This window comes from Pinus tabuliformis, chromosome 7, assembly GCF_031772625.1.
Source record: "Pinus tabuliformis cultivar Carrire ecotype Pingquan chromosome 7, CPIR1, whole genome shotgun sequence".
Taxonomy (NCBI): Eukaryota; Viridiplantae; Streptophyta; class Pinopsida; order Pinales; family Pinaceae; genus Pinus; species Pinus tabuliformis.
Window position 1 is genome coordinate 421,691,031 of NC_142293.1, and position 72,089 is coordinate 421,763,119.

Consider the following 72,089-nt stretch of genomic DNA (forward strand, 5'->3'; position numbering starts at 1 on the left):
ATCCCATAAAACAAAGCTAAATCCTAAAGAGAGAGCCCTCTCTGAGTACAATTTGGCTAGATTCTGTATTTAAAAGTTGGTTTGTGGTTATCTCGAACCCCTTTCCTTCTTCTAACAGCTTCAAGGAAAATCTGAGTGATAACATGTTCATTGTTGCTATGTTTCTACAGGTACTCTCCAAGAAGGTTAAGTACGGGGAGGAGTTACAAGCTCTGTCAAGGGGGAGAAAGATCAAGCAAGGGATTAAGAGGAAGTTCCAGGTTGGTTCTATTATCTTTCTCTTATCCATTACACATAGAACAAATCGTTGAATTGCTTTAGACTGTTGTTTCTAGGGTAGCTGCCAAACCTAGAAGGCTAGTCGTTCGACAAGACACTAGTTTTCTCATAAACAAATTGGCGACTCCACTAGGGAGCGAATAGATGTTTGTTTGTTGTTATTGTTTATTTTATAAACTATAGACAGAGCCTGAAGTCAGCCAGGGAGCCTTTGAACTGCTCTTTCTCTGCAATTGCATAGTAGATGAATGTTGCTTCAGTCAATCTCTGGTGTAGTTTATGAATTAAACATTCGACTTACAAGCATTCTAGATGCCATTTTGGTAGCTTAGTAACCTCTCAAGACATCCCTTAATACTTTTCTCTTTACTGTCCATCAAAGCTCAGGCTAACTCACTTAAAACAGTTGCACATCTGAGCCAAAACCCACTTCAGTTGCGCTCCCTAGCCCATTGCACTATATGTCACTATAACCCAGTATGCATCGCACCTCCCGAGTGTAGTAAGTGTGATGCATCCCTGTTTCTGTGAAGCCCAGGTGCGATGACTGACTGAACCTATTTCCATTCTAGAAATTGGGGGTTTTTGACCTTGTTTTCAGTTTTTTTAGTTGTTTTGCTGCTTATGAACAATGCCTCCTTACTGAAGCCTACTTGCATCACATAGATCAGCCTCCATTAGATTAGGATTAGTAAATGTTTTTGTGTATTTTTTCATCATTTACAATCCTTTGTCGAAAAGTTGCTTAAATCGATCTGTTGCTTTGGTACAAAAAGTGTCGTAATTGTCGTTTTGTGTCAAAAAGAGAAGTGTCATGGATTCTTCCTTCCCTGGATAGTCGATTGAACTTTTCATCATGTATTTGGTTTGATTTGTTTATATTCGAAGTGTCAAAAGAATTTTTTATTCAAAATTGAAAAGTGTCGTTTAGTCTTCCTTCTATTTTGAAGAAAAAATTGTTGAAAATGTCGCTTTGAGTTAAACATTTTAGATCTTTGCTGCATTTAGTTTTCCTTTTTGGCATTTTTCACATTAACGAGAACGAAAACAAATACATGCATTTGCATTTAGAATTTTTTAGTTTGCATGCGAAAAAATGATTTATGAAAATGCACTAGTGTGTGGTTTTTGCTCATTGTTTGAAAGAATTGTAATCTTCCTTCCCTAGTAGCTAGGATTTTCATTGCTCAAAATAAACAAAGATTGTTTATCATTGTAGATTGCATTTTAGGAATTTCAAATCAACATCACGCGATGAGCCAATGAAAGGTAAACTCTAAACAAGATCAACTCTAAATAAATTTCAATGAACCTAACAACGCTTTGGAACTTAACGCAACACATCTAGAGGTCTAGGCTAGAGATGTGTTCCGACGTCATTAAAACTAGTAACTATCATTTTCATTGAAGGTTGGGTGATTCCTCCTCCTTGATACGACAAGTGCTAGCATGGACTTGTGCTCCCCGTACCGTCACATATATATTAGGAGACCACAATAGGCTTATATCCTTTATCCATAAGAAGCTGAGTCTGTCACCTTATTGATCGCAATGCACTGAACATAGCATTCGGGAAGATTTACTGCCGTACATAAGTCCTTGGTAATTTATCTTTAATTTAACACCAAGGTGTATATTGCAGTTTTGCGATTGGTTTGGTAATCCATTTGTTTATATTTTCCAGAGTAGTCACTTTTGTTCCTTTTCAACTCTTTAAAAGAAAAGGTCCATCTGAGCACTTGTCCTTTCAGGCTCAATAAAAATTGAAGGAGACTAGAGTCATCTTTAGCTTTTTCTCGAATATTAAGAACTAAAAATGCAAAGTTGTGTCAAAGCATCATTAAAATTAATTGAATTCAGAATAACATCATTTTCCTCTTAATTTTGAGTTGATCAAGTAATCCGCAATCATGGAAGAAAGTCAATCAAAACCCCATCGTTTGCAGAGACTAGCGAGTCAACCGTCTTTGACTCCGGAAGCGAAGCCAATCTGGGCAAAACGGTCTCGTTTAACTGAGTCTAATTCATCTGGTTTATTTGAAACTTTTGTTTCAACATCGTCAGAGACTACAGTTACTCCGATCATTTCTGGTACATCTACCTTCAGAGAAGAAGTTCCGCAGTTACAAGAGGACATTAGAACTGATCCTAGTGTAACAGTAGACACTTCTATACCTGAAACAACTCCATCTAGAGTTGATCCAGAACCCATCTCAATTCAAACCGAGGCTACATTCGAACCAGTAGTTGTTCAAGAACCTCCCTTTGAGACTGAAGTTCACTTACCTGAACATCTGGAAGTTTAGTTTCAGAATTTAGAAGGTGTCACCCCTCCAGTATCTCTCACTGCAGAAGCTATACCTTCTTCGGCTCTAGAAATCTTTTATGGACCTAATGGTCTACATCTTCAACCTAATCTGATTTCTATAGAGAAGATAATAGAGGATCCTCCATCTAGTACCCCATTACATTTTGGAACTGGGTTTCATTTGTAACCTTCTACTCCTGAGTTTGGTTCTTTTAATCCTCCTTTATCGCAAGTTCCTGTCGAATCGCTAGGAAATCTTTTGGATAGACTAAACATGTCTAAGCAACCATCAACATCTAGGAATGTGTCATCTGATGTAGCTACGGCAGAACTTTCTGCTGCCATTCCTACAATGTTTGCTAGTATACCATCTGTTTCGGCTAGTTATCAATCACTAGCTGGAGTCCACTCAGGGGCTGCTTCGGCAACATGGTCTACTCCTATTTATTCATCTGGAGTCCCATCTGGTATTTCTTATGTTGAAACTCAACAATTTGATCCTGCATGCTAGTATCAATTTGGGCAGACCAGTCTTCAAAGACCGATATATCCTTTAAACACTGGACTGTCGCCATATGGAGGGCAGTATGCCTTTTCATTGTTCCCTCCTGGGGAACAACCATATGAGAGTTTCCAACAAAATTTAGGTCAAATTGGAATTACATCTAGTGGTTGGGTACCAATACTGCCACAACAACCAAGGGTTGTATATTCAATGAAACCAATCCAACCCATGTCGAATATTCCCACTACACCTACTATTATGACCGTGTCGCAAGCACAAGCACAACTTGTTGTGTCTCAACATCAAGTCTCTCAGGTTGCGATACAACAGCCACTTGTCTCTACGACTCAATTGCAACCTCAGGTTAGTGCTTCCTTATCTGGAATGACTCAGGCACAAACAAGTATTATCAATCTGCATCTTGGTCAATCTTCCAGTATTGGGCAACAGCAAATGGTCCAACAACCATGGATGGTACAATACCAACAACTGCAATTCTAGCAAACCCAACCTCAATTTGGGCTTGGTTTACAAGCTCAAACTGGATTTGGTCAATATCAAGCCTACCGAAGACCCAAGAAACAAGGCTTTGTAGGTACTGGACAGCCGCATTTTCAAAACGGTTATCAACAACCACATTATACTAGTTATGTCCAACAACCTTATCAAAGTTAACAGCATCAGATGCATTATGCTGGTATGCAAAGACCTACTGCTCAGGCGATTCCATCTTATCCTAGGTATGCTTCACCTAACCTGAATCAGCAGTTGCCTTTTGTAGCAACTCTAAAATTACCAGAGTTGAATCAGCTGACAAATGATCCAATTGCATACGCCCCTTGGTGGCCAGCGATTCCTCATAAACTTCCCTCCGATATTCCTAAATTCAATGGAAATCCAAGCGAAGATCCATCGAATCACATAATGACTTTTCATTTGTGGTGCTCATCTAACACCCTAAATGATGATTCGATTAGGCTTCACCATTTTCAAAGAACGCTCACTGGTTTAACAGTGAAATGGTGTATTGAATTTCCTAGAGCTTCGTTTGATAACTTCAGCATCCTTGCCACTGCTTTTCTAACCCACTTTCAGTTGCCCATCAGGTACGGAACAAGAAAAGAACTCCTTACCAATTTTAAACAGACCACGTCCACTCACATATCTGATCACATTCATGAGTGGTGGCATCGTCGTCGAATGGTAAAGACGTATGTTCCTGATCAGCTTTTAGCAGAGTGGTTTATTAATTCCTTAATTCCATCTATCACTGAGGATGTGGTGAAAGGAGGAGTTGTCACTGAAGATCAAGTCATTGCTCGTGCCCAATATTTAGACTTGATCTATACTCAGTCTGGCACACTCTACGACAAAATTCCTAATGCTCCTAGACCAGCTTCTTCCATTCCACCTCCTCCTAAATCGAATAGGGACTCTCATGCTGGTGACGGTGTGATCGGTGCCTCAAGCACACAAACCACAAGAGGTCCATCTGGTCAAGCTCTTGCTGTTTCTAGTCACAATTCAAATGACAAACTTCTTGCCTCGTAGATTAATGTCATGTCATCTGACAAAGGCAAAAATCTGAAGCAACCAGGGGGCAAGAAGAAAGGGAAAAATAACAAGAAGAAACAATAGAATTCCACTCCTAAAAAATCATCTGAGAACCCTACTGGGGCAAAGAAAGCTCCTCGTTTTCCATGTTTGATATGTAACGAGGAACATTATACGAGAGAATGTCCAGATCAGGCTGAAGTTGCAAAACTTTTGAAGGCTTCGAATACCTCAGCGGTGTTGACTGATTCATTTCCAAACCCAGAAACTAATCTGGCTACTATCGATAATGCTTCCACATTCCAGGTGCTTATGCTATTCATCACAAACAAGAAAAATGATGTTTTGATATTGACAAGGAACAAAGATTATGGGAATCCATCGTCATCAAACAACCAGGCTACAGATCAACCTAATGGTTCGACAATGACTTCGCTAGAAGTTGTTCCAACCATTATTCCTGAATTAACTATAAAGCCACCAAAGGGAGTCATACATAAATCAACATTTAATCCTCGTGCTTGAGCCGCTTAGAATTATAATATAGTGGAGGATCTGGCTCAATCACCATCCGCTATGTTGAAACTTGAGGTATTGCAAAATTTTCCCTCCCAAAAGTAAGCTTTGCTATCAACAATAGGTGGGATTGATCCAACGGATTCCAATATTGTGGCCTTTAATCATAAAGGATATACACCTCAGTTACCAGCCCAACTCGCTTTCCTTATACAAGTAAAAGCCCTCAATACAACTGTTCATTGAACCATTATTGATGAGGGGGCATCTACCTGTATTATGTCGATGAGTTGCTAGAAAACTCTTGGTTCACCACCCTTGTCACGATCATCAACAACATTAAAAGCATTCGATGGAAGAACATACACTCCATATGGGATTTTAAGTGGCTTTCAAGTTGAACTGGGGGGCAAGACAGTAGAAATTGAAGTCGAGGTCATTGATGGAAACCTTGATTACAATATTTTACTAGGAAGGCCCTGGATTTATGCTATGGCTGTCGTTGTGTCTACATATTTTAGAAAGATTACATTTCCCTTCCAAGGTGGAATAACAATTGTTGACCAACTAGCCTTTTTTCCTAACAGTTCACAAGCTATTGGAAGCATTCCATTGATCCATGGAAGTTCACAATCGCTTCAAAATGTCGGAGTAGGTCTCCTAAAAGACCCTTCCTTAATGGGTACTTTTGCCCTCCCACCTCCATCTGGTCTTGCGGAAGTGGCCACAGTGGAAACCTGTCATATGATCTCTTCTACATCATCTAAGTTTAAGAAGAGCTCCGACCATTTTGATAGTGAGGATCATCGCGAGGTGTTGCCGCCAAGCCCCATCAAATCTATGTAGCAAGCAATTTTCTAAGCTTGGGCGGCAAACCCGAATCAGCACTCGACAAGTGTTTGGGTAGATAGGTCTTTAGAATATGGCACCTTTTCTGATCCTTGGTCTCATATACATTCTACAGAAGAAGGAATCATCCAATCAATGATGATAGGAGAGATGCCATGGGAAGATTACCACCATCGTTCCCACCTTCGAGATGACAATGAAGATTATTCAAATGACCTCAATCATCCTTCAATTTTTTATTTTTTATTAAATTCTGTAAATACAGTAGATTTCCGAGCGAAATTTGTCCAACATTGAAGAAACTATTGCCATTAATATTTCGAACAAACCTAATATTGTAGAGAATATTCATGTTGGCAAATCTTATTCTCCATCAGAACTAGAAATTTACTGCACTCTTTTCCACGAATTCAGAGATGTCTTTGCATGGTCATATGAAGAAATGCTAGGCATTGACTCGAGAATTATTGAACATGAAATCAAGATGTATCAAGATGTCAAACTAGTACGACAACAACTTCGACCTGTTCATCCAAAGAAAGCTGCTGCCATTAAAGCAGAGTTTGAAAATTTTTTGCATGCTGGCTTCATTTACCCTGTTCCTCTCACTAATTGGGTATCTAATATTGTTCCCGTAATGAAAAAACAAGGAACGATTAGAGTGTGCGTTGATTATAGGGATGTAAATCAAGCATGTCCGAAGGAAAACTATCCTACACCCTTTATCAACCAGATAATTGATGAATGTGCCAAATGCGAAATCTTTTCATTCATGGATGGATTTTCCAGATACAATCAAATCAATATCCACCCACAGGACCAGTCAAAAACTGCATTTATATGTCTGTGGGGCACATTCGCATATTGTAAATTACCTTTCGGTTTGAAGAACACAGGGGAAACTTTTCAAAGGGAAATGAATTATGCCTTCCATGACATCAAACACATCATTCAACCATATCTCGATGATCTGCCAGCTCATTCGCGAAAATAGATTTATCATCCGCCGCATTTGAGAGCCATATTTCTACGTTGCCGACACTACAAGATACAACTCAATCTGCACAAGTGTGTGTTTTGTGTTGGTTCTGGTCGATTGCTTGGTTTTGTAGTTTCTAAGGATAGAAATTGACTCGATCCATTTAAGGTTCAGGTAATCCTTGACCTGCCTTCAAATTTGCTTTAGATTTAGAGACTCCAAGGGAAAGCTAACTTTCTGAGGAGGTTCATTCCACATTATGCTGAACTCGTTAAACGTTATACACGTCTTTTGAAAAAAGGGGTACCCTTCCACTAGGGTCAGGTTGCGTAAGCTTCCTTTGATGTTTTAAAATATTCCCTGATAAAAGCATCATTAATGTACACTCCTGACTATCAAAAAGACTTCAGCCTGTATCTCGCCACTGTAGATACAACCATCGCTATGGTTTTAGTGCAAGAAGATAACAAAATTGAACATCCTATATATTATTTAAGTCATAATCTTAATGATACAAAAAGCAAGTACTCTTATGTTGAAAAGTTGGCTTTAGCAGCCGTTCAAGTAGTACAGAGATTTTGACACTATGTTCTCTTTCGCAAAACTACCATTGTGTCAGATTGCAACCCTATGACCTACATTCTGTCGCGTCAATTATTGGGGGGCAAATATTCCAAATGGATAGCCATTTTGTAGGAGTTTGATTTGGGATTCACCAAATCCAAATCAAAGAAACCTCTTGTCTTTGCAGAGTTACTTTGTGACCTTCCCTCATCATCCAATGATTTAACATCCCAAGCATCAATCGTGGATGAGACTCTGTTTCTGATATCGTCAAGTGATCCGTGGTATGGAGATATACTGGTCTATCTCCAAACCCAAACTTTTAGGCCTAACACCTCTCACTCTGAACAGCGACATACTCAATACCAAGCCAAAGACTATCTAATCATTGGTGATACACCTTACTGTCATGGTGTTGATACGGTTCTATGAAGGTGCGTCACACATGAGGAGGCCGAAAAAGTTTCGAGGGGCATCTATCTGGTTATGCTACTACACAAAATATCTTGTGAGCTGGCTACTTCTGGCCCACCATATTCAAAGATTGCATAATTGCAGTCAGAAGTTGCCATGTTTGTCAGATTTTTTATTGCAAAACCAGATTACAACCTGCACCACTGCATCCAATCATTGCTGTTGGCCCATTCGCTAAATGGGGCATTGATTTCATGACATGTAACCCCACCTCAGCCAGGGGGCATGGGTATATTATAGTCGCTGTCGACTATTTTACAAAATGGGCCGAGGCAATGCCTACATTGAACAACAATGGCGAAATGGCTGCTCTTTTCTTTTTTAATCATGTAGTTTCTAGATTTGGTGTACCACAGGCTATAGTCACAGATCATGGGTTGCATTTTCGCAATCACATGATGATCGAATTAACTGCCAAATTAGGACTATCCCATGATAGTTCTACTCCATATTATCCACAGGCTAACAGACAAGTTGAGGCAATCAACAAAGTCCTTAAGCGCATGCTGCAGAGAATGATTGGAGTCCATAAACGGAATTGGCATTTAATCATGTACTCAACTCTGTGGGCATATAGGACTTCGGTGAGAAATGCGACTGGATTTATGCCCTTTCAGTTGGTGTATGGTCTGGAAGCAGTCTTACCCATTCAGTGTGAAATCTCATCCCTCAAGCTTGCAATCGATCTACTCCCTGAAACTTCTGAAGAAGAAGCTCATTTCTTGGAATTAATCCATCTGGATGAAACCCGTCGTGATGCTGCGTTGGCTAACAAAGCACATAAGAAATGCATCAAGGCGCAATATGACAAAAATGTCAAGCCTCGCGTCTTCTCAGAAGGCGACCTGGTTTTGCTGTATGATCAGGACTCTGACAAATTAGGAGGAGGTAAATTTGAACCATTATGGATGGGCCCTTACATTGTTAAACAAGTATTGACAAAAGGAGCCTACGAGCTAGTCGATTATGATGGGATTCCACTATTGCAGCCCTGAAATGGGTTGTGTCTTAAATGTTACAATGCTTGATTAAGTGTAGTAAACTCATTGTACATATGCTTTTATTGCATTTTTGAGTATTTTCTTTTAGAGTTGTCATTTTGTTTAGGTAATCCACTTCGCATTTGTTGCAGATGTCGGACTTTTTGGAACCATTTGTTGAGTATGCCGACAGAGCTAGTCATAGTACGCAGAACCTATCTTTTGTGGCCTAGGCCATCTTCACTCCAAGCGGCGAGTTAGTGAGTTTCAGGGGGATATGTATTGGTCAATCGACAAACAACATCGCTGAGTACAGCGCGTTGATTGAACTTCTCTCTAATGCCATTTCACATGGCATACATCAACTCATTATCAGGCTAGATTCGTAACTCATCATTCTACAGCTTACTGGCATTTATTTCGTTCAGAACCTAGCTATTTATTGCATGTTCCTAAGAGTTAGGATTTTGGAAAGACATTTTGATTCCATTCAATATCAACACATTTTCAGAAACTTAAACACATTGACTGATTCATTAGCAAACTATGTGTTAAATAGACATTTGTAGCATTTGTAAAGAAAGCATTTCACATCAACATTTGCATTAGGATTTCATCACTTAGCCAAAATAAAGCTCTAAAAATAAAAAATAGATAGCTTTTTATATTTTTTACAAAATGTTTTGTGTCCAAGACAAAATTGGTCATCTGACTAAGAAACTCAAAATGAATGTAGAAAAACATCATAGATTAGTGATGCTAGTGATAACATGTCACCGCCTGTGCTATCATGCACAAGATAGTCCGACGACTCGGTACCCCAGTAGTATGGCGCTATAACCTCAAAGGTAACTCATCGGTCCTGACATCCTGAATGCCGAGAGTGAGGCCCTCCATCTAATCCTACAACGCTGCCAGGGTCTCCGATATGTCCAGATCCCGAAGGATGGCCCTCCATACAACCTCTCCTGCTGGAGTGTCATCTGCCGCCCGTGAGCGTGCCACTGGTCACACTCGTCCAATATCTACACACACATATAAGTTTGATTAGTCTTGGTAACATCAAAAACACAAAAATAAAACTGATTCCAAGCATCGTTCCCCCGTGGTTCAAGCTTGTCAAAAAATGAACCCATCATGAATAGTTCCCCCATGGTTCAAGCTTGTCAAAAAATGAACCCACCAAGCATAGTTTGTTTGTTTCAAGATTGTAAAAACATGAAACCGAATCCAAGCATAGCTCCCCCATGGTTTAAGCTTGTAAAAAAATGAACCCACCTTCAACTAAATAACCTTTGTGATTTCCATTCTATCAGCCTTATGAACCTTGGTTGTGTACCTCTCATCACCTCCATCCCTTTGGTTGATCATATGCTCTCACTTGGTTGTTTTACCCTTTTTGAGGAACAGTTTCAATGAGTGGTCTTATTAGCCAGCCTCTTCACAAAATTCACCATGTTTTGAGAAGTTCCAAATTCATCGGAACCAGTTGCTACCCCAGACACCACTCGTTCCTCAAAATCGAGTCTCCTTTACACCTTTTTCAGACTCGTTAAATATGAGAAGATTGTCAAGCAATTGGCCTTTCCAGCTCGTTAAAGTGATTGGAAATGTCATCCCTCTTGTATGATTTTATCCTTTTTCGGACTTGAGGGATTATCTCACGAAAAAGTTCGAGCGCTTGTCTTTTTTGGCTCGTTAAAGTGATTGGAAAAGTCATCCATTTTGTATTATTTTATCCTTTTTCAGACCTAAGGGATTATTTTACGAAAAAGAACTTCTAGAGTTTTCTTTTCGTCCCTTTTTCAAACTCTCTAAACATGAAAAGGACCGAGTTATCGTTATCGTTAAACTCATTAAAACAATAGTGACAAACTTGTCCATTCTAGACAAGACTGAGTTTCACTGTCACTAGAGTCGTTAAAACATAGCGATAGGTTTGCCCGAAGGGCAAATTATAGAACAAGAATATGTTATCCTCCTCAAGCTTGACAAAAATAAAGAGGTACTAGTCAACAATGACTAGGGAAAAAGGGAAAAAAATTGAAGAAACTTATGGTAGCAGGTCACTCTTAAACATGACACTTTCACTCCATCACCATTATTGAGACAGGTTGAGTTATTCCATTCACCGGTCATCTCACCATTGGTCTTTCACACCATCCATCTTTTGGGGTTAACACTACCAATCCATCTCAGTGTCACCGACATGTTCAAGAGAATTCATTCAGTTGAGAAACCACAGCCCAGTTAATGCCTCATCCACTGCAATACCTCTAACCTTCATTTTTCATGACTGCCATTCCTGAACCTTATGTCATCAAATCGTTTTCACCTCCAGAAATCACTTGCTTCATTTCGTGTCGTAGATGTGGGATACATTAAAGCCCTCCTACTACAAGTTTCTTCTTGTCAACATCAGCTCATTATCCAAGAAGTTGACTTAGAAACACCCCTCTTAGTGCTTTGAAGCTTGCATTCATCAATGGCAAGTTTCTCACTTCCGACGACAAGTTGACATCAATGGCCTTTGATTGAAAGATTTTGCGTGGTGTTCGACATCAGATCGTATATTCACATCACATGAATTGTACTGTAGTACCTTGAGGGTCATTATCATTATCGGTGATTCCTCTCGCGTCTGTTAACAGCTCACATTATTGGCTAGTAATCAGGCGATGTCTTTCCATGTTTGACTTCAGAACATCTCTTCACATGGATTGACTTGTACATCGAGCGAATATTGAACGAGTTTGAAGACCCCAGATCTAGTTTCATCCATCTGGGCTGCGATATATTCAGGGATATAAAAACATCAAATGTACAAAGGCACTGCACAGATGGTCATCTGAACCATGGATGATGACTCTACATCTAAAGAATCATCAGTCTGCATCTACAGACAACTATCTGATCTATGTACATGAAATGAATTTATAAAGCTAAGCATGGGAATGCCTACCTCAGCTAGATCATGAAATTATATTATGAAGATGTATTGTATTGTAACTTATGCAGGTCACCTTCCAGTTTGAAACCTCGGATCCTCATGGTAAAGCATTTCACCCAACATCAATATTTATGACTTCATGCTTTAGGGGGCAACTGTTATAGACATATTTGGGCACATCAACCCCAAAATTATATGCTGATAAACTAGGGCTCATCAACCCCTAAAAGAGTTGTTTCATACCCTAAAATAACATAATCATCTGACTACATCATTCCCCAAAAGTTCCACCTGAGAAAGAAATGGCCTAAACTGAACCATACTGACTGCTCCACTGGCTAAGTGCGATGCATACTGAGTGTTACACTGCCAAGGTGCGATGCATACTATTCTGGCCTTCTATAGGGTGCGATGGGCAAGGATGGAAAAATGTCCGAGATAGTTTGCTAGGTGGTTGCTCATGGAATCTTCTAAAAACTTCTCCTGTGCCACTTGTCTCTCTAAATTCGCCCAGGGATGAGTAAGAGATCCAAGAATCTCCAAGTGGAACCAATTGTAACAAGTGGAATGACACTAATCAAACCCCAAAGATGACTCACATCCTTGCACACATCTATAAATGGATCCCTCACCTAAGACATCTAGAGGTTGGAATATTGTGAATTGCAAGGAAGTGCTGATAGTTTGTAATTAAGGAAGGAGCATTGTATTGTTGGTGTGATCTTGCTATTTCATGAGGTGAAGAGGGATTGATGCTAGGAGGATGATGCTGGATTAGACAACTGGGTTGTAATTCTCCCTTCTATTTAATAAAGTTCTTCAAGTTTTCTTCCATATGATTGTGCAATTGTGAATGTTATCATTTGTGAATGCCATCATTTGTTCATTATATATCTGATTCTGTAATGTTTATGTTGTAATAGATCAGGATGCTTTGACGGTTCGTTGTTGCTGTGTTTCTGTAGGTACTCTCTAAGCGGGTTAAGTATGGGGAGGAGCTGCAAGCTCTATCAAGGGGGAGAAAGATCAAGCAAGGGATTAAGCGGAAGTTCTAGGTTGGTTCTATTATCTTTCTCTTATCCATTACACATAGAAAAAATTGTTGAATTGCTTTAAACTGTTGTTTCTAGGGTACCTGCCAAACCTAGAGGGCTAGTAGTTTGACAAGACACTAGTTTTCCCAGAAACACCATCATCATCATTATGGACATTGTTTGCAATTGTTCATAATTATAGATGTTGTAAGAAATATCATCAACCCAAAAAATGTGATCAGTGCTAGAAAAAGGTTTTTTAGGACACATTGATATACGTAAGAGAAATAACAACTCTATTTTTGAGAGATGATCGATGATCATCATCATCACCACCGTTATCATCGTCATTGTCATTTTTATCATCCCCATCATCATCATTAATGTAATTTCTATCATCATTGTTGTAATCATCATCATGGACATCATCATCATTCATGCCATTATTGTTTTTGATGATGACCTAGATGAAAATGATGATCATGATGATGATGATGACAAGGATGATGACACCAAAGATAATGCTTATGATTATGACAATGACAATATTTAAAAATTGGGAAGATTCGCCAAGGTCATTAGCATCGTCATCATCATAATCATTGCCATCACCATCATTGTCATTGTAACCACTATCGTCTTTATCATCATAATCACAATTCATGTCATCACCATCATCTTCATTTTCATCATTGTCAAGATTTCTTTCTTTGTTAGAGTCTCTAACTTAAGACCAAAGGATCTCTTCTTTTTAAGCTCTTAACTAAAGCATATAGACTATAAACAAGGAGAAAGATATAGACCTAAATACTAGTTCCTTCTATCTATCTATCTTATTCATATCTATCTGAAAAGGGTTGACTTGACATTGTCATCAATTGTTCATATTTTTCAATGCCATAAGGAATATCATCAATGTAGAAAATATCATGAGTGTTAGAAAAGGGATGAAAAAGCGAACACAGAAATGGGGGCAACAATAGAAGTAAAATTGGATGAAAAGTAGATGCACAATAACATGAAAAACCTGACACAAAAGTGGATGCAAAAGTAGATGCAGTTGTCAATGAAAACTTGGATGCAAACATGAATGCAAAAGTGGAAGCAAACATGGGTCCAATGGTAGGCGTAAAACTTGGCACAAATTGTGGTGAAACAGATGTGGATGCAACAACGAACGCAGAAAAGGACACAAACTTAGATGCAAAAAAGAGACAAACATGGATACAAAATAGGATGAAAAAAGGGATGTAAACATGGACACAAACATGGGTGCAACAGTGGACACAAAATTAGATGCAAAAATGGATGAAACAAAAATGGATGCAATAGGGGATGCAAAAACATACACAATATTCGATGCAAACTTGAACACAAAAGAGGGTGCAAATGTGGATGCAAAAGTGGAAGAAAATGTGGTTGCAATGGTAGGCGCAAGATATGGTGCAACAAAAGTGGATGTAAGAATAGAAAAAAAAATATTCAAAAAAAGATGCAAAAAGGGATGTAAAAGTGGAAGCAAACATTCATGCAACAAGCAAAACAAAATTGGATGCAAAAAAATGGATACAATGGAAGTAGATGCAAAAGTAGATACAAAACGATATGCAAAACTCAATGCATAAACTTGACACAAAAGTGGATGCAAAAATAGATGCAATATTTGATGCAAATATTTGATGGAAAAGAGGATGTGAACATGGATGCAAAATTGGAAGCAAACGTGGGTACAACAGTAAGTGCAACACATGGTGCAAATTGTGGCACAACAAAATTGGATGTAAAAGTGGATGTAATGATAGATGCAAAAAAAGAATCAAACTACGATGCAAACGAAGATGTAAAAAGGGATACACAAAGTAGACTTTAAAATGGGTGCAACAGTGGATAAAAAATTGTATGCAAAAGTGGATGCAATAGAAGTCGATGCAAAAGTAGATGCAAAATGAGACACAAAACCCAATGCAAATCCTGATCCAAAAGTGGATACAAAAAGGGATGCAAAAATAGATGTAAAAGTTGATGAAAACCTGGACGCAAATGAGGATGCAAACATGGATGAGAAATTATAATCAAAAGTGGATGCAAAAGGAGGTGCCAAAATAGGCGCCAATTGTGGCACAAAAATATTAGATGCAATAGTGGGCACAATAATAGATGCAAAAGAGGATGTAAATATGGATGCAAAAGAATATGGAAAAGTGGATGCAACAAAAGTAGATGCAAAATTATATGCAAAACTAGACAGAAAACTTGATGTAAAACTTGGCGCAAAAGGGATGCAAAAATGGATGCAAAAAATGATTTAAAAAAGGATGCAAAAAAGGGTACAAAAGTTAATGCAAAAGTTGATGCAAGTGTAAGTGCAAAAAGTGGATGCAAATGAGGATGCAAAATTATGTCAAACAAAATTAGGTGCCAAACTTGATGCAAAACCTGGTGCAAAGGATGACACAAAACTTGGCATAAAATTTGGTGCAAAACCTGGTGCAAAACCTATTGCAATACCTTGTGCTAAACTTGGTGTAAGATTTGGTGCAAAACTCGATGCAAATTTTGTGTCAAGTTTTGCACCATATTTGATAAATGGATGCAAATAGCACCAAAAATGCTCTCTAGATGCAAAAAAATAAGTAAAAAGGAATGCTAATAATAGGGATTTGTTGTAGTGAAAGACTATGCAACAACTTCATGCAACTTGTGACACACAAGACATGATAGAGGTGGGTGATGTTCACTGTGATCCAAATTACTCGATGGATATGAAATCATGTAGTGAATTGATTCAACATATGGCATAGGAAGTAGTAAGAATGTTAACAACAACAACAACTAATGTGAATTTGAAGAAGTAAAAGGAAAAATAAAGGTTTTGAAGATGTTTGTCACACCATGGAAAGTGACATCATTCAAAAGAAATCAACATGGCTTGGGATATGAAAAAGGAAACAACTTGCATATTTTGTATCACTCCAAACTAGTTCAACTTGTGATTGTAATATTTCTTAAAGATGTCCATAATTTTGAAAATAAATGACAACATTCTCTATGATTTGGTCACATGGAGAGTCAATGTTTTTATTTTGATACTTTTTTTCATTATGGGAACACAAATCACCTATCATAAAAATTTTGAATGCAAAAGTAGATTAAGAAGATAGTTGATTATGGATAGATAAATTCTCGGAGATGGAATCTACATGGAAAAAATTTGCATAAGATTTACCATCGAGCCAAGACAGAGGTGAAGATATAAAAAGTTAAGAAAAGGAAAAAACAAGAAGCCAAAAAGCAATGCTATAGATGATTCTAGACATAACATGTTTTAGATGAGTCTAGACATAACCTAGATATAATTATATATGTACTCTAAAGTCAAAAAATTGTACTCTCCACACCTCAAGTGGGAGAGAAAAATGATATAAAAAGACTCCATTACACCTTTAAAGGGGTGGGGTGGCCGGGGGTCATGGGAGGGAAGTAAAGTATTGAGGTGAAGATTGGGGGGAGGACAGGAAGGAGAGGAAGTAAATTATTGAGGTATAGATGGTTTCTTTTAATCCAAAAACCAACATATTGCTCAAATCAAATTGCTTCGTTGCCATAAAAAATCACCACCTTATTTAAGTGAAGATGGTTAGTGATAAATGAGAAACCACCACATATATTATAGTTGAATTGGTTAGTGGTCATCAAAAGCACCACAATGTTCAAGTCAAAATGCTTAATGGTAAACTAGAAACAACCAGGATCAATGGAAGATGGTTAGTGTTCAATAAACAAAAACCACCAAATGAAGTGACAATGTTTATTAGTAAATCGGAAAAACCACCAACTAAAGAGAAGATGGCTAGTGGTCTACTAACAAAACCAATAAACATAGAGAATCAAAATCTCCAGCTTGGATCCTTACAAGAATGAAAGTTATTGCCTTGCACCTAATAGGGGGGGAATATTAGATATCAATGTCAAGATTTGAATTATAATCAGTTGATTAAAATTAAATCATCATTTGAGAATTCTAGCATAGCAACTGGTATCCTGAACAAACAGTCAATAATCATTTTAGTTATTAATTGAGAATCTTTAGACATAACAGTTGCTCACTTTAAGATATTCAGATACTGGAAATTTTTTTGTGATATCTTTATTAAAGCTTAGTTCAACAATTTTAGATTGAAGATGAAAAAAGTTATTGGTAAAATTATTCGGACTTGTGATTGAGGGGGGAATGTTATACCATGAGTCCCTAGATAATCACAAAGATGAAGACAATATATAGATATGAGTTGTAAACCTTATCTTTGATGAGTTGTTGTAATGATACACTATTCAATTTTTAATGAGATATCAAATGATCGAATTAATGTACTATAATCCTCAAATCAATACAATGAGTTGGATATGGCATGAAGCATTTTCTACTAGTTTTTGTTTTGTCTCGCTTGTGCTCAACTATTAACACTTAAATCCATGTATTATGTTGATTTTCAACTTGTATCGATATGATCATTGGCATCACATTAAATTTCCATACTAATGTATTCAAATCCTATACCTGCCATAATCTCATTTCCTTTATTGTCTTTTCTTGGACACTCTTAGTTTTGTAAAATGATAAAAGAATTAGTCATGGATTATGCATGTAAATAGTAACATGACATTGGAAACTTAATACGAAGATTAATAGTCATGAATGTGCGACTCAATGAAACTTTAAAATGCAAATAATAGACCCAAGGAAATGACATCACCTCTGTTTTTTCTTGCTCACATATTTCATCTTTCTAATAGTATCAAACATGTTGATTCATATTTACTTTATTGCGTCGATAATGGTATAGGTATTTTTATTATAAGTCATGAAATAATTATAATGTCGTATATGAAATTTTATTACAATTTTGAAACATTTGTTGGACTTTCAAACACTAAGTGTGTAGTTCATGGTATCAAATTTATTATAATAAATATTTTAAAAAAACCAAAAAATAAAATAATAAATATTTAAATGTAACTCTTTTGGAACATGCACTTGATTTTGTATTAGGTTGGTCAAGTTCATAATAAAGATAATGCATAGTAATCCTCTATACCATAAAAAAATACATTAATGATTTTGTTCAAGATAACAATTATGTTTTGGATATGAACTTGTACAAAATAGAGCGATATAATGCATAGTAATCCTCTATACCATAGAAAAATACATTAATGATTTTGTTCGAGATAACAATTATGTTTTGGATATGAACTTGTACAAAATAGAGCATATCGACCACACCAAACTTAAATTTTAACTTGAGTAGAGAATTGTGATTTTCTTCGTTTAGTTTTTCTATATCATCAATTTCTTACTGTTTTGACTTATTATAACTGCCACTCGCAAGATATAATTTTTTCATTTTTTCATTCACTTGCTATTAGTTATTCTTTGACTAATAAAATTTAAAATCTATCTAAAGTTTAACATTATGAAATTAAATTTATTATTTTAAAATAAAATTTATTTATATTTATCTCAAATATGATTGGTTGAAATGTCGATGGAATAGAAGAGGAAAGATGAAAGTCGTTTTGTGCGGGATTAGGATAATTCCCTAGGGTTTACTGCAATTACTGAAGACTGTAACCTATACCGTCGTTGCTGGCATCCTCTCGCCATTGCCGTTACCGTCTTCACACCCGTCGCCATCAGCTACCGACCACTGGCTGGAAATGGGGGAAAATATGGAGGCAGAACAAGTGGATTACTCCGAGGATCCCTTCCCGGATCGGGTAATTTTCGGCAACCCCTGTTTTTCTATGTCGGTTACTGACCCTAACCCGTTAACTGACCATACTCCGCCATCGGTTTCGCCTGTCGTAACTTTACCTGGGTATAGCGCTGCGCCATCTCTCTCTGAGCCACTCCCTGTTAACACTCCTGGTCTCAAAGCTCCTCCTCTATCTCCAAGTACCCTGCATATTCTCTCCACTTACACACCTCACTCACTCTCATTTGACCCACACCCGCCCCTCTCAATAGTCCTCACTGCGCCCCCGGTGGATACCCCTGTAACTGCCTCTACAAACCCTCCTGTTTCAGGTCCGCGGCCTTCAAGCTACTTCGAGACCCCTGCGGTGATTATAAAACCTGCTAAAAATATCTCTCCTAAAGGCGTCCCAAACCCTTTTGTAGACCACCCATCGGCTCCTCGCACCAAAAAAAGGAAGACTAAGTGCATAAAGGCGACCGCAAAAGACATTACTATCAGATTTGGCGAGACCTCGGCCATAGGGGAAGCTGCGGTCATGGCGCGCACTGTGCTGGTTGGACATGTGCGAGGCCGAGCATACTCGGCCAATAGACTGACACAATGGGTCAAGGAGATTTGGGGTGCACTATTGAAATAATTTCCGGAAGTTCACGTCCTGCCCCGAGGGTGGTTTTCATTACATTTTGCAAAGGAAGTTTACACGGATCTGGTACTTGCCAAGTACTGGCACATTGAGATGGCTCCGGTCCTTCTCAAATGGTGGAGCCCTTTATTCGACCCGGAGCGTGAGCAAATTAGCACTGGACCTCTATGGGTGAGATTGCCAGGGCTCCCATTACAGTACTGAAGCGAGGATGTTCTTATCAGAATTGGGAATGCACTAGGAACTTATTTGGACCATGATCGCACATTTGTGGAATCGAAGAACCGAACTCTTGCTCGTGTACTGGTCCACCTGGATACCCGTGAAGGACTGGAGGAAAAGATAACTCTACAGTGGGGGAAATATAGTAGGATCCAGATCTTGGATTATGAAGGGGTTCTGTTTCGCTGCAGATGGTGTCATAAGGTGGGACATCTCTACAAAGAGTGCCCACTTAATAGAAAACCAGAGGACTCCCCCAAGGTTACTCCTATCCCATCCAGAGGCAACTCACCGGTGGTCTCTCGTCCTCCCTCGAGTCCTACATCAGCGGCACTATCTACTCCACAAAAGACAGGGATGATGGGGCATGGAACATCTTCGCCGTCGATGACCAGAGCACGTGCTGCCGCAGAAGCTGCACATGTCTCAGGTATTTATCTAAACCCTACATCCACATCTTTTGATAATAGCTCATTTGTGGTTGTGTCATCGGCTCAGATTTCCATGGCTCACTATAACATGTCGACCTCCCCCCTAATCGCCTCCTCTGCCCCATCACTGCATTCTCCCTCTACATCCACCATCTCGCCGACATCCTCTGGGGTTTCCATTACCCATCAATACTTCCTCCGTTCTCGATCCCATCCCAAGGATATTCCAAATCAACTGGCCGGACTAGGGTTATCTTTACCAGGCTCTGGTCCACTGACTTCCAGAGGGAGGAAGTCTGATCTATCCAAAGCCATTTTGCGAGCTGGGGCGGAGGTAGCCTCCGGTCGTCAATCCACTCTCGACGGGGTCCTTAGAGCAAATTATACCCCGAGAAGCGTTCCCCCATGAAATGCCTATCTTTCAATTGCAGAGGCATGGCTAGTGCCTCCAAGAAACTAGCCTTGCAGAGACTCTTTGAAGTTGAGCCGACTGACATTATTTTGCTTCAAGAAACCCTTGGTCCGGCCGAGTACATTACCCGTTCTCTGCAATCTCTGGTCCCGCGCTGGAATTTTGTGGCTCTAGATGCTGTTGGGAGATCGGGGGGGTTGGCTATTGGATACAACCCTAGGTCCATTAGGGTTGATGCATCTTGGGGGGGTTCGGGATTCATGGGCATTGATGTTTTCTCTGCTGAACTCAGTAAAACCCTTCGGATCGTGAATGTTTATGGACCCTGCCAACAGAGAGAACACTTCTGGCACCATCTCCTAAATCTCTCGTTACTGGCCCCGAATCACATCATCATCGGAGGGGACCTAAATTTCTCCTTGGGTTTCAGTGAATCCTGGGGGTCTTCGGCTCAGGTAGATGCTATAATAGGGCACATGACAAATCTTCTGGATCAGACCAATTTTATTGACGTCCCCATGCACAAACCACTCCCCACTTGGAGAAATAGGAGAGTGGGCAATGCTGCTTTGGCCCGAAGACTTAACAAAATTTTGATGAAGGGTCCGCTCATTCAACAACTCCATCATTATAAGCAATGGGTAGGTACAAGAGTTATTTCGGATCACTCCCCTGTATATCTGGAAATCCTAGGTTCCCACCATAAGCCGAAAGCTCCCTTTAAATTCAACCACACATGGTTGCAGGACCCGGATTTCATTAAATTGGTATCTAACTTCTGGAATGCAAACCCCATCAACAGAGAGGAATCATTGGCAAAAGGGTTCTGCAAAAACCTAACCATGCTGAAACACATTGCTATCAATTGGGCTAAGGATAAGCAAAGCAGGGAAAATGCACAGCTCACCCACATTGAAGCTGAACTGAGCTCCTTATTGGACGATCGAAGTTTGGGTTTCATCTCAGGGGATGAAAAGGTGCGCTTGATTGAGTTGGAAAATCAAAAGGCCCATATACTCAAAGAGAGGGAGGAATCACATAGGCTAAGAAGCAGAGCCATTTGGCTAAAAGCTGGTGATGACAATACTAGAGATTTTCGAAATTATGCAAAGGGATGAAAGGTTGCAAATACCATCTGGAATCTCCCTCTTCCTGAGGGAGGCCTAGCTGACTCATTCAACAAGCTTTCCCTACTAGGTACTTTGCACTTCAGGAACCTATAAAAGAGTTCTCCCGGCTCAAATCTGGATGAGATCATAAATGTGGCAAATCATTTCGCTAGATTTGTCAATGAGGAAGATACAGAAGAGCTCTTTGCACCAGTTACCACTGGGGAATTGGAGAGCACTTTAAAATGGTTCAAGAAGGATAAGAGCCCAGGCCTGGATGGTTAGACCATTGAGTTCTATCTTACTTTCTATGAGTATTGGGGCCAGACCTACTGAAGGTAGTGGAGGAAAGCAGAACTACTGGAACCCTATATCATGCCATCAACTCTACTTTTATTGCCCTCATCCCAAAGTCAGATTCCCCATCCTCTTTTGACGATTACAGACCCATATCTCTGTGTAACTGTCTCTATAAGATTATCTCCAAGATTATTTCCAATCACCTCAGACCCATTCTATCTAGAAATAGTGGTCCTCAACAATTTGCTTTTCTTGAAGATAGACAGATTCATGAAGCCATAGGATCGGCGCAAGAAGCTCTTCACTCTATCTGGTCCAAACATCTCAAAAGTATCATCCTCAAGATCGACCTGTCTAAAGCTTTCGACCGAGTCAACTGGCTCTACATCAATATGCTTCTCATCCATCTGGGTCTCCCTCATAATTTCATCACCTCGATCATGGCCTGCATTACTACCCCCACTTTCAGTGTCCGCATAAATGGATCGGCTTCCCATTTCTTCCACTCAGAAAGGGGGCTCAGGCAGGGTTGTCCCTTATCCCCCCTTCTCATCCTTATTGTCATGGAAGGTCTAAGTCGATTAATTACTTCAGCCAAGCGGGAAGGATCCCTTAGTGGCCTTAAGATCTCAAATGACTGCTACCTTACACATCTATTATTTGTGGATGACGTGCTTATTCAGCTGGATGGTAGCATCAGAGACTCCCTGTCTTTCTCTAGGATCCTTCACCTTTTCTCGACTGCCACTGGGATGCTTGTCAACCAACACAAATCCACTATCACTTTTGCTCGTACATCTATCCATGAATCTCAATATGCACACCAAGTATTCCCATACAGTATACACCCACTGGACAGAGGACTTAAATATCTGGGTTATTGGTTAAAACCCACCTGTCAGAAGATAGCAGACTGGGTCTGGCTAGTCACAAAATTGGAGAAAAGGCTTACCTGTTGGAGCCACAGATACTTATCCAGGGCGGGAAGGTTGGTGCTTATCAAATCGATCCTGGAAGCCACCCCAGTTTTTTGGATGGCACTTGCTTGGATACCCAGGAATATCCTATCTCACTTACAACAACTGTGCAACAGATATCTTTGGGCTGGGAATCAAGACAAAAGAATTTTTGCCTGGATTAGCTGGCAAAAGATTGCATTGCCAAAGAGATGGGGGGGATGGGGATTAAAAGACCTCCCTCTTTTTGCTCAAGCCCTTGCAGCTAAAATGGGCCGGACCCTGCTGACTAGTTAGAATCTATGGACTCATATATCATACCATAAATACATCTGGCCCAAAGACATGATGGATTGGGTCAGACTACCTAGTTGGCCAAAGACAGGTATCTCATCGGTGTGGAAGGCTTTGCTTCATTCTCTACCTCTCATAAGAGACAATCTGGTGTGTAGGATAAATTACGAATCCCTGGCTCGGATAGGACTGGATCTGTGGATCAGATATGGAGGTAGACATCTACTCTCTCAAGACCTCGTCAGGTATCTGCACTCCCGGGAGATCAAGGTGCTCTCACATATTGCTTATTAGCAGAACACAGGGATATTTGCACAGGCATGGAAATCGGCTCTCCAAATAAATCTACCACCTAGATGGCACCAGGAATGGCATGAGTTCATAACAGCGATATCTGAATCCCACATTAGAATCAAAGAGGGATTGGATGAATTAGTATGGTGCCAGGCCGAGAATGGAAAATATTCTCCAAAAGCAGGATACATTTCTTTAAATCTACATAAGAAACCATATTCAATTTCAAATTGGTGGAGAAGCATTTGGAAACTCACGGCTCCGCCGAGAACCAAATTATTTTTTTGGTGTATACTGAGAAACAAGGTGCCTACCGAGGAACAACTCACACATAGAGCCTTTCAAGGGCCCACCTGGTGCATACTGTGTAAATGCGCATCTGAATCTACAGACCATCTCTTTCTGCGCTGTAGTGTTATACTATCTCTGTGGAATTCCTTATCCACTTCGATCCGATATAATGGGCAATGGGAGGGAGATGACCTGAGCAGCGCATGGGATGTTTGGTCAAATAGACACAGGGGAACCAAGCTTCTGAACCTACCTGTACTTGTCAATTGGCACATTTGGAAAGCCCGCAACCGTCACATATTCGACAACAGACCTGCGCATTGGCCACAGATTGAGGCTGGGATAATATCTGCATACAGGGAGCTGCCAGATCCCCTGCCTCCTAGAGAGCGTCGACCACATCCACCTCCGTGCATTGATAAAAACTCACCCTGGGCTTTCTTTGACGGGGCCGCAAACCAACATGGATGCGGCGGAGGATTCATTTTGCATATCAATGAACAGCATCTCTATAAAGTCAAGATGGGTTTGGGTGTTGGAACAAATAATTATGCTGAGCTCATTACCTTGCGCCACCTACTGCATTTCACTTTGGGACACCAGTGCACCAACATAAACATTTTCGGGGACTCAAAGATTATTGTCAATTGGTTCAATGGCATTTTTGATTGTCACATTCACACACTCAGCAACATTTTAAATGAGGTAAATATTTTCAAGGCAGAATTTAACAATATCTCTTGCTCTCATATCTACAGGGAGCATAACAGCAATGCTGACAAATTATCCAAGGAGGCCGCGTTAATGCCCAGAGGCGAATGGGTGATTACCGAGCAGCGAGGGACAAATGAATACCAGTATTACCACCGGCCATATATAGATCCAATCTATCAGAGGGACCCTGGTCATTGACCAAGCTATTTTTGGTTTTTGTAAATTCTGAACAATATACAATATTTTTGATAATTACTGAACAAAGTGTAAGGGCCCTGCGTGGCTCATGTACATGCATAAATCAAGCATAATACAGTTGATAGTTTCCACAGCTGAATATAGCAGATTGCCCTGCGAGGTGTATCTGGTAACAGTTTCATAGCATTTTCTTATGATCATAGTCCACAGTGACATACAACATATGCAATAGCATCTATAATATGTAATTTTTCCTACTTAAAGAAATGTTATGGATTTTTCCAGGGGAAAAAAAAGATTGGTTGAAATGTCTCCCCTCTTATTGTGTAATGATGGCAAGAATTGACTTTTGTGTACTCTATCATTAATTACTATATACTATATAACTAATTACTATGCAGAATATATATTAATAATTTGAAAAATAACATTATATATTAATTACTATGTACCATAAACAAAAATAGTTTGTAATCATTTTACACTCAAAAATACATTGACTTTTTGTTTTACAAAAATATTTTAAAGTTTTATAAAGTTTCTAAAAAAATTATCATATTAAATTGATTTTTCGCAAAATTAAAATTATTTTTTAATTCAAAAATTCCATTTTCTCATTGGTGTAAAGTATTGAATAGATAATTTTTATGGGATTTATTTTTTTATTGTCACACGACAAAATAATTTAAGAAATATAATTTTTTTTTTAAAATGTAAAAATGACATGTGTACAATTTGTACAACTCTCATTATATCAATTTGAACTCTAATGACATGGCATGTGTGTTATAATTATTATAGTGTATCCTCCATTATTTAAAAAATATTTTTATTTATGTACTTGTTTTGTATTTAATACTATTTTATTTTAATATTAATAAAAAAATTTGATAAGACCCCTACACGTAGGTTCCATCATAAATACCTTAGATCAATTCACACAAGACTTAGTGTCAACCGATAAGAACCATAGCTCACATTATCAAACACAAAAACTTGGATACAACTTTTAAATAAAACCATAAAATTAAACAAAAATAATGCACAGTTGTATATATACATGGCCCTTATTAGGTTTTTTTTTAATTGTTTTTAGTAAAAACAAAACACTAGGACATAAATTTTTATCTTTTACTTTATATAATATTTTCATTATTCTTACATAAAAAATTGTCAACTTAATATAACCAATTTCTAATAATGTTTTAAATTTTTTATAATTTCTTCAAGTTAATTTCTTTGGTGTACATGTTGCTTGTCAATTTAATATAACCATTTCTCAGTAGTGTCTTAAATTTTTCATAATTTTTTTAAGTTAATTTCTTTAGTGTGTCTGGTAATATGTATGTTGATGAAATGAATATTCATAACTTAGCAATATAAATTTAAATAATGCAATTTCATATAAAATAAATTTTATTTTAATGATAAGTATAAGTTAAATAATAATAGAAATATTCAATTTTATATGTGAATTAGGGATGGATTTATATTTGTATATCTTCTTACAATTTTAATATATACAATTCTATATGTAAATTAGGGATAGATTTATATTTTTATATCTCCTTATAGTTTATCTTAGTTAGGCAAAGTAAGCCTAGTATAATTTTTTTTTAATATTTAATATTTTAACGTAATTTTGATATAAAAGTTTATTATAGTTATAAATAATTAATTTTGAATTAAAGAGGTATAAAAGTATTTTCCAATTTAAAAACTTCCCAACTATGGTAATAAAAATGGCATCTTTTGCTAAAGGTAGGAGTTATTATCCCTCCAGCTGCAAGGAGTGGATATACGCATTCAGAAATGAGTTTGCATCCAATTATTTCTAGCGTTGACCATAAATTAAACCCCATGTTATAATGTTAACATTATAGAAAAAATTAATTAATTTTTTTTTTATTATTATTTTTTTTTTAATTTTTGATTGGTTAATTGGGTTGAAACCTTATTCTATAATCATAGTTCCATGATTGGAGTTGAGAGACTTGCAATTCAATGCGATTTGTCACATCTCCTTGCCCTTGTTGCTCGCAGATTGTGCACACAAACCAAAAATCCTTGTTGATTGCATATTGCGCAAAAAAAACAAAAAATCAAAATGTTTTTAAAATATGCTTCAATATAACTTCTCCTGCATATGATGACTTCAGCAGCTAGAAGTTGCCGATTGTTTGCCTGTCTCCGTTGGTCTCTTCCCTTCTACGCATTCAGAATCATCAACGTGTTGACATTTGAAATTTCTACTTTCAACTAAACCCGGGTTGTATGTTATTATATTCCAACTCCATTTGTACACTTTATGAAATAGTGAAATATGTATCATATGCATCTTGCAAAGTAATGTATGAATTGAGGGGAATATCAGAGGAAAATTTCTCAGCGTGTTTAGTTGGTCATCATTTTATATTTAATAAGTTAAAAAAAATGATTTGATTATTCTTTTCATTTCTTAATTATGCGTTAAATTTATAAAATTCTAAAATTTCAATACATTTATTATAAGTCTTTAAATTGTAATACATTTACATTAACCATTTTAAGTAAATCATGAAATTATGAGAAAGCATTTTTTTGTCGAGTGAGATTTGTGAAGCTCCAAAGGTATTCTAAATATATTGTACAAAATATTTGCTATAGGGAAAAGGGGTATTTTAAATATTATGTGCAAAAGCATATTTAACAAAAATGCCAATCAAATTAAACCTTGATGTTATAATGTATAAAGTCGACTTTGTTCCTCCATTCATATATGTTTTCTACTTTGTTCTTCCATTCATATATGTCTTCATTTTTTTTACTCTAATTTAATTATAATTAAACCAAGCAAGAGTATCTAGAATGCGACATTTGTTGAAATGTGGCAATTAATACATACTTTTCAAAGTTCAATAATTAAACTAAGCGGCAAGGAACACTAGCTATATAGCCTTGTTCCCCGTTGCCAAATATTGTGAAACTTTATTTGTAAGACTCATTTCTTATTATTTTTAATTACATTAACATCCATGTAATAATACTTATTTTAAATATTTAAAAATATTTCATAAATTTTTTTTCTACCTTATCCTAAACTTAAAATTAATAAATGGTATCACTTACCTTTTTAATTGTTGAAACAACCATTTTGATATTTAAAAAGAAATTTAAAAAAATTATTTTAGAAAAACATAATTTAAGAGAAAAAGAAGTAACTTAATGTAGTTTAAATTTGTTTAGAAAATTATGGAAATTTAGATTTTCATAAAATTTGACAGAATTTTTATTAAATTTATATTACAGTTGTGAAGATTTAAGATTTTTATAATGTTATAAAAAATAAAAAAATTTAGAGATTTTTTAAAATATTGAATCGATTTACACTATCAAAAACACATTTGATTTTTATAATGTTATAAAAAATAAAAAAATTTAGAAATTTTTTAAAATATTGAATCGATTTACACGATCAGAAACACATTTTTACCAACAAATTGCAAAAAAAAATTATGCATTATACTCGTAACATCTACTTTCTCACACATGTTTGGAAGGCATGAGAGATAGAGTCAAAGTTGTTTTCGGGTCAATGACCGGATTTTGTATGGTCTGAGAGAGAGTCAAAGTTGTTTTCGGGTCAAATACCGATATCTAACCAGTTCCTAAATTATCCTACTCTGCCTTTGAATAGTAGTAAAAGATTTCTGTTCAAAGACGACATGTATATCTATTCGATGGTATGAATGAAATACCACTGCTCTGGCCAGTATATTACCTAATACCCAGTAACCCGATTCGTCGTCCTCTTCTAATTTTACTTAAAGTTTCACTTAATACTCAGTAACCCAATTCGTCCTCCTCTTCCAGTTTCATGACCCATGCAGCAGAGTAGGATGAAAATGCAAGGATATAATTTTATGTGTCTCATAGCATTTCTAGTTTTCAATATTTTCCAGTATTTTGGCAGCTTACCTTGCACTCATTTGCTGCGTTAACGCTCTGTCAGCAGATGGAGCCGCCCTTTTACAAATCAAGTCATCCTTTGTGGTTCCAAAGAATGTTCTTTCAAGCTGGACAAACGATGTGGATCCATGTAAGTGGGAAGGTGTGCAGTGCAGCACCCATGTAAGGCGGGTTATTTCAATTTCCCTACCAAATAGAGGTCTGTCTGGACGTCTTTCCAGTGCAATAGGAAAGATGCCTGCCCTGCAGAAGCTCGATCTTTCGGGCAATAACTTGTCGGGTGCTATTCCTGGCCAAATAGCCAACTGCTCTCAGCTTCGTCAACTCAATCTCGCTAACAATTCCTTCGCAGGCTTCATCCTTCCGGATATCGGGAACTGCAGCCCTTTTACCGTTCTGAATATCAGTACCAATGATATTTCTGGTTTTCTTCCATCTGAACTGGGTAATCTCGTAAGCCTGACTACTCTGTCGTTAAATACAAATAAACTCAGTGGTGTCATTCCATCGTCTCTGGGAAGGCTTGCCAATCTCGATACCATTAGAGCAGAGTCCAACTACTTCAGTGGCTCTGTACCACCCGAAATAGGCAATTGCAGTAAACTGCGGATTTTGATCTTGAAAGAATCAGGATTGCGAGGAAGAATTCCTTGGGAAATTGAGAATTTGAAAAATCTTGTTACGTTGTCCCTGTTCGGCAACAATTTGACGGGTACTATCCCTCGTTCTATCGGCAACTGCAGCAGCCTTGAAACCATTTCTGCTTACAAGAACTTGTTACATGGTACGATACCAAGGGAGATAGCTCGGTTGGAAAATCTGAGACATCTATGGTTTTATCAGAACCATATTACAGGCTCAATTCCTGCAGGATTTTTCAGAGGACTGCTAAAATTGGAGTCGTTTGATGCATCTACCAATAATCTGATTGGGACTATACCAAATGAAATGGGCTCGCTGAAGATTTGAAACACTTGTCCTTTGCTTCCAATAACATGTCCGGCTCGATCCCCTCATCTTTTTCCAATCTTACAAGCCTGCAGCAGCTAGATTTATCAGAGAATAAGTTTGAAGACACTTTGCCTCAAGGAATCGGCCGTCTTCCCAATCTGACAGAGTTGTATCTCTATGATAACAACTTCGAAGGTCCGCTGCCTTCTGGACTTGGCAGCTTCAGCAACCTGGAGTACCTGGAATCGTTTTCCAGCGGACTGAATGGATCCATTCCTTCGGGGTTGTGCAGCGGTAGGTCGTTGACCCAGCTTGCCATCTTCGAGAATCGGCTGGAGGGGAACATCACCGGCCTTCTACAAGACTGCGTCTCACTACAACGCGTCCGCCTGCAGAACAACCTCTTCACGGGCTTCATACCGAGTAACATCTCTAAGCTCTCCAACTTGAATTACTTTGAGATTTCTCATAACAAAATCCATGGAAGTATACCCTCTTCCGTAGGACAGATGGAGAACCTTACTAATCTTCTGCTCGCGGACAATAATCTCTGCGGCGTCATTCCTGCTGAAATAGGAGACTTGAGAAAACTGGGAAAACTCGATCTGAGCCGCAATAATCTCACTGGAACGATTCCTCCAGAAATAGGAAATTTAATTAATTTAGAGGTTTTAAATCTCAGCGCAAACTCGTTGGAAGGCAGCATACCGGCAGCAGTTGGTCACCTTCAGATGCTGGAGAAATTAAATTTGAGCGTAAACGCACTGAAAGGAAGGATCCTCCCGTTCATTGGGGAATCGCGGACAATTAGGCGAGCTATACCTGGCTAGAAATAAACTGAGCATGACCATTCCTTTGGAGTTGGCAATGCTAGCAGACACTCTCATATATGGGTTAGATCTAAGCTGGAACAATCTTTCAGGATCTCCTCCTCCTCAGATTGGAAGCTTGACGTTACTTGAATCCTTGGACGTCTCCCATAACCAGCTCTCCGGTCAGATTCCTCAGTTTTTCCTAGACATGAAGAGCCTGGATCATTTCAATTTCTCTTTCAACCTTTTTACAGGGAGCATTCCTTCATTGAGGAAATTTCTACAAGGTCCGCAGAATGCATTTGAGGGAAATCCAGGTCTCTGTGGACCTCCGACAACCAAGAATTGTTCCGATGCAGAAGTTGCACGTAATAAGAAAAGAATAAGCTCGGTGGCAGTGGCGGGGATTACCATCGGCTGTTTTGAGACCATAATCATTTTCAGCCTTGCGCTGATGTACATGATAAAAATATCAAGGTCGAGGAAGGAGCGACAGAACAATGAAGATGCTACAGTGGGTATTAATTCGGCAGATGGGCGAGGTATAATCAAATACAGAGATATAGTAGAAGCTACTGAGAACTTCAGCAATGATTACGTCATCGGCTCTGGCACATCCGGGATGGTGTACAAGGTCGTTATTCCAAGACGAGACAAAATCCTCGCGGCCAAGTGCTTAAAAGTAGACGATAATGGATATCGCAGTCTGAGGCACGAGATCGAATCCTTGAAGCACGCCCGTCACAGAAACATCCTGCGTCATCGGGACCTGATAACAGAGCATGATGGAACGAATGAGGTAATAGTTCTTTTGTGTGACTACATGGTCAATGGATCGTTGTGGGAATATCTGGGCGGAGCATCGAAACGTCCTAATCAGAGGCTGGACTGGGGGACTCGGTACAACATTGCAGTGGGCGCGGCAGAGGGACTCAAATATCTACACCACGACTGCGAACCTCCAATAATTCACTGCGACATAAAGTCTGCCAACATATTGCTGGATGATGAATATGTAGCACACATCGCAGATTTTGGACTTGCCAGGCTACTGAAAAACCCATCAGTGGATTCTGAATCAAGCTCTCTTTTCGGAGGGACTCTCGGCTACGTTGCGCCCGGTACTAAATCTCCATTTGTTTTCTGTTTACAAAGCTGATTGAATCCACGAATTATTGTTATTATTATGTTAGTAAATCATATTCCATTTCATGCGAATAGTCATAAACTCCGAAGATTAACGTTTTGTGCAGAATGTCGGTATGGAGTGAAAGCATCAACAAAGCAAGACATGTATGGCTTCGGAGTGGTGTTATTTGAGATGGTAAGCGGAAAGCCTCCAGCGGTAGAAGACGGCCATGAAGAATTTGTGCATATCACTGCATGGGCTGCGAAGACGGATTGATTAAATAATTGACAAGGATTTGAGAAGTAACAGTGATTATAAAAACGTGAAGGATGAAATAGTGAAGATAATGGAGATTGCCTTATTTTGTAGTCGATCTGCTCCCAATCTCAGGCCGCCGATGAACGTAGTTGTTGACATGCTTAATCGTCTAAAATCTGAACAGCTGGCTGTCTCTTCTCAGTTCACATAGAAAGCAGGGCATTTTTTCTTTAATGATGATAGGTGTGTTCTTTTTATTTTGGTAGGGTCGTTTATTTTGGAAAAGGATTTTCAAAATTTTTAATTATCAATGTTATTAAGATGAATAAGAGCATTTAAATTTTTCTAAATAATTGTATTTATTTATAAATAAAAGATTGGGATTTATGATTTACTTTCAAACCGTTTATGTTTTATTTTTATTTATATTTTAAATTAAATTCATTAATTAAAAAATTTACTAATATGAGGTTGTGTTATAGAAAATGAGTGATAGTTGTTGATTTTTTAGGCATGTGGTATTGATAATCCATGATATTGATACATGGTGTTGTAACAATATCTATTTACATATTAATAATCTTCATTGTAAAGTTGAGGATAAATCTCCATGGTTAAGAATCTTGTTACATATTTTTTTAACTATATATTTTTAATGATTTTTTAAATTTTAATAAAAGACATGTATGATGAAGGAAGTGCATGCTTATCATAAGCCATTTAATTTATATTGATGCATTAATCTAATTTTCTAAACATGCAAGTGCATTTTGAATGATTCTTTACTTATGTATGTATATATGGTTTTTTCTTTTTTTCTTTTGGTATGTATACTCTATGGAGTTAATAGCTAACATTATATATTTTTCCTTGAGATGCTTCATAACTTTTTAAGTATGGGGGAGATGTTGCAATGGTATATAAAATAAAATGTTAGATGAAAAAATAAATTAAATAATACGATTCATAAATGTTAATATGCATAAACAAACTTACCCCACGAATACATCTCACAATACCACATCAAAAAATAAAAAATAAAAATCCATAAAAAAATAACTGAATTATAACTTTATTTTAAACTTTGACTATTATTATTTATAAAAATAACTAAAATATGAGCTAAACAATATTGTAACATGAAGATTTACTCGAGACTACCATGAAATTTTCTAACTTGTAAATAGTTTTTGTTATAATATCATGGTTTATCAATACCACATGTTCAATATGACAAGTGTTGATATGAAATTTTATTTAATTATTTAATTTGAGATCAATTTATTAGAGGATCATAACTAACTAGAGATAAAAATCAATCCTTGATTTGTGAATAATAGTCTGACATATTCCATGAAGGTTAAATCTATATCATCCACCTAATAAGTATTGATAATTAAACATACTTATCAACATAATAATAAAACATAATTTCTACTCAATTAGAAATCGATAAAAAATAATAATAAATAAATAAATTAACAGAAATAATAAATTAATTTAATTCAATTTTTTCCTTGTATAATTTTCCTTTTATTAATAAAATTATAAACATTTTTTTCCAAAAAAAAAATTATAATATGTTTTTTAATATACATATGATAGTAAAATAAATTTAAATAATAATGATATAATTAATAAATTTAAACAATAAACATATAAAAACTTAGTATTTACCTAGAACACTTTTTTCTAACCTTTATAATCAATGTTATACATATCACATTAAAAACTAAAAAATATGTCAATGAAAAATTTTAAGTCCATAAATATGTAAAAAAAAAAATATGAATGTTTCAATCATGAAAGCTAGGTGGTTCTAAGGAGAAGTGTTAGGGTTTTCCACGCTACATGCCTCACTGCCACAAAGCTCCTATTTGTTTTCACTTCATGCAACAATTTTCGACATTTGGAGATCAACTCTATACAGACAATCGTGGATGGTCTCCTTCAAGCGACAGACCTCTTGCACAAAATACCATACACGTCTCCATTCCATAGATCTCCTAATGTTATGGTTTTTCTCTTCTCATGTAAGGAGACAAGAGCCTCTAATGATGTGCTTTTCTCCAAATCTAGCTTTTCTTTGGTTATCACGGGCTCTAAGCCCTCGTTTGGGTTAGATCTATCATTTTTACTACTAGATTTGGGCATTGGGAATGATTTTGTCTCCAAAAATCTTTCTAGTTTCGTGATACCTTATATTTTAGGGATGTTGAAGGTCTTGTTGGGGGCGTTTCTTATTTTTTTGGGGGTTTTCTATTTTTGTATGTCGCTAACAGGTGGGAGACAGGTACTTTTGTGCACCCAATATGAATCTTGTCAGAAGGTGTATGTGATCCCTTTTTCACAGTACAAAAAAGGTTTATGTGTAGATCAGTACATGTTTTGGTTCAAGAAGGATGGTATTAGGGAGTAAAGGGAAGCATTTTCCCATCAGTCGTTTGATCGGACTTATGGATATTTTAATGATGAAGAGATTTGATCCAGGGGCTATTGGAAGTGTAAATGAAAACCAAACCCCAGATCTGATAGTGAAACCTCCTTTCCAAAATTTCATAAAATCCCTCTCGGCGAAATCAGTCGTTATTATGGTATGGGCTAGGGATATGGTAAATGACCTAAAATGGAAGATCCAAGAAAAGATTGGGATTCCAGAACCTCTTCAAAGTTTGATTTTTGCAGGGAAATCACTGCAAGATGCTTTAAAGTTGTAGGATTGTGGCATTAAAAGTGAGTCATTCGTCATATTAAACCCGAGGTTATGTGGAGGAAGCCATGGATCTAGTAATCTAAAATGCCCAACCTCCATTAAGGATGCGGTAAATGGGAGGACTAAAATGTCCAAATCTTTTTATCTGAACCAAATGTTTTGGGTCCCTATATGGTGGAACAGATGAATCAAGAGTCAACACTTACAATAAACCTGCGAGAGGTAAATGAGCTCCATTCTTAGTTTCAATCCAAAGCAGTTGAATGCAGATTTAAGGACTTCTAGACAAAGAAGGAGGCTTTATACCACTACAGCTTTTCCTCTTGGACTGAAAACTGTGATATTCACCTATGTTGAAGGGGATTTTTTATTGTCAAATTTGATACATCAAAAGATCTAGACTTTTTCTTCAACAAGGGACCATGGGTTTGGGGCACCACAAGTTTGTTTATGCCCCCATGGTTTACGGGCTTTGATGAAAATACCATGGTGGTATCCAAAATGATGGTTTGGGTCAGGTTACACAATCCCCCCCTTCATTTTTGGTATTTCAAAGTGTTGGAAGGAATTGACAATTCTTTAAGCAAGTTTCTTAAGGTGGATGTGGAAAGAGTCTCAAAAGGAATCTACACTTTTTCCAGTATTTGCGTAGAGGTGGACCTTAGTAAAGGTTGACCTGATTGCATTATTCTGATTCATAATAATTTGCACTGGACTTGGTTTCTATATTTAAAAAATACAACATTTAGCTGTCATATTTGTCTTCAAACCAGATATCTTCAAAACTCATGTCCGCAAAACAAAGAAAGATCCGAAGGGAAGAAAGGGATCAACTCAAAAGCCTAAGGGATGGCAATTCTCATATCCATCAGATGCTGAAGAAAAGGAAGATGACTCCATAAATAATACCAGAAATAATGTTGAATGTGTTTCCCAAGGAATTATAGAAAAAAGAGGGGTGGAGCAAGTAGATTCGATGGTTTTTTCAACAGAAAAAATGACTACAACTCATGAGCAACAAATCAAGAAGGATTTCTCTAAAAAAGAAGCAAGAGACACCAAAATAATTCATGCATCTGGTAGCTCGGATTCTGAGGTCATTGTATCTCCAACTCCCAACTCGGGTGGTTGGTGAAAATTAGAGAAAAATAAGGGTAGAAGATAATAGTTAGTCTTTTTTTTGCTTCTGAGTTTTTTTTTTGGGCACCAGGGACACTGGTATGTCTCCCGTGGAGGCAGGGGACAGGTCTTTTTTGTGCACCAAATACAGATCTTGCTAGAAGATGTATGCAATCCCTTTTTCACAGTACAAAAAAGTTCCTGGGTAGATCAATACACTTTTCGGTTGGAAAAGGATGGTGTTGGGGAGTAAAGGGAAGCATTTTCCCATCAGTCGGTTTTTTGGACCTATGGATCTTTTAATCATGAAGAGATTTGATCTGGGGGCTATTAGAAGTGTAAATGAAAACCAAACCCCAGATTTGATAGTTAAACCTCGTTTCCAATTTTTCATTAAATCCCTCACTGGGAAATCAGTCGTTGTTATGGTATGGGCTAGGGATCTAGTAAAATACCTAAAATGAAATATCCAAGAAAAGATGGGGATTCCAGAACCTCTTCACAGTTTGATTTTTGGCAGGGAAATCATTGCGATATGCTTTAAAGCTGTAGGATTATGGAATTAAAAGTGATTCCTCCATCATATTAAACCTGAGGTTATGTGGAGGAAGCCATGGATCTAGTAATCTAAAAGGCCCAACCTCCTTTAAGGGTGCAGTAAAGGGGATGACTAAAATACACAAATCTTTTGATCTGCACCGAAATTTTCTGGGTCCCTATATTATGGAACAGATGAATCAAGTGCCAATGCTTACAATAAACCTATCAGAGGTAAATGAGCTTCATTTCAAGTTTCAATCCAAAGCAGTTTTATGCAGATGTAATGACTTCTGGCCAAAGAAGGAGGCTTTATACCACTAGATATTTTCTTCCTAGACTGAAAACTGTGATATTCACCTATGTTCAAGGGGATTTTTTATTGTCAAATTTGATACATCAAAACATCTAGACTTTGCTTTAAATGGGGGACCATGGTTTTGGGGTAGTGCAGGTTTGTTTATGACCCCATGGTTTTCAAGATTTGATGCAAATACCATGGTGGTATCCAAAATGTTGGTTCACGTCAGGTTACACAATCTGCCCCTTCATTTCTGGTATTTCAAAGTGTTGGAAGGAATTGACAATTCTTTAGGCAAGTTTCTTAAGGTCAATGTGGAACGAGTCTCAAAGGGAATCTGCACTTTCATCGGGATTTGCGTAGAGATGGACCTTAGTAAAGGTTTTCCTGATCACATTATTCTGATTCATAATAATTTGTAATGGAATTAGTTTCTATATTTCAAAAATACAACATTTAGATGTCGTATTTGTCTTCAAACTAGATATCTTCAAAACTCGTGCCCACGGACAAAGAAAGATCCAAAAAGAAAAAAGGACCAACTCAAAATTCTAAGGGATGGTAGTTCTTAGATCCACTAGATGTTGAAGCAAAGGAATAGGACTCCCTAGAGAATACCACAAATAATGTTGAATGCAATTCCTAAGAAATTATAGAAAAGAGGGGTGGAGCAGGTAGATCCAATGGTTTTGTCCATAGAAAAAATGGCTACAACTCATGAGTAGTAGATCGAGAAGGCTTTCTCTGAAAAAGAAGCAAGTGACACCAAAAGAATTCACGCCTCTAAGAGCTCAGATTTTGAGGTCATTGTATCTCCAACTCCCAACCCAAGTGGTTGGTGAAAAGTGGAGAAAAGGAAGGATAGAAAAGAATAGGTAGTCTTTTTCTCTTTCTGAGTTTTTTTTTTAGCACCGGGTAAGATTGGTTTGATCGAATGTTTTTTAGCATATACAAGATGCGATTTTGTTCTTTTGAATAAAATTTTGATTTTTCCTTGGTGTTAAAAAATGTTTCAGTAAAATTAAAAATAAAAATATTTGTATGTAAAGAATTATAAAATTTATAGAAATATGAATAATATTACAAATTCATTTTAACTTTGGATTTGTGAAATGTTGAGGGAAATAAAATGTCTTAAAATGCAAATTTTTCTTAATTTATATATAAAAAACAATTTACATCCTCATAAGTTAAATCCTTTTCAACTCTAAATAAATCTAGAATTAAATGAATCCATGTTGTTATTAAATTGTACATTTTCATCATTTAATCATTGCATTATATTTAAGAAACTATAATGATTATCACATTCACTTAGTCTAATTAATCATTGCATTATGTTTAAGAAACTATAATGATTGTCACATTCGCTTAGTCTAATTAATAGGCAAAAAAAAATTCCAAAAACATTTCTCATTACCATACAAAGTTATCAAATAATATTATAATGCAATAATGAAAATTGATTTTAAAAGAATTTAATATTTGATTGAAAAAATAAATTACATATATATATAACATAAATAATGTTATTGGGCCTGGAGTATGCCCTAAAACTGCTTCTGCTTGGCTAAGAGCTCGTCTTCCTCAGACGTAAGGAAACAGGTTAACGGCCCAAGACCCAGAGGCATCTGGCAGGGGTGAAACCCTGCTCCCTTACGGACCACCAGCGGGTTATTTCAGGTGGCGTGGTTTTCCTTGATAACAGTGATGTGTCAACTGACATTCGCGGATAGCAGCCAGAGATGGATGTCCTCACTGTTGGTTTGACAAACTGAGTTTGATAGGTTTTTCCACCTTTTTCAAAAAAAAAAAATGAAAATGTTATCCAATAATTTAATGAGTAGTCGCGAGGAATTTTAGCTATCATTTTACAATTTTGGATTGTTGCATGGATTTTTAAAATCACATCCAATTTGTTTTACGGTGATAAAAGTGGACGACTTCAAAGTCGGGGGAGATTAAAAATCCATCGAATTTGTTTTACAGTGATCAAAGTGGACCACTTCAAAGTCCGGGCAGAGTAATTAATGTAAAAATCAAATAAAGAAGAGCTCGTTAGCATCTATTTTGTATTGATGTTTTTTAGAGTTATTTATACGTTGTTATTATTGATATTTAGTGTCAATGTGTCAAGGTTTTTTATATTTAATTATTTGTTTTTTAAGTAGTTTATAGAGGGGTAATATTAATGTTTTGTAGAGGAGCAATATTGTTATTTAATTATTTTATGTTTAGCATGTTTTGAGAAATTATTTTTGCTTAGAGAATTTTTTTTATATTTTTCAAGATTGGGAAAATTTGAGAAAAATATAATTGGAAAACTTCTAAAATTTAAAATAATTAGATTATCCATAATAAACATGATAATTTAATTTTGATATCAAGGTAAGTTATACATAAAATCGATATATCCATGGATAGTGAGGTTTTTCAATAATTTGGAATTACTAAAATATTTGTGTGTAATATAATTTTTATTATTGTTTTCTATTCATGGACACATTGCTAATATATTGTATAACATGAATCAGCTCAAATGTTAAGAACATGTGCTTCTTTATAACAAGTCATAGATTCATATCGAGAAAAGTAGAGTGTATATACCTTTGTAGAGTTTAGATTGAATTCCTCATGTTATAATTGTATATTAGTTATTTAATTTATTTATATTAATGAATATTATCCTATACTTTGTGTACATAAATAATTTTTAAAATTTTTATTTAATTGTGAATAATTTTTATTTATATATATGTTAACAACCATAGTTTTTTATAAAAATATCTACCAAATATTTATTAAACAAAATGTAAACTACTCGTAAAGTAATTGAGTGTTTTTTTTTGTCGTTCAAAATGACTTTCATTAGATGTTCAAAATAGCATAACGTACGGAAATGCTGTCAACAACCCCCGCTCCTTCATTTTGACGAAAATTTTTGAGGATGGGGGCTAGAGAATACCAAGATAGGTAGTTTGCATACATTATTTCTGAATGGCTATGAGGCCTTAACATATTGTGAGAGACACAAAAAGATACTAGAACTAATAGAAGCATATCAAGGAGGGGGATGAGGGGGCATTACAGGGGGAGCTGCAAAGTAGCCAACAAGGTCATGAATGTGGAAGTCAATATGTTCCACCCATGCCTCTAAGATGTGGAGGTGGTCGTTTGTGTGACGTTGACTGCACCAAAGGTTGTCCAAATGCTCTAGAATGGTATTTTGGTTGTATTGAATACCAGTGAGATAGGCAATAATTTCATTAAGGTCTTCATACATGTGGTCCCGTAGAATGTCAATGTTAATTTGTATGTGTCGCAGCTGCTCGACGACCGATTCCATAGAGGCGGGAGCTACTGGGCGACTTGGAAAATTAGTTGGGGAAAGAGCCTCAACATCCTCTATTTCCTAACTAGAAGAGGTAGTGGAGGACGCACGATGGCCTGGCTCGGGTAGCCCAGCCTGGGCCTGTTGCCCCTGCCCGCGACGAGGGCGACCCTACTGGCAAGACATCTTGTTGTTCACTGAGAGTGGCGACTTGCAACAGGGGCAGCCCACAAAGAAATCTTTTGAAAACCTGCAAAGGAAACAATGTAATCCAAACCCACGAACCCACTAACCTGAGAAGGGATGAACCACTAGCTCGATTGTATAACCATGAAGGTGAGAGGGGTACCCATTTTCCTAAACTAGGTGCCGGAGCGAAACACTTATGAGACAACACCCCAAATCCTCACATAAATAGAACCCCCACCCAAAATGTTGGCCAAGAGATTGTAAATTCCTTCGGGCCAAAAGATACACCCTAATTCAAAGCATAAGTTACCAAATACCAATTGAAAGCCCACATACCTATACAAACTTGCAATGGTCCACACAAGCAAGAGAGGAGCCACGAACTGGCGAAGTAATGAAATAGGTTTGTTTTCAACAGAAGCAAGGGAGAAGAACCGAACCGTGACTGTCTGCGTGCCAGGGTCCCAAGGGCATACCAAGAGACTGATGTAAATCCATGCCAAGCAACTGCAAACATTGTCTACCCTCCTCACCCAAGGCCAGACCCCCAATGAGGTGTTATAGACACAGCCCCGACCGATTCCAAACTCCTTACCACCCAAATTCATTACCCAAACTGTTGAACTGAGCCAATTCATGCACCAGGATTTGTATTTATCTGCAGAGCGCTTGAGGAGGAATGTCACACCAGAGGAGTAAATATCGAGTCTTTTCATTATCGAGGCATTAATTTGTGCGTGGAGGGGAGGCATGCCGAAATGGTCAATCACATGCCACTTGTACCATTGCATGCGCACCCCCATCAGAGGAAGATGAGTCAGCTTGAAGGAGATCTTGAAGATTTTTCAACTCACGTGGGTATAAATCAGTGGCACTTAAAGCGACATGCCACAGAATGGAAAATTCTCCATGTTGTTTCATCACCCCTTGATTATCCAACCAATCAGCGACTTTATTGCCAACCCAAATTACACAGACTATCATGGCATATTCAAATCTGTCAAAGAGATGTTTTATTGTTGCCAGTTGGGCTTTGAGAAACCAAATTTTGGCAATTTTGTAGATGGGCGAGTCGTCGATGATCTTTTGTGCCATGTGCACCACCATTTTGGAATCCCCAACTATATGGATCCTTAAGTAATTATGTTGTCCATATAAAATAAGACCCTTCTCGAATGTTGTGAGTTCTGCTACATTATTAGTGGTGTGACCGCAATACCTTGTGTATATTCCTATCGAGGCTCCCCCACAGTTGTGCAAGATTCCCCCATAACCCATAGGACTAGGGTTTCGTTTGGATGCTCCATCGAATTTGATTTGAATACAACTTGAATGAGGTCAGGATAAAAGAGATGGAGATGATGTAGGAGGGTCCCTAATAAGAGAGGGAAGGGGCAGGATCATATCTTGAGACATATTAAGGGACAGGAGGGTGGCTGAATATGAAGGAGTGGCTTGTCGATCATCTAGATCCCATTTCTCTGATAAGATTGTCTCCTTGGTGTTGTCCTCGGATAATCCCCAAATGGAGGTGTTGGAGGGAGTCTGATCACGAAATATGGCCCGGTTACTTTCTTTCCAGATGTTCCATAGGATGAATCCCAAGATTAGGCACCATGCTTTGTTAACGACTGGGTTTTTGAAGTGACTTTGCAGCTAGTTTTCAATCATCTCCAAAATATTTTCTCAGTTGCACTCATAGGGACCGAGCAGGGTAGTTGCAAAATTCCATACTTCTCCCACAGTGGGGCATGCATTTAGAAGGTGTTGTAACGTCTCCTCCTGGTTTTTGCAAAGGGGGCATTGTGAGGGGCCCAGGAGGCCTTTCTTACACATGTAATCCTAATTTAGGATTCGTATATGCTAAACGAGCCATAGAAATTGAGCCACCATAGGCCAAACCTTCCCCCCCCAAATGGAGCTCCAGATTCTCCAGCGGCGCATGGTATGTGCATTGATCTTGATGAGATAAGATTATTTTAGGGTGAAGGAGCCATATGTTGAGTATCCCCATCTTAGTCTGTCTAGCCCTAGGGAGGCAAGGATTTGTCTCTAATTCAGCTATTGTGAGAGGTTCTTCCATGTTTCCTAGGGGGCCTCAAGCTATTAGTTAGCTGTTGTTTTGCATACTCTCCAGTCCTGGGAGTGAGGTTGCACCTTCCAACAGTTAACTACTCGTCCCTCACTGTGAGGTTGAATAATGAGCTTTAGATCCTATAGGGGGGCCTCTCTATCAAATCGAAGGAGCTGCTACCATGAGTCCTCCCAAAATAAAGTTTAATTGCTTCCTTAATTTCCCAGAAGAAGTGATCCCGAATGAGATAGTTGTTCTTATTTACGAAGTTCCATATGCCCGATCCTGAGGGGTAGGAGGTATCTCATAGTAAGTCGCAATGGGTTTTTCCTTGCCCATATTTCTGTGACCATATCATTTTCCAATGCTCTGTTCCACCCTGAATCCATCTTGACAAGAGCTTGGCCACTAAAGTCGCATTCAAATCCTCAGGATCCCTAAAACCAAGAACCCCTTGCACTTTGGGGCAGCAGAGCTTATGCCAAGTGACAAGGGGCCATTTTTTTCAAGTGTAGCACCATGCCACAAGAACTTCCTAAAGATAGTTGTCTACTCTCGATATATGCTTTTGGGAGCAGGAAAAATGGAAAATTGGTATAGTGAGATAGCTTGAAGGACAAATTTTAGAAGAGTAGCGTGGCCTTCTAGGTTGAGGACCCTAAGTGTCTAGTTGGACAATTTTTTGAGGACTTTTAATCAGGTGCTCAAAATTAGGCTCAAAAATAAAAGTGTCATAATCTTGGTAGGATTAGCTTCAGATCAAATAGCTCATCATTCTCATTCCAAAGGTGTGTACAACACTTAAATCTGAGCTCGTATGGAGAAGTTATAGCAAGTCAAAGTTCAATCTTGACTTGCTCGCATGGTAGGATTGGATGATGTGGCAAGCTCCTTCATCGAATGAGGAGGCGCTAAGTGGCAAGCTGCCATTCGCCCCCACATGTTGCAAATCACAATCGCAGGCAGGTCAGTGTTAAAAATCGGCCCCCAAGCAGGGAAGGGTTACGATGCGATAAGGCAAATGGGAAGGCATTCAAGAATCAGCTGGAGGCACAATGCGATGGATTGCAATCACACATCGGTGAAGGGAGGTGTTACAGAATCGAACCCGTGTAAGTACCGGGTTGCGATGCAATATCGCAATCGCAAATCACAACAAGGTGCAGAGTCTCGCTTTATGATTTACATCGGTTCTTCGCCGACGGCAAAGTGCGTTAGGTTCCTCAAATGCGATGCAACTATATGCTGTAGTTTAATGGTCCATTGGGACCGTTGTATCGAAGTCGCACATTGGTCACCTTGTTCATAGACCATAAGCCCACGGGACTCTGCCAATTGCGATTTGCAATAACATAGTTGGTGCTGATAGATTATGGCCTGCCACACGATCAAATTTTCGCCCAGTGAGGGATTTTCAGAGCTAATTTGTAAGATCATGTCGGGTTTGGAGAAATTTGTGGAACAAATAGAGGGAGAACTAGGAGAAGTCATAACTTCTTCATTTTTCCACCAAATTGGATGCAAAAAGAGGCTAGATAGCCATTTTTGAACATTCTGAACTAATTGGAGTAGGTTTCAGAAGAATTCGAGCATTGTAAACAAAATTTTTTACACTTTTGAGCATAATAGAGAGGCCCAAGCCATTGGAAGCTAGATCAAGGAGACATAGCCTAAGACGGGTGAACTCCTTTATCATGTGCTTGTTGTAATGTGTTTTTGATGATGTTCTGTATATGTTTATGATGTTGTTCAGTTTCTTATTTATGTTAAATTGTTCATAAAATGAACATAAAAACTCTTCATTTCACTTACAAAAATTCATGAATCCTCAAGGACAATGAAAACATTTAGTTTATAATTTGAGGAAGATCTTAGCATTGCAAACTAATATTCTAAATCATATCAATTTGGTCTCAGAGGTCTAGGTTTTTCTTTGTGAAAGAAGGATTTAATTGTTTGCAAGTTTATGTCATGCTTACAAGGTTAAAACTCAAGAGAGGTGAAGGAAAGTTGGTTGGAAGCCCTGAAGTTGGGTCAAGGGGAAGAAGAGTAAGGTTGCCATAATCTCCAACACCAGTTCAACCTCAAGTTACAATTGAGACTCCAGAGATCATGTCTCATGAAGGAGAACCTACAAACATGACAGAAGATGAGAAGACCTTCAGAAAGGATTTCTTTGATATGACAGAGATGGTGAAGGTCCTCTATGAAGAGGGGAATAGTAGGTTGCAAGGAGAAAGTTCCAAACCTCCCGAAGGAGAAGGCTCCTCAGGAGGAGGTAATGGAAAAGGAGGTAATTGGAATGGAGACAAACCTCTGCCCTCTCCACCATCTTCTTCATCTTCTTCTTCACAAGCATCTGAACACTCTTCCACTAATACAACCCTTACTCATACTCATCATCATTCTTCTAAAGGAACTAGTAAATCACCTTTTTTAAAACTTGATGTTAAATTCGAGTTGCCCATGTATAATGGTGAAGTAAAAGCTTGATAATTGGATTTGTTAGCCGGAGGTCTATTGCAAGATTCAAAACATTCAAGAGGATGACATAGAGATTCAATTAGCTTCCTTGAGAGTGGAGGGTGAAGCACTAGTATGGTGGGAATCAAAGACCCAAGAGGAGATTAAAAAACGCGGTAAGATGTTGGAATGATTTCATTGCTACAATTAAAAGACAATTCTAGCCTCTAGCTTATATGCAGAAATCCGTCATGAATTGGAAGAACTTTAGACAGCTTAAAGGTCAAAATGTGCAAGATTACACCCAAGAATTGAGAAAAAGGTCTCTGATGTTAGGTGTAGATTTGCAGTCACAGGACACTTTGCTGAAGTACGTAGGGGGTTTACACAGTTACCATAGGCATACTATCCTAATGTTTAATCCCAATAACCTAGATGATGTGTGTGTGCAAGCCACTCATCTTGAGGCAAGAGGGAAAAACACCCCAGAAGATGGTAGTAAAAATCCATTTAAGAGTAAGGGAAAAGAAAAGACTTTCAAAGGCAAGGAAAAGAAAAATGCTTCTATCAAAAAAAAGGAGAGAAAATTACATGCAAACACTATTCCAGAGAGAGTCACGATGAAGCTCACTGTTGGAAGCTTCATCCTGAAATGAAACCAAAAAGAAACAACAAAGGAAAATAGAAGACAACTACAACCACTCAACAGGATTTGGGATCTAATTCGAGCGATGAAACTAAAATCATAGCCATGGGGTTAAAAGGAAACGAATCCATTTCCATCACTGGTTCCTCAGACTCGCAAGATGAAACTCCAAATGAAAACAAGAGAATAGAACTATTTCACATAAGGGTGATCTCAAAACATAACAAGATTGATACGTTGTTTGATAGCGAATCTCAAGCCAATCTTATCTTGAAAAACATTGTCAAGAATTTAAATCTGGAAACTATTCCACATCATAAATCGTATCCACTTGGATGGGTATGTGACAATGCATAATCGCAGGTTACGAGAAAGTGTAAACTTTAATTTGCTATCACTGCAAAATTTATAGATGAAGTGGAGCTTGACGTTGTGTCGTTAGATATCTATGGCATCATTTTGGGAAGCCCATACGTTTATGACAAAAAATCTATCTTCCATAGACATGAAAATAGATATCATTTATTAAAAAATGGAGTAGAATATATTGTGAGAGCTCACAACAAGGAAACAAATCTTTCTCTTGTTAATGCAGGGCAGATGAAAAGACTGGTGAATTCGAGCAAGAATTTTGTGCTTCTCATGATCAAACCCAAAAATGATGTTGATAATGAAGCTCTTAAAGCTTGTCATTCGAATTTGAAATCTGAATTGGTTGACGTAGTTAACCAATATGATGAAATGTTTCAGGAACCAAAGGGATTACCTGCCAAGAGGGTCATCCAACATGAGATACAGTTGTAGCAAGACTGCCCTCTTCCTAACATTGGCATGCGCAGGATGTCAATGATGGAAAGCGTAGAAATTAAGACACAAATCCAAGAGTTATTGAATAAAGGGATCATCATACCATCTTCGTCGCCTTGTGGTTCACCTATTGTCTTAGTTCCAAAGAAGGATGGAACCTGATGCATGTGTGTGGACTTTCATGCATTAAAAAAATTTACGGTAAAGAACTGTTACCCATTTCCTCGAGTAGATGATTTACTGGATCAATTAAAAGATGCAAATTATTTTACTAAGATGGAATTAAGAAGTGGCTACCATCAAATTAGAATAGATGAAGGCTACATTTGGAAGACAACATTCAAAACAAAATAGGGTTTGTTTGAATGGCTAGTTATGTTGTTTGGTTTATGTAATGCTCATGCTACATTCATGCGTGTGTTGAACGATGTGTTGAGGCCATTTCTTGATGAATTTGTCATAGTCTACTTAGATGACATCTTAATTTTCAGAAAATCCCGTGATGAACATGTCATGCATGTAAGAAAAGTACTTGATGTCTTGAAAAAGAACAATTGTATCTTAAGATGTTAAAGAGCAAGTTTGGAAAGGCTTGTTTAGTTTTCTTGGGTCATATTGTTGGAGGAGGTGAGTTGAAAATAGATCCCTCAAAGGTTGATGTCATTGTGAATTGGCCAAGGCCCAAGATAGTTATAGAGGTAAGAAATTTTCTGGGAGCAGCCCAATATTGGAGGAAATTCATTCTTAGTTTTTCTCTTATAGTCACTCCTTTGGATGCGTTGACAAGTGTGAAAAAAGCTTTTCAGTGGGAAGGCAAACAAAAAAAGGCCTTTGATGCATTGAAGGAAAATATCAGTACAATTCCCTTACTCGCACTTCTAGACTTGAGACAGTCATTTGAGATTCATCAATACAACTCCCTTACTCGCACTTCTAGACTTGAGATAGTCATTTGAGATTTAGACAGATGCTACTGACTACGCTATGGGTGCAATCCTCATGCAACATCGTAAGCCTATCTATTTTCATTCAAAAACTTTTAATGGTGCAGTGATTAACTATCCTACATATGACAAGGAATTGTATGCATTGGTGCAAAGTGTGAAAACATGGAAACACTACATGATGGGTAAGGAAACAATCATTCACACTGATCATCAACCATTGCAATACTTGTAGTCTCAATCAAAGTTGCAGCAATCAAGGCACTTTCGATGGATGGGTTTCCTTCAACAACTCCACTTGGTAATCAGGTATAAGAAATGTAACTACAATAAAGTTGTTGATATGCTTTCTAGGCCAATTGTTAATGCAACTACTTTACTCAAGCATAATTTTGTTTTACATGAAAGTTATATTTAGAAATATGCATTAGGTAGTGACTTTCAAGATGTTTATGTAAGCTTGAGTCAAGGTAACCAAGTAGAGGAATTGGATTATCATTTGCATGATAACTTGTTGTACCATCTTGAAAAGCTTTGCATTTCGCAGGGAGAAAGAGTTAACATCATAAGAGAGGCACATACTTCTCTTATTGCTAGTCATTTCGGTGTAAGTAAGTCGGTGGCACATCTACAGAGGTATTGTTATTGGCCTCGTATACTTTAAAGTGTGTCTTGTTTCATTAAGGGACGTTTATCATGTGCAATCAGTAAGCCTAGTATTAGGAAGTTAGGATTGTACACACCACTTCTAGTTCCTTCACGACCATGGGAGAGTGTTTCTATGGATTTTGTAAGAGGTATTCCATTGTCAAAAAGAGGTCATGATTATTTTTATGTAGTTATGGATAGGTTCAGCAAAATGTGTATTTTTATGCCATGTAAAAAGCAAGTTACAACTGAAAAAATTGCTCAGTTATTCTTTTAGAATATTTGGGTGCATTTTGGATTACCCACATCCATTGTTAGTGATCAAGATTCTTGCTTTGTGGGGAATTTTGGGTCAAACTTGTGGGGATTCATGGACACCAAATTGAAAAAGAGTACAAATTTTCATCCACAAATAGATGGTCAAACATAGGTAGTGAACAAAACAGTGATACATCTTTTGCGTGGGTATTGCAACAAGCATCCTAAGTTGTGGGATGAACAGTTGCACTCTATTCAACATGCTTACAATAGAGCCAAGCATTCTTCCACTCAAACTTCGCTATTTGAGGCATGCATGAGATACTTGCCTAAATATCCTTTGGATTTTATTTTTGGAAAATATGTTGCTATTGAAAGTCATAGAAACATAGACAAAGCAAGAAAATGCATTGAACAAATACAATTAGTACACCAAAAGGGTCAAGACCAGCTTGAGAAAAGCCAAGGCAAGTACAAAGCAAGGCACAACAACCATCATCAACATCACAAGTTCCAAGTTGGTGATGAATTTTGGCTTCACATTAACAAAGAGAGGCTCCAAGGAGAAGGTAAAAAGCTCAAACGAATTAGATATGGTCCATTTAGAATTTTGGAAAAGATTGGTTATAATGCCTTCAGGTTGGATTTGCCTTCATATATGAAAATTTATGTTGTTGTTAATGTTGAGAATTTAAGGTTGTATGGGCCTCCTTTGATTGAAGATCAAGGAGAGAATATTCAAATTCCATCTATTGAAGACTTTTCTCCAAAATTACTTGATGTGCTTCAGGAAGACGCTATACTTGATAGAAGAACAAGTACAACAAAAAGGTGAAGTATCGATTATCTTCGAGTGGGGCTCAAGGGTACAATTCCTTCAAAAGCCAAATGGATAAAGGTTATAAAGGTGAGGTAATTGTACTCTCACCTACTGAACAATTGAAAGTGATCCTTTTGGGGTCCAAAAGGCTTCCAGTGGGGAGGAGTGATCAGGGGCTCAAAATTAGGGTAAAAAATCAAAGTGTCAAAATATTTATAAACATAACTTCAGATCGAAGGGCCCGTCATTCTAATTCTAATAGTGTGAACGACACTCAAATACAAGCTCGTATGCAGAAGATATAGCAAGTCCAAGTTTAGGTTTGACTTGCTCGCATGGCAGGATTGGATGATGTTGCAAGGTCCTTCAGCGAATGAGGAGGTGCCAAGTGGAAATCCTATATTGGCCTCCGCATGTCATAAATCACAGTCATAGGTAGGTCGGCGTTAAAAATTGACTCCCGAGCAAGGAAGGGTTGTGATGCGATAAGGAAGGCAGGAAGGCATTCAAGAATCAGCGAGAGGCGCAAGGCGATGCATCGCAATCACACATTGGCGAAGGGAGGTGTTACAGAATTGGTCCCCGATAGGTACCGGGTTGTGATGCAATGTCGCAATCGAAAATCATAACATGATGCAAAGTCCTACTTTATGATTATTATCGATTCTCTGTCGATGGCGAAACACGATAGGTTCCTTAGATTCGATGCAACTATAGGCTGTAGTTTAATGGTCTGTTGGGTCTGCCATATCGCAATCGCACATTTCCCACCTTTTTCATAAACCATAAGCTTGTAGGACTCCGTCAATTGCGATTTTGCAATAAGAGAGTCGGTGCCAGCAGATTATGGCCCGCAACGCGGTTAAATTTTCGCTCAATTAGCAGATTTTTGGAGCTAATTTGTAGGATCATGTCGGGTTTGGAGTAATTTGTGGAATGAACAGTGGGAGAACTAGGATAAGTCATAAATTCTTTAGTTTTCCACCAAATGTGATGTAAAAAGAGGCTAGATAGGCATTTTTGAACATTTTGAACTAACTGGAGTAGGTTTTGAAAAGCATTGAGCATTGAAAACACAAATTTTTACACTTTTGAGCATAATAGAGAGGCCTAAGCCATTGGAAGCTGGACCAAGGAGACGTAGCCCAAGAGGGGTGAACACCTTTATCATGTTCTTGTTGTAATGTGTTTTTGATGATGTTCTGTATATGTTTATGTTGTTGTTCAGTTTTTTATTTATGTTAAATTGTTCATAAAATTAGCATAAAAACTCTTCATTTCACTTGCAAAAATTCATGAATCCTTAAGCACAATGAAAGAATTTTGTTTAAAATATGAGGAAGATCTTAGCACTGAAAACTAATATTCTAAATTAGATCAACTTCAGAGCATAAATATTTCCAATAGGAAATTTGAATAGAATTAGCCAGTAATGGAAGTCCCAGATATTTCGATGGGAGGGTCCCTATCGAAAAGCCTAGGATGAGAGCCCAAAAAATTTGGATCAGGTGAGGAGTATTAATGTAATAGATATGGGATTTGTCCTTGTTCAAGAGAATACCTTATGCCACTTGGAATTCTGTAAGCATCCCATTGATCGCTACTTCTTCCTGGACCTTAGATTTGCCATACAATAGATTGTCGTTGACAAAATGCTAATGGATCATGGAGATGATTGTTCTAGGTAGGCATATTCTTTTCAGTCATTGTTGATTTTAGCCGCCTTGACTAAATTGTAGGTTTTAACCCCGTATAGAAATTACCTGCATATGTGAGAGCATAACACATAAAACAAATATACACAGAGATTTTCCCCTGGATCCCAAAACTGGGACTACTATCTTGATTTTTCATTATGTTCCTTTCAATGTTACAATACATATTTATACATGCCGAAGCATCCAATACTATGGACCGAAAGCCATCGCATCCAAAACCATGGACCGAAAACCATAGATAGGTCCGCTCAACCTAATATAGGGTCCAAAAAAAATTTCCAGGGCATTTCCCCAAACCCCATAGAGTGGGATTACTGGCATCCCTCAAACCCCCTCTGAGCCCCTCGCTACCCAATCAGCACAACAAAGGGGGGAGCTCTGCCCCCCTTCTAACCCCCTGGTTAACTACATGGGCTAGTCATGGAAAGAATATAACACAACCCAACATCCTCCCACTTGTTGTTTTCTTTCCACAGGGGGCCACAAGAGAGCTTAGTCATTTATCCAGCCCTGCAATGCCCATTATTTCTCTACACCAAGGGAACTTCTCAGAGTTCACATATTTTGTCAATGCATCTGCAGTATTCTTAAAAGTGGCCACCTTTACCAGCAACACCTTTTTGTCTTCTATCATATCCCTCACAAAGTGATACTAAACGTCAATGTGCTTTGTCTTTGAATGATATGCAGGGTTTTTTGCCAAGAAAATTGCACTTTGGCTGTCACAGTCTATCCTTATAGCTCCCTGTACTAACCCCATACTTGAAGACAATCTCTGCAACCAAATTGCTTCCTTGCTTGCATGAGTGGTTGCCATGTATTCTGCCTCTGTAGTTGATAGTGCCACTACAGATTGTTTCTCACTCATCCAACTGACTGCACCTCCAAATAAGTTAAACACATACCCACTTGTAGATCTTCTCTGATCCAGATCTCCAACCCAGTCTACATCAACAAAGCCACGAATATCCATCACTCTGTCCAATACTAGTCTTCCTTGGTAGCACAAACCATAATCACTATTGCCACGGAAGTACCTGAAAACCCGCTTCACTGTTGTTCAGTGCTCCTTCCTTGGTTTTGACATAAACTTGCTCAATACTCCCACTGCATGTGCAATGTCTGGTCTAGTACAAACCATTGCATACATCAGGCTACCGACTGCACTTGCATATGGAACACGGGACATATCCTCTTCCTCTTTTTGTGTCTTGGGACACTGTTCAGCAGATAACTTTACACCTACAGGAATAGGAACCTTCACCGGTTTACTATCCTGAATATTAAACCTCTGCAATATTGTCTCGACATACTTCCTCTAGTTTAACCAGAACTTCCTCTTTGCCTGAGCTCTTTTAATTTCCATGCCCAAAATATAGTTTGCAACACCAAGATCTTTCATGTCTAATTTGGAGGACAATTGAGTCTTCAAACCCTGGATAATTTCTTTGTCATTTCCAACCAGAGACATATCATCCACATACAAGACCAAATAAATAACACGGTCACCAATTAATTTAAAATACACACAGTAATCTACTTTACTTCTGGTGAAGCCAAGTCCCCGTATAAATGTATCAAATTTCTAATACCACATCCTTGGTGGTTGTTTTAACCCATACAGAGACTTCTTTAACTTGCATACTAGTTCTTTCTTACCCTTCACCGCAAAGCCTTCAAGTTGCTTCATGTAGATGTCCTCTTCTAGATCCATGTGAATAAATGTTGTCTTCACATCCATCTGTTCTACCTCAAAATCAAAAGCAATAGCAACAGATGAAAGTAACCTAATAGAAGTTACCTTGGCAACAGGAGAAAAATTATCACCAAAATCAATTCCCAGCACTTGGGAATAACCTTTTGCTACCAACCGAGCTTTGTATTTCTCCACCTTTCCTTCTGCATTTGTCTTCTTCTTAAACACCCATTTGCTGCCAATGGGTTTCCTTCCAGCCGGCAACTCCACCAAATCCCAAGCCTCATTTTTGTGCAAAGATGCCATTTCATCAACCATGGCCTCTTTCCAAAGTTTTCCATCCTCCGAATCTACTACTTCCTTCACAGTTCTGGGATCATCATCAGTAATAGATAAAGAAAAATTTGAATAGAAAGCAAATGGACTATACCTTTCTGGCTGTCTTCTTTCTTGAACTGATCTTCTTACACCTGGAGTTTGTGGCTCTTCATCTTCTGATTCCTCCTCTGCTGTAGAGTCTGATTCTTCCCCCTTTAGCTCAAACTCTATCTTCTCAGGTTCATTTGGTTGGACTTCATGTTTAATAACATCTTTCACCTGTCTGAACACCACATCTCGGTTGCACACAACCTTCCTTTTTATTGCGTTCCAAAGCTTATAACCCTTTAAACCATCCTTATACCCAATAAAGATGCACTTTTTAGATTTACTATCAAACTTGGTTCGTTTCTCCTTTGGAACATGTACATATGCATCACATCCAAATACCCTCAAATGTGAAAGAGAGGGTTTCTTACCAGTCCATACCTCTTGTGGAGTCCTATCCTCCAACGCTGATGACGGTGATCTATTGACTAGGTAACATGCTATCTCCACCGCCTCTGCCAAGAATTCCTGTCCTAACCCGGCACCACTGAGCATGATTCTTGCCCTTTCGATCAACGTCTCGTTTATTCTTTCTGCAACTCCATTTTGCTGAGGTGTATATGGAATAGTATTCTACTGTGCTATACCACACTTCTTACAAAATTCTTCAAATTCCTTACTACAAAACTCTCCATCGTTATTTGTCCTCAACACCTTTATCTTCTTCTCTGTCTAGTTTTCCACCAGAGCCTTAAATTCTTTAAACCTGTCAAAGACTTCATATTTCTTCTTAAGGAAATATATCCATGTATTCCTTGAGAAGTCATCTATAAATGATACATAGTACACAGAATTACCCAGTGATGGAACCTTCACAGGTCCAAGCACATCACTGTGCACAAGCTCTAATATTTGTTTCGCCCTCTTACCACCAGAGGGGAAACTCACCTGATTCTGCTTCCCATATACACAATTTTCACAGAAATCAAAATCCAGAGAGCTATTACTCATACCTTCTACCATACCTTTACCATGAAGTATTTGAAGGCCCTTCTCTCCTATATGTCCAAGCCTTTGATGCCACAACATGGTCTTCTCTCCAGAGACCACTAGATTTTCTGCTCCACTTTCAAGAACCACAGAACTGTTGCACCCATCAACAATAGTGCTACCTTGCAGCTTGTATAGAGCTCCAGTCCAAAATCCCCGCATCAATACCAGTGCTCCCTGAACCATCTTGCAGGTATCCTTCTCGAACACTATTTTTACACCTGCATCATCTAGCTTACTTATAGAAATCAGATTTCTGGCTAATGCAGGAATATGCAAAACACCCGGAAGTGTTCTAACCCTTCCACCTTGCAACTTCAACTTTACTTTTCCGCGACCAACGATTCTAGCCTTCCTATCATCCCCTAAGAAGACATCACCACCATTGTATTTATCATACTCGCAGAACCACTCTCTATGGGAGTGAAGTGAAAGGATGCACCTGAGTCAATCAACCATGCCTCATGATCTACATGTGTACTTGAAGAAGCCAAGTACACATCCCCACCTTCATCTGAGGTGGTTTTCGCCTCTATAGAAGAAGCATCATCAGATCCCTTTCCTTTGTCAGGAGCTTTAGATTTACAGTCCCTTTTGTAGTGCCCTTCCTTTCCGCATTTCCAATACACCACCTTTACAGGTTTCCTTAGAGATTTAGATCTCCCACTCGATGAATTATTTTTGTTTCTGTTCTGGGACCGTCCTCATACAGACAAGGCATCACCAATCTGGCTCTCCATATTTTTTTGTCTCATCTCCTCTGTCAGCAAGGATGAGACTATTTCATCAAACTGCAAGGCAGTTGCATTGCTACCTATTTCAATAACTAGACTATCCCACGAATCTGGTAGAGAACACAACAAGCTAATGCACTTATCTTCATCTGAAATTTTGATATCAACAGACAATAATTGACTTACCACAGTATTAAACACATTCAGATGCTCTATCATCGAGTCTCCGTATTTCATCCTCGGGTTATACAACTTTTTCCTTAGGAATAGTTTATTCACCAGAGATTTAGATTGGTACAAAGTCCCTAACTTTACCCACAAAGCCTTTGCCATAGCTTCCCCTAATACATTCAACAATATTGAATATGAGACACACAATCGTATTGTGCTCTTTGCCCTCCGATCCAACTTCTTCCATTCTTCATCAGACACTACCATTGTTTTAGTACCTGGATCTATCGCGATCCACTGATCTTTATCCACCAATAGATCCTCCATCTTGAGTTTCCATAACTCAAAACTCTGACCATTAAATTTATCGATCTCTATCTTTCCACTGCTCGCCATCCTCTTTCACTACCAGAATTGATTCTACAGATATCCCACTGAACAGGGTCTACCACAGGCCCGAGTGAAACCCCTCAGCAACAAAAGCGTCCCCTTGAAGCCAAAACAACTCTGATCCCAAATGTAGGTATTAACCATGTACAGAAATTACCAGCATATGCAAGAGCATAACACATAAAACACATATACATGGATATTTTCCCATGGATCCCAAAATCGGGACTACCAGCTTGATTTTTCATTATGTTCCTTTCAATGTTACAATACATATTTATACATGTCGAAGCATCCAATGGCATGGACTGAAAACCATCACGTCCAAAACCATGGACCGAAAACTATAGGTAGGTCCGCCCAAAATAATATAGGGTCTAAAAAAAAATTTCCGAGGCACTGCCCCGGACCCCATAGAGTGGGGTTACCTACACCCTTCAAACCCCCTGTGACCCCTGCACTACGCAATCGGTGCAACGAAGGGCGAGCTCTTCCCCCCTTCTAACCCCCTGGTTAACTACGTGGGCTAGTCGTAGAAAGAATATAACACAACCCAACATAAATGACTTAGTCCTTCAACAACTATTATGAATAGAAACGACAATACTGGATTGCCTTGTCTGAGACCCCTAGAAGTAAAGAAATTGAGTGTTAAAAACATAAAAATATTAATTATATAAGATAAGAATGAGAATATTATGGGAACAACACAGTCTCATATATTGTATGGGATTTTTTCCTTGAGATCATGTTTCACTTAACCTTCCTTTTATCTCTGTCGTTTTTTGGGATATATTAATTTAAGAAATCATATTATATGGCCCGATATATTAAAATGTCTATATTATTCGTTATTTGTTTTAGTGCAAAAAATTATTGAAACTTATTATTAGTGATTGTATGAGTTCTTGTAACTAGTGATAAATAATCTTCAATTTATTGATAATACATTGGATGAGAAAGAATTTCATTTTATACATTATTTTCTCTTGAGTGTATCTTGGGATATATTAATGTAATGACTCATATTATAGTGGGCCGACATATTAAAATGTCTATATTATTGGTTATTTGTTTTAGTGATAAAAATTATTGAAAGTTATTATTAGTGATTATATTAGCTCTTATAACTAGTGATAAAGAATGTTTCATTTATTGATAATACATTGGATGAGAAAGAATTTCATTTTATACATTATTTTCTCTTGAGTGTATCTTGGGTGTGGGTTATTGATCAACATGATACTTAAGCTAGATAGGATCAATTTTGGTACTTGCAACTCGTATAAATCTTCTATAAGGATTTATCCTTCTCATAAACTTAGACTTAGCATGATGTATTTTGTTGATGTATTAATGTGTACATGGAGGGATGCATGAGAAACCCTTTGTGTGGTAAATTATGAAACACACATCAATTTACATGTTTTTTTGTTGAGTGTTTATTTGTAGGCCAATACTTAGATAGGGTTAAGAAGGGGAATTGCAGGGAAACTTGGGTTGTCCCCTCTCTTTCAATCACATTCATTCATGGTATTGTTTGGATTTAATCAAGGTTATCTTTTCTTCATGGTTTTGTTTGTATTGAATGACTGAATACATATTATTAGCCACCATGAATCCTTATTAAAATCAACTATTATGATAATTCTCATGCTTTAAAACTTGGAGCTCATGGTTACTTAATAAAGGGCTTCATATTCCATGAGAAGCTTCCATGTGTCATTTGTTTTATAAGGTGAAGGCTAAAAACATGAAAATGGGTAATGCATTTTAGAGTAAGACACAACAATGCTACATGAAAATTTAACAAAACTCTTACCTGGTATTTTTTATACACTCTTTTATGAGAGTTTGAGAGTTTCTACCACATAAAATTATTATAAACTTTGGGTGAAGAGATTATAAAACTCTCTCTTAGGCTATAGTTTATAAAACTCTAATCCAAAATAGTTTCTTGACTAAGATTTTTGGTCAACTAGAACCAAAAAGTTCCTATATTTGTTGGGAACATACAACATCATTAAGGATAGACCAATACAAATTTTGTAGATCATCTATTATTCTTGTTACTAATGGATCAATCTTTGGAAAAAATTTACAATGATTTTTTTGTTAGATTAATTTATCATTGGTGGTTTACGAATCCATGACATTAGGTAACCCATGTTATTTTAATGGCAACACATATGATGAAACCTATTAAATGGCATATAATACTACAGTGTAAGATTTAATGGCATAGAATACTACATTTTAAGATGTCTTATCTTGGCCCATAGAGTTTGTTAGGTAACTTAATTTTTCTTAAATTCTTTTCACTTAATTATTAATGGAAATTGTAATCTTGTGAAGCATTGACACTATCTATATATGGTTTAGTTGTTTTTAAAGGATAATTACTAAATGATATATTTTAAAACAATGGGATAAAATGCTACAAGATTTAATCAAATTTGCTATCTATAGAACTACTTGTTAACATCTCATTATAGAATTTAAAAATCTAATGTAAATGATGAGCCATGACATAGATGGTTGTAATGACCCATCATAACAATATATTATTATAACAAATATAAATGTTGATTCTATTATATAAATATATATGCAAGTCTATTTATACATTACAAATCATGCAAATAAAATAACTACGTTATATATCTATATATATATATATATATAACAAGTATATATTACAACATGACAAATAAATATAACATTGTAAAAGTAAATGTATTTTATCAATACAATATTTATTGATGATCTAATATGAAATCTAAAAAATGTACATCGAATATATTTTCATGGGATACCACTTCAAGACTTGAATTAGGTGTTACATGCATTAATTTAAATCGAAGGTAGGAGAAAACCACCCAACTGACTCTAATCAACCGACTCAATTCAAAAGTCAAATCAAATCGACAGAATCCAATTTCATGGTTGTGGATATATTTTTGTAAACCAAAAGGTCAGTGACAAGCTAAAAAACATGAAGATCATTTATCTCAATCTCAGGTGATAGACTGACGACAGGGGAAATTACACGATTATTTTTATTCAAAGGTGGTGGGGGAGAAGGGTTTTTAATCTTCGTTCAATAGAGCTTGGTGGGGGGCGGGGGGGGGGGGGGGGGGGGGGGGGGGGGAGAGGGGGGGGCTTCCTTTTTTGGGGGTTGGGAGTGGGAGGCCAAAGAAAATATAGAGAATCCATGGAGCTCTAGATTTAACCGGAAAGAAGTGTTCTTAGAGTTTTGGGCATGGGGGGCAGAAGGCATCGATCTTAGAGTCCTTTGGGTCTGGGAACTAGAGAGATTGATCCCATATAGTCAGGGAGGAAATCACTCAATTTGATAACGAAGGAAAAATATTCAGAGCAATGACAGCCAATGATTGAAATTAGATGGGAGAACCATATACATACTTGTATTTATTTTGGTAAATTCTACATAATTTTTTCTTCTATGTCTGAAATGAATTGTTATGATTGTTACAATGGAATTATAATGATAAACTAGATATTAGAGCTCATTATTCAGGTATGCATAATCAATGTTCCTCATATAAATTTGGCGAGCTCTTGTGGCTTTGGATCAGTAAGGGTGAAACCCTTGAGCGAATTGGCTTTGGTGGTGAAACAAATCCATACTAGTAAATCAGAAGGAATGATCACTCAAATATTTTATTATTATTTATTGTTGAAGATTCATCTCATTTCTAAGTGGTGGGTATAGACAGAGATCATGGGATTTTTGGGAGGTCATATTTTCGATTTGTAGTTCATATTTTCTCAGTGGTTTGAGCCATCTTGTTGGGTCGTGGAATAAAAAAGAATAGTTGAACCAACAGTCAAATCTACTTTAGTATAGCAATTTACAACCATGTAATGATACATTCTAGCATTGTCATCATCTCTTATTTTCCCAACAAGTCGTGTTATTAGCCATGGATGATTATGGGCATCCATAAATTTATTTTTGTAAATAAAATTGTTGCTTCAACATGTAATTTAAGGTAAAAATAATAAAACAGATCATAATATATTGGGTGAGTTTATTTGTTGTGGTATGATGGTCTGGTTATTTGTTTAATGACAAAGGTTTTACAGTGGTACTGATAAACAAATCTATTATATTGGTGGAATTTGTTTGCTATGATGTTATGTTTTAGGTGTATTAGTTGAGTTATTTGTCTAGAAAGAGGTGATTTCACATATATTGTAACAACAAGAGGTACTTGTAGAAGAAATAGAATATGATAAATACAACCATAATTAGAAATTCCTTTATTAATGATATTAATGTTATTTTCCTCTTCAAGTGGGGAACCTCTAATTGACTAGATATCTAAACACACTTTTCTTTATAAGGCATCTAGTTACATTACTTATAATGCTTCAGATAGTTTCTATCTAGCTTCCTATGAAATTTCTAGTAAAAAATCTTCGATATAATTATTTTCACAATTATTGCTTTCATATTATCTCTAATACATACCAAAGATAACTTCTATACATATAGTCCTATCTATCTTCTAAAACAAAGTAAAAATAAAGCCCAAACAATATATACCATATGTATTCAAAAATCAATTCTAAAATAACAAACTTTACATTAAAAAATCAAATGTGACATAAAATACATATACATAAAATATAATACACATGGTCTCAATATTGTTAGGCCCTTGAGTTGGGAGAATGTGGACAATGTGCGACATCCCCATCCCACAAATTGTGATGTTTATATCTCTTGGGTTTCTGTTAGAGGAATTATGCATAAGTGAGGGCATGCCAAGGTGAGTTTGGCTAGATGAGTTAGGCGACGAAGTGAGTCCATGTTATAGAGGGACCGTCCAATTGGACGACGATGAATCACTTAGTTGAAGCAAGTGATGGAGCCAATTGGCTTGACACCTTGGTTCACCAAAATGAGGGCATGCTCGATGAGACGAGTCGGCTTCAGGCACAAGCCACCCATTGAGGGGTTTCCATTTGGGCAAAATAACAAGTGATAGAGAGGGCACACGACATATGGGGCACATGACTAGAAAAAATCGGCATGGTGGAGTGGGTGCTAGGTGCACAAGGGTATTAGCTCGAACGAGAAGCCATCGGTGTGATGGAGGAGGGGTGTTGGCGGAGCGATATGTGGAATGAACCAAGTTAAGAGGGGTGAGCCAACACGTGAACTAATGCATAGAAAATTAAATGCCAGTGGAGTCTATGATAATGTGAGTAGAGTTGAGCCGACGTGATGGTTCACTAGTCCCATCACATCACATAAATAAAATAGGGCATCGTCCATTTGGGAGAAGAACAAAGTCGCAAGGTAGGTTGAACAAGAAGAACAAAAGCTCATATGAGCTATGATAAGAGTTCATTTGAATTGCGTTAAGAAGTTTGGGTGAGAAGTGAACAAGGGATTTTGGGCAACTCTGCACTAGGACGGATTGTATGGAAAAATAGGCAAGATGGTTATGCACGAAACTTGGTATTTTGGAGCTGGGAGTTGGGAACTTGGTGAAATGGGCCAACAACCGAGTTTTCATAACAGATCGACCATATTGTATATTTAGTGATTTTTGCATGTATATCACTATTATAACAATTTCGAAGGCTAAAGAGTCATTCCATGTAAAACTTGCATTTTTTATACAACTATGGACTTATGATATTATACTTCATATTTATTTGAAGAAGATACATGGATTGATAAAATATTAATGCTTATATTTTTTGTGAAGAGTTTATGATATTCTTCTAAGTAACTTTTATAGAGATTTTTACAAGCAACATATTGTGATGCATAGTCTTGGTGAATTAATATTGTGTTACTCTAACCAGTTGGAAAACACATCGATGTCACATGTTCAATGGGTCAAAGTGTGCCAAAAGTGCCTTGTAACTAAGTAGATCCCTGGTGTTGTGAGAGGTGGTATTAAAAAATAGACCAAAGTAGAAAAAAATTGAATTAGAAACAGTGAGATCATAACCTAAAGTCAGTGGTAGTGGCTGTAGGTGAAGTTGCTCTATTACTATTGCAGGTGGTAAGTGAAATTTCTATCTGATTGATTACCAAGAGAGAAAGGTTTGTTTGACTATTGGTTTCTTATGCAAGATAAATTTGGGCAAAGAACTTGTGTGAGCCTTAGCAAGGCCATAATGGACGTATACAATTAACAGGTTAGAATAGTGCACACAAGAGGTAGATTGAGGAACCAAGATGAAGCTACGTTAATAGATAGGTTCCAAGTTGTTAAAAGAAGCTTGGTTCAAACAATGGATGCTATGGAAGGTCATGGGAATGATTTTGACGAAATTAGGATAGATATTAGAGAGATGAAGGAAGTTATCCAGATAGATTCATATGCACTTGAGGAAGCTATAGACCAATGAAGGATTCTCAAGGTCAAGAAGTTTGTATGAGGTACTTGGAAGAGAAAGTGGCATCGCTTGTGACTTTGACACGTGATTAGGTCAACATGATGGTAGTATTGAACAAGATTGTTCAATATGATTTGACAAGTTAATCATGAAGGCGAAGATGAAGCAACAAGAGCTGTATGATGGGAGTAGGAGTGCCAAATTACTTGGGAACTTTTGTTGGGATGTAAAGCATATGTTGTAACAAATGGGGAGGTTGTTCCTATGAAGTTAAAGTAAATGTTGGTTCAATGTATCTCATGAGAACTACAATGTTATGATGGACAAATTGAATGGATTATTTGGCATTCGATCGTATCATGGTTAAGATATCAGATTGGGCAGAGCTAAAGACAACTTTACACATATAGTTTGGACTAGGAAATCAGGCATGGGTAGAAAGGCACCACCTTAAGACTTTGAAGCATATAGGAAGGATCTAAAATTATATCAAATAATTTTCTAGACTTATGCTGGAGATTATGGATATGTACGATGAAGATCATCTATACCACTTGATCAATAGTTTGTAGCCATGGGGAAAAAAATAAATCAAGAAGCATGGAGCCCAAACACTTGTAGAGGCTATTACTACAGTAGAACAACTATTGGACTACCATACTCATGGGAAAGAAAAAGTGGAAGGACAGGGTGATGAGGAAAAGAAGAAGAAGGACCAAGAGATGAATAAGCCTTACAAGGAAGGAAAATCAAAATAGGTGGGCACTACAAAGGAGATGAGACTCATCACATGTTGGATATGTGGTGAGATGCGATAAGAGTAAAGGAAAGCTGTGATAAGAAATCTAGGCAAGTAGTGGATGAGGTAGTTCAGGAGGGTTTACGGTAAGGCAGACTACACGAACATATAGGAAAGTTGAGTTCACACTCAACTTGGTTTTTTGGAGCCATGGATTGGGAACTTGGTTACACAGACCAGTAAGAGAGTTTGGTAATAGACCAACCATATTGTGTATTTGGTTATTTTGCATGTATGTGGAGGGAGTTGAGTCAGAGGCTCGGGCCAAGCATTTATTACAAATATAACTATTATAATAAATTTGAACCCTAGAGAGTCATTCCATATAAAAATTACATTTTGTATATCTTCTGTAAATTATGGATTTATGGTATTATAATGTATAGTTATTTGAAGAACTTTTGTTGGGATTGCAACAATATGAAATCTCTGTGTGAAAAAGTTATGATATTCTACTAATTAACTTGTATAAAACCTTTTAACAAATGTCATATTATCAGGTGTAGTTCGCATGGAATAATAGTGTGTTACTCTAGGAAGTTGTGAAACATGTCAGTGCCTCATGCTTGAAGTGTCATAGTGCACAAAAATCACCTTGAAATTGTATAGAACCCTCGAGTCATAAAAAATATGAAATGAAAAAATGAAAAAACATATAAAGCATAATATATATTTTTTAAAGCTTAAAAATAAATATTTCAAAAAATATAAATATAATATATAGTTCAACTTAATAGGTTAAGAGATTTAAGAAGACGGAGCTGGAGAGATCGGGATCAGGATGGCAGGAGTTCGAGAGCTTAGGGTTTCAAAAGATCTGTATGGTGCTGCCGCCGCCGACGCAAATCTCATCACGGCCGACGCAAAACTCATCTCCGAGGACGCAGCAAACGCAGGGAATACCTGCAGGATACCACGCTTCAGATTAACGGAATCGGTCTCATCGCCATGGATCTGGCTCCCCTTCACGGCGGATCGGTCTCTGGTGGCAGCTCGAACATCTTCCAGTTTACGGACGAGCCCACTATGCCTGCACAAGGGCTCCCCATACAGAGTGCAGTCTGTTTTTTATTCAATAGGGCAGGGCAAGGACGATGCAGACTACCTCCGCCCAGATCTGCGAATCAAAATACACAATCAATTTGGTTTTGAGAAATCAAGTAAGCACAAAGGCAAGGGAGCAGCGATCTGGCCGTTAGTGACCGCAGGAACACCAGATCTATTACGGATGCATCCGGATCCGCTACGGCTGCAGCTGGAAAAACCTAGAACCACCATCGTTTCGTCAGATCCGGAGCTCAAACAGATAAATCAGGGTTTGGTTAAGGCGGAACCGGCAGATCTGAAACAAATTTTCATCAGATCGGTAGAAGGCAAACACTACTGTATACAAATCAAGGAAGGGATGGGCGTTCTGGAATTAAAAAAGCAGATCCAGATAAAAATGGGCACTCCGACAATATACCAAAATCTTTTATTTTCAGGACTCTGCATGCAGGACCAACACACCCTCCAGCACTATGGAATAGCAAAAGATTCAACCATCACCCTTAATCTGAGACTTCGAGGCGGATGCCAGGGAAATAGCTCAAAGAATACGGGCTCTTTCCGCGATGCAGTCAAAGGAAAGGAACCACTACAACACAGACCAGCACCCACATCTGAGATTCCAGGGCCCTACATTGTGGAACAGAGGCCAGAACCACCTGAGCTTACAATAACAATGCCGGAGGTAATAGATCTATACTCAGATTTAATTCACAATGCTATTATATGCAGATTTAATGGTTATTGGCCCAAAGCCGATGCACTGCATCAATGGGTTTTCACTTCATGGACACCCAAATGTGAAATATATCTATGCCCTAAAGGGTTCTTCATGGTCAGATTTAACACAGCACAGGAAAGAGACAGTATCATCAATCAGGGGCCATGGTTTTGGGGCAATGCTGGTCTCTTTATCACCCCCTGGTTCCCGGATTTTGATGCCAATACCATGGTAGTTTCGACGACGCCAGTTTGGGTAAGGCTACATAACCTCCCACTCCACTTCTGGCATCGGAAAGCATTAACAGCCATTGGGAACTCCTTAGGAAAACACCTTAAAATAGATGAGGACAGAGTTAACCAAGGCATCTTCACATATGCCAGAATATGTGTAGAGGTGGATCTAAGTCAAGGACTCCCAGATCACATCCTATTGAATTTTAATAATGCACAGTGGACGCAACAACTTGATTATGAGAACACGGCATTCAGATGTCGCAGCTGCTTGCAGACAGGGCACCTACAAAGTGCATGTCCACTAGCTAGTAGGGAGTCTAAAGGCAACAAGAATCAACAGAAAAAACCAAAAGGATGGCAGCACACCAAACCACTGGAGGAGGTAGCTCTGAACACGGAACCCACAGACGCACAGAGAAGACAGAAAAAAACGATGGAGGAGAACATCGAAGAGCCCAAATTGGAGACAAATAGCCTGGCACGGCAGCAAGAATTACAGCTGGAAATAAGCGGAGCCAAACGAGCACATAGCTCGGAAGGAACAGACTCGGACAAAGAACAACCAGTGGACACAGAGGAAAACTACCCAGTGAACATGCAGGAATACTCACAAGCCATCATTGTTCCCCTTCCGACTCTCAGGGTTGGCGTAGGGTGGAGAAGAAGAAGGGCAGAAAAGCATAGGCTTTGATGTAATTGTACTCTTTTTCCTTTCTCTCTATTCTTTTTTTCTCACTATTTGCACGTTAGTTACATAACGTTGCGTTGGGTGCCACGGAACTTGTGCCCATTGGGCAGATTATGGAAATGCATTATGCATCTGCAATTGTAACTTTTCATTTTTTAAATAAAAGGTTACAAATTTTTCCACTGGAAAAAAAAAATAATACTATGCAATGCCCAATTTTTTTTATTAAAATAATTAATATAAATTAATATTAATATTAATAATATTAATATATAAATACTTAGAATAATGCTTACAATAATGTATAGGTAGGACTAGTGTGTTGGTTATTGGAGTTTTGTTGAGATATTTTCTCAACAATATTTTCCTTGTTCGGAATCTATAGGATCTCATAAGCATTATTAATGTGGTTTGCATTTTGGTCTTGATTTGCAATATACGAATAGTTTTTGTGTGGAATTTATATGTGCTATGTGTTTTCCTCAAATTTATTATTTGGTATCAGAACCTGTATGGGATTGACTCCCTCAAGGGAGGGCCAGGGAGAATGGAAGAGATCTGAAAATTGATACAATGTACATACATTATTATAGGTGAGTGTGGGATTTTAGTGTGTAAGAGAATATTTTTATGTTTATTTGTTGTTCGACGCATAACCTTTTTTAAATTTTGTCTAATCCATGAGCCATTGATAGTTGGAACTCTGTCTAATTTGTGAACTTGTTGCAGTCCATATTCATAACGAGGTGTCAGCGTTGAGATTTGAAGTGTACCAATCACTTCCATGTTGGAGCTAGTTTTCATTTCTAGTTTGAAATTGTTGAGGTTACTTTATTTGTAAGAGTTTTGTAGCAACGAGAAATAAGGGAATGCACAGTAAAAGATGATGCAGGGGTTTTGTGGTTTTCCACTTGTCTTTGATATCACATACTCATGTGTAAATCAGAAGATTGTTATTGGATGATTTTTGAACAGAGGTGCTTGAATCTGCAAACTCCATGGTGATCTCATGTCAACGAATACCAAATCGAATTGTTCTAAGTCGTTGTATAATTGCACAGAGTATTGACCAATGCTTTTTTTTAATCTACAGAGTCTTCTCTATAATGACAGTGCATGATATATTTTTTGATGTATACACAATCATTATACAATTGTGCTGCAACATCATCAATTGCCATCCTATGATCATGGAGGCAGTTGTTGTGGAGAGGCTCGATCCTTTATGGGGAGTAACCCCCTGCGCTTTTTGTGAGCACAAGTCCGTTAGTGAATGGCATATCAGAGGCAAAGATGATTCCATTTCAAAGAAATCAATTGCCTCACTACATGGTTCTCAGAAGTATGGTGTTCATAGAGTCATTGCCTAACTTCCATGAGTAAAATCCAAATGCTACCATGCATTGTCCTATATGATGGGCAAAAACTGGTCTACTAAGGAAATGAAAGAATGGACAGAGTCACAACAGATATGCTATGATTGTTTATGTCTGGATGACAACTGTAGTTTCATGATGATTGATTTTATTACTGTAAGATTTGTGTAGTTTTCCATTTTGTTTGTAAAAAGTGCAGAAACAATTATTGAATAGTGTTGAATAAATTAGATTAGTGGTTCTTGGTGCTTGGAAACCCTTGAGCACATCACTAGTTTGATTGTGTTTATACTATTATGATTTGTTATTCTTAGCGCTCGAAAACCCCTTAACAATGACTACATGTTATAATATGAAATCCTTTTGTGTTAGTAAGGTCAAGTTGTTTGATCAACTTTTGAACATATTTAGTATCAAGATCGTCTTCCTAGCAACTCATAGATAGTTGAAGGCGAAATATCTGACAAATGGTGATTGGTCCATAGGATGGTCCATTACTTGACAACTTTTATCACGGAAGCCCCGATGAGCCCAGTTTGTCAACATTGTTGGTCATGCAAGTTTGTCAAAGATGGTAAAAGGTGTTTATGTTTTAAATTAATTTTAAGTGACAAATGAGGTGGTGAAGAAAGAGCGGTGTTTGTGAGATTCCAGAGTGGATACGAGTGTTGATGAAGACCAACTAGACATATGTGACTATATGTAATTTATGATTCTACTGATAATCTTTGTAATTATTTAATATAAAGATTAAATGGGGGACTTGGAATAATGCTTCCAATCATATATAGGTAGGATTGGTTTGTTGGTTGTTAGAGTTTTGTTAAGAGATTTTCTCCATAATATTCTCCTTCTTTGAAATATGTTAGATCTCAAAAATTTATTTATGTGATTTGTATTTTAGCCTTGATTTGCAATATACAAATAGTTTTTATTATAAATTTTTATGCACTATGTGTTCCCTTCAAATTTCTTATTTAAATTAGAATTTTATTTAAAAATATAACATATAAATAATAATATAGATAGCTGTTTCACATTTTTATCATTAATAAATTAAATTGGAAAATACAATTATAAAAAAAACTAAATATAAACAAAAACACCGTGAACAAAAACACATTGAAAGATATGATGATCCAAATGAGCTCATACTCAATAGGGATTGTGCATATTTATTGTATACATGATTTTATCATCGACTTTGTTACACTATTATGATAATCATAAAATGTTGTTTTGCATAATAATTTGGGTTATATATATATTTGTTGAATATGAGATAGGTTGAGGGTAATATAACTAGGTATAGAGAAATTTAGTTGTTAGATATTTTTGACTTTTTAATTAAAATTTGGTGATATAATTTTTGGTAAGATTGTAATTTTTTATTATTTAAATTTTATTTTTCAAAATATAAGTTTAGTTGACAATATAATTCTAGATAAGATTGTAATGTTTTGTTCTTTAAATTGTATTTTTGAATGTATAAATGAACTCAACAACCTAAAAGAAAATTCTGGAGGATTTAGATTATGCACACTACACAACTCAATTCTATAATTATAACAAATCTCCAACTAAAAAAATAAAAACATTAAATAATTAGACTACAAAATTAAATATAACTTAACTATTTATAAATATTAAAAATTGTATATATATATATATATATAAAATTCATTTTTAATATAATCAATACAATTGTACAATTTTTAATATGCACTAATTTTTAAGGTGTTGTTAACTTATAGATGAAATAATTGTTTTTTACAGGAATCCACCAAAATATGACAATACAATTTCAAGATTTTTTTTGTTATTTAAAATGCATTTTTGAATTTAAAATTGTTCAACACTCTAAAAGACCATAGAACACTCAAATTATGCAAATTAAACAATTCAAACTCAAATTTAATTTTTTTTTATCAGATTTTAATTAAAATTAACCATGAAAAATATCATGAAAAAAATCATTTCATTTATATTTAATTTATAATTTTAAAATTATTATATTATTAAATTAAAAATATTTATAACTTCTAAATCATATAATATTTTTCTCTATTCACTAAAATCTATTCTCGTAAAACCAAAACGAATTCACTAAATCATGGAAATAGTTCCATAATGGTATGGCGATACCAAATATGCAGTAATCCATAAAGATTGCATAGTAACATAATGGCATGGCCATCCCAAATATCCAGTGATAAAAAAGCCTTTGCCTACATAATCCCATCATCGAGAATTTATTGACAACGTTAATTATGGGAAAGGAATTTGTGGAGCAGGCAAACAATAACCAAAATAATTTGTTGCGCAGACAAACAATGACCACTAGCCGGACATGATCATCTCTTACTGAGAAGAAATGTAATGAATAAATCTGATTTTGGTTGGCTTCAATAATCCCCAAGATTTACATAATCTCTTTTCGAAAGTAAGGAAATATTATTATTAGGCTCGCTTCAATTAATCATTATTGTTTTATTTTATCAGTGAAATTTTCCATTATTCTTTACGCTTTTGCAATCATTAATTTATTATTTAAATAAATTATAGTTAATTTTATAGATTTATAAATTATATTAAGTATATTATAATTAAATTAATAAATTAATTATTAATGGTAATTAAAATTTGTTATTTATAGTTATTGGTGTGGCATGCACATTTTTCGTGAGGATCACAGAAATCCTTTGAACTCTGGCTTCTACGAAAGGTACTGTGTTCAAAACTCACACGCGTTGAGAAAATATTTGTGGTCTGAATTGTGTGAGGTAGAACAGTCTCTGTTCAAAGACGGCAGGGTTGTGCTAACACTCTATCGGCTTACGTAATGACGTTTAGAAATAAAGTAAGTTGGTTTTTTTTTTTCAGTACGAAAAAAGCTTGATTGTATTATGCTAGATAATAATATAAAGTCCAATACATCTGAATAGTCTATTATGAGAGATACTCCCTAACCAGTACAAGACTGTAGAGGAAACAAAAGTAATGCAGATGTGTCTGAAAGCCAATATTCCACCAGTACCAGTGAAGAAAAAGAAGTATATGAGCTGCAAACAAGCTATAAACCAGAGGGGAAAACAATGCTTTACCAGATAGATAGTCTAGATAAGTCAAAGCCCCATTTAGGGGCATCCTCTGCCAGCTGAGAGAAGATATACAAAATGTGCAAAAAAGTGCAAGATAAAACAGTAGCTTGAAAACATACCTGGGAATTTTGAAATGAAAATAGTAAGATTATGTGCCGGGTAGAGAAAAATCCTGAATCGAATAAGTTTCAGCTTCTATTTTTATATCCATTTTCCATTTGCCCATTTGTGATAGGAGTCCTCTCTTTGATAAGACATCAGCTTGGGTATTTTGAGCTCTGTTGACATGCTGAATAGAATAATCATTCCTTTGTTGAAAAGTGTGCAACAAGAAATGCTAAATTTAGAATGTGCTAAAAATAGCCCTGTTAAAAATAGCAGTTTGGTCAGTGAGGTCATTGGGTACATTGAGTGAGAGGTGAAACTGCTAAAAATAGAAAGTTCTAAAAATAGCATTTCTGGGTCCCTTCCTATTTATAGCAGTTCCTAGTCTATCTATAGGAAGTAAAATTAATTTTGGTCTTAAGAGTAGTCGGAAATATTAATTAATTAATTCAGTTGAGTTAATTAGCTAAGGCAATTCGAATTTGAAGTCTTTGTGAGCATGTACATGAGTTGTCCCACTGATTGAGGAATTTATCCTTAATTTCCTCCACTGATTGAGGGAATAAGTATGAGTTTTATAATGAGTAAATCAGTTGACATAGTTCTAACTAGTCAAGTCCAGTTAGATTATTTTAACAAGTTGTTAAAATAATAAAATATAGTTTGTTAATGCTTGGATGCATGTGACAACTATTATTTTAGATAACTGAGGATTCACTCATGGATAACTGTTGCATGCCAGTTCTGTCAGAGACCCAGTTGAGATCAGATGTGGGACAGTGTACTATTAGATGCTTGACTATTTCTAGTAAGTAGTTTTTGCATGGTTGAGGAACCAGTGTCCTCAAGGATTGCGTAGTTGGACCGTTGGTTATTTTGGTATGTTTGGAATTAATAGCATATGCTTTTGCTATTATTTCCTAAGCAAACTACGTAAGGACCATAGGTAAAGCCTATATAAACAAGGCTTGGTTGGTTCATGAGACATATTTTCATATCTTCATAGTTCATTGAGAACTGAATAGCTTGGGAGCTAATTCTTTTTGTATTATGAAGAGAATTTCCACTTGATTGATAATACATGGTTGGGATTTTATGCTGGTGCTTTCCCCTAGATATATCTTGTGTTATGTGTGATTGTTTCTCTTGATCAGTTATGCATGTTTCTACTTGATGTTGCTCATGAATTTTATTATGCTTCCGCTTAATGTTTTGTAGAAGTAGAACAAGTATTATGCTTTAGGACATTGCATATATCGGTTTGTTCTACAGGTGAAATTTCTACATGGTATCGGAGCTAGGTTATCAAGGAGAGAAAAGTATATTGAGAGGAGATTTCAAAGTTTTGAGTTTTGGGTCGAGAGTTTGCAGAGAAGATCTGAAAATTTATGTACAAAATTTTCAGAAATAAATAGAAGATTTGGATTCCTTGTGGAAAAATACCCAAAATCAAAAAAAAAAAAAAATCAGCTAAATCAGAGTTCGGATGAGGGAAATATTGCTGATTTAAAATCAGCTCTTTTGCTAGAAAATTTCGTGACGGCAGGAAAGTGGAAATAGATTAGTGTGCTAGTCAAGAACCTGTATGCACTTGAGGTACAAGATGCATGCAAATCCTTGAGGAGCAAAGCAAAGGTTAGAGATTTGGTGGTTGAGAGGGAGAGTATATTACCTCTCAACATGCAGCCCCAGAAGAAGTCTCAGACAATTGTGGAGAAGCCACGATTGGTGCAGCAGCTTCAAAAGGTTGTGGAGCAGCCACAACAGGGGAAGCTAAGCAGAGATCGAGTAGAGACATCTACTCATGCAGAGACCTCCAGTAGGGGGAAACTTCGAGCCAGGTGGGCTGAGGGATCACATACAACCATAACTCTAGGTAGGAGGTGGGGCGATATAGAGTGATCGTCCCAAGGAGGAGGGGCAGGATCCTTGAGGTACCCAACCACTTGGGTGAGGCCTTGCCACAGGAGCCCCAATCTGGAGTAGCAGGAACTGACTAATTGGGTAGAGACAGATGCGGATGGAGCGGTAGAGAGAGTGACAGTGGAGGGAATCCTAGGACAGCGCATAGCTAGCATGCTGCAACAATGCAAGTGGCACAAGTGTTTTGCATAGTGCTAGGTGGCACAGAGAGGTGTGCAATGGTGCAAGATGCATCGAGATGTTTCAGTAGTGCAGATGTCAGAGAGGGAGCACTTGTCAGGAGTAGGTAGAGCTTCAGCATCAAAGTATATTTCTAGCCCAACAGAGAGGTCAGTTGGGAGTGTTTTTGTTCCAAGTGTTGTTGGAGCAAGTGGACCGGGTAAATGTGTTGCATGCAGAACATTCCAAAGTTATAGGATCGGGTTCAAGAGAAAGTCTTTCTTGCTGAGAGGGAGTGTTGAAAATTGTGCAACAGGAAATGCTAAATTTAGAATGTGCTAAAAATAGCATGTCTAAAAATAGCAGTTTGGCCAGTGAGGTCATTGGCCACATTGGGTGAGAGGTAAAACTGCTAAAAATAGAAAGTTCTAAAAATATCATTTCTGGGTCCCTTCCTATTTATAGCAGTACCTAGTCTATCTATAGGAAGTAAAATTAATTTTGGTCTTAACAGCAGTTGAAAATATTAATTAATTAATTCAGTTGAGTTAATTAGTTAAGGAAATTCAAATTTGAAGTCTTTGTGAGCATGCACATGAGTTGTCCCACTGATTGAGGGAATAAGTATGAGTTCTATAATGAGTAAATCAGTTGACATAGTTCTAACTAGTCAAGTCTAGTTAGATTATTTTAACAAGTTGTTAAAATAATAAAATATAGTTTGTTAATTCTTGCATGCATGTGACAACTATTATTTTAGATAACTGCGGATTCACTCATGGATAATTGTTGCATGTCAGTTCTGTCAGAGACCCAGTTGAGATCAGATGTGGGACAGTGTACTATCAGATGGTTGACT

The 72,089-nt window shown here is 37.3% G+C and overlaps 2 protein-coding genes across 2 annotated transcripts; both read left to right on the plus strand.

Moving 5' to 3' along the window:
• Positions 1 to 20,482: 20,482 nt before the first annotated feature.
• On the plus strand, positions 20,483 to 21,577 carry LOC149247749 (uncharacterized). The gene has a single exon (XM_089445335.1). It carries the CDS (start codon positions 20,483 to 20,485, stop codon positions 21,575 to 21,577), a length of 1,095 nt encoding a protein of 364 aa, XP_089301461.1.
• Positions 21,578 to 30,357: 8,780 nt separating this feature from the next.
• LOC149247750 (putative leucine-rich repeat receptor-like protein kinase At5g63930) lies at positions 30,358 to 31,731 on the plus strand. The gene is made up of 2 exons (XM_089445347.1): positions 30,358 to 31,447; positions 31,580 to 31,731. Exons 1-2 carry the CDS (start codon positions 30,358 to 30,360, stop codon positions 31,729 to 31,731), a joined length of 1,242 nt encoding a protein of 413 aa, XP_089301473.1.
• The last annotated feature ends 40,358 nt before the right edge of the window (positions 31,732 to 72,089 follow it).

Bases quoted from the DNA above. Each gene is read 5' to 3' on its own strand.
- LOC149247749 (XM_089445335.1), top strand. From the start codon at position 20,483: ATGGCTAGTGCCTCCAAGAAACTAGCCTTGCAGAGACTCTTTGAAGTT.
- LOC149247750 (XM_089445347.1), top strand. From the start codon at position 30,358: ATGACCATTCCTTTGGAGTTGGCAATGCTAGCAGACACTCTCATATAT. The intron at 31,448-31,579 runs GTACTAAATCTC...CGTTTTGTGCAG, and splicing joins TCTCGGCTACGTTGCGCCCG to AATGTCGGTATGGAGTGAAA.